General features: G+C 31.5%; 1 protein-coding gene across 1 annotated transcript; it reads right to left on the bottom strand.

Moving 5' to 3' along the window:
* Positions 1 to 26279: 26279 nt before the first annotated feature.
* LOC108915765 (transcription factor SOX-14-like) lies at positions 26280 to 57381 on the bottom strand. Its single transcript, XM_018721887.2, has 2 exons — positions 57176 to 57381; positions 26280 to 26793 (listed from the first exon to the last, which is right to left on the bottom strand). The coding sequence occupies exons 1-2, from the start codon at positions 57379 to 57381 to the stop codon at positions 26280 to 26282; spliced, it is 720 nt and encodes a 239-aa protein (XP_018577403.1).
* Positions 57382 to 72089: the final 14708 nt, after the last annotated feature.

Below are 72089 nucleotides of genomic sequence, written 5' to 3'. Positions count from 1 at the left end.
AATGACTGGGCTATTTCACACTATGTATATTCAAAATTCTGAAACATATTTTTGGATATCTCTAGTTTGAAACCATTGAATTAATTAATTCAAATAATGTTTATTATGAATCTTCAAATACATATTTCTTATAATAAGTTTGTTTTCAGTAATTTATCTAGTTTTTCTTGACCATACATAATATTTTTTGTTATTACTCTAATAATTGACGATATTTGATTTAATTCTATAAAACTGACATGAGAATTTCCCAATTATACAAACATAACTAATCGGATATACTCTAATATTTCTCCATAAAATCGCCCTATTTCGCATATTATACAACATTTTAGTAGGCTGCGGCTCAAGCCCTTCTCGATATGTGCTAGAGATTTCCAATGAATAGGCCTTTTATGTCAGCCCAGTGATTCGCTACAAATAAAAGAGGATTATTTTCACACATGTTGATTTTGTCTGTAGATTTAAAGAAATAAGCGCTGCTACACTCGATGTTTTGTGTACATTATAGCCAATATGGCCAGACCATTGTTCGTCACGTTTTATATTCTCATAATATAGAACAGAATGAAAGGGTCGGTTCTAAAGTTATTCCATAAATGCGATCACGGGAAATTTGAATATGAAAACGTCTAATTCTCTTATAATGGTGTCATTGAGGTGAAGTGTTTCTTTGAACTGGAGTTTATCAGCGGTGTTTGAGAACTAAGTTTAGTGTTGTTGTATTATTTGATTGAATTGATAGTACAAAGTACCAGTTATATTATCGTACATACGTCATGAATTTGTCGACAATTTATAGTGAATGTCAGCAAAACGCTGTAGAAGCATCGCGTTGTTATACACAAGCCAAAATGGTTGAATCTACAACTTTCGGGTGATAACCGACCCTGTACCGAGTAGGTACATTTTTGTATTCCCTCATCGCAGCTATTTGGGCAAGTCTCGCCCCAAAATGGCACACAAACAGCGCTATCTGTCGAGGAAACAATATTAAAAGTTGGGAGTAATGAAACTTAGAGTTAATTACATAGCCGTGCAACTTAGGCAATTTGCAACAATTAAAAAGTTTTGACGTCGGTGAAACAAAGTTTACATATGTTAATTATAAGTTGCGTTGTGGGGAAATGCCTCTTAATTACCGCTAAATGGGCTGTAAATCAGGGAACTTTGAAAAGTTAAACGCCTTCATTTGTTTCGCGAGATTTCAATATGCGCTGATATGAACCAAGAGAGAGGCAGGCCCTTGTTTTTCGGTTGGTACACTGTTATCAGAAATTCAGTTTAACTATCTTCTAGTAGATGATACAATTATTTTTTCCTGCATCATAAATGGACTATAATAAATCATAAATAAAATGCCCATATCATTATTAGTTTACATTAATATTTTAATTTATGTTCTGTGAAATATTATGGCATTAAGAAATATTATTTTAAAACATTGTTTTTCTCCTTCTGAACAATTTATATATATTAGCACTTATTCCTTTCTTACACCAGAATCTAAAATTATAATACACGTTTCCAAAGACAAGTCTTTTTTTATTATTAAAATTTGTATTAGCTTTACACTTTTAGTTAAATTTGTTTGTTTTAATCTATTTCCCTAGCTAGAGATATCACATGATGTATATGGGCTCCTGACAAGTATGTAGGTTAATCGGTAATGAGTGGTATGACGTCACAACATGGCTTCGTTTGTTATTTTGATGGAAACATTTTTGTTTCTTAAACATGAACTTACTACGATCCTTTATGATATGAATTTTAAAAAAAATATGCTAAATGGGCCCATTCTGTCATATTTTGTTATATGTTGTTAAATTGGCAATACCAACAATGGACAATAGTAAAGGTTACTGAACATTTCCAATATAATAATATAAATAAGAATAAATGAAATGTTTTTCAAGCAAATTGTTATTAAAGTATTACCTACTGGTAGTTTCAGTTGCGGATAAGCAGTCACCACTGAATATGCTGGCGGTGAAGAACGGCGACGTTTGGAAGCATTATGAATGCAACCAGATCCCAATACGGAACGTCTCAGAGGATCATCATTGCCTGAAGAACAATTTCGTGGCGATCTTAGAACTAACAACAAGAACTGAAATTCCTAGCCAGAGAAGAACAATGGCATGTCAGGTATCTACATAGGCCACTAAACTAAGGTATTACTTGACTAATATCTGCAAAAAAGTATATTCATTAAAAAAACTTTTCAGATATTATCTGATACTGCTAATATACCTGCCCTCTAATAAATTTATGCCTGTCTATAAAGTTGTGAGATATGGTTTTCTGAGAAACACTGAACATATAAACTTTTTAGTTTGGAACGAAAAGTGCAATGAACAATTTTTTAAGTTATTCTGTATCAACTGGGTTGTATTTATAAACTCTATAACTAATTTTCAATATTTTCACATCAATATTTTGTTTTATTTATTATAATTATATTAACTATTATTAACTATTTACGATTAAAATACACCAATTTTGGAATTGAAAACACCACCAAATTAGCTTAGGATCCCGATTTCATTCGGGAGTTTACAGTGTACCGCAAAATGTCTTGATTATGCGGCTGATAATGTTTTCCTTATTAAATTTTGTTAGCGAACTTAATGACGTTCTGATATGTTTAGGGTGGTTTAATTATCATGTGAATAATTGGGTTACGCCGTTAATATTGTAGAGTTTATCTCTCTTAGTTTCCCATTTATTTCCTATTTCCATTAATTGGTAATTGAATCATCGCGATATACCCACTCAAGTAGAGTTACTTTACCCGTCTAATTTTAATATTTCCTACTTAATTTTTAATAATACAAATGCACAACAAGAATGAAAACAGAAACGTACAATATTTTTATTTATCTAATTTGAATAACAGTTTCCATAATACATATCTACGTTGGTATAACAAGAAAAAAACATTTTACATTTCTTATTACAATAATTTTCAACCCTCCCCCCCTGCCTATATAGGCACTTAAATAAATCAATTTGATGTAGAGTCTGACAAACCTATAATTTGGGTATATTGATTAATATCTATGCTTTAAATATTCAAAACATTTTTTAAAATTATAAACAGCATGTCTCGTTTATGCTTAAAAAAACAAGGGACGAATTCCTCTTGGAAAAATAGTGGCGGTAGTTCATAGCAATGTTTTTCTCTTTAATGCTGCGTTGCCGAGATACAGGGTGTTGAAATTTTTTCTCTTTAAAGATTTTTTCTGTTTAAAGATAAGCCATTTTTCGAGAAAAATGATGGTACACCACCATATTACACTCAAACTGTTTCCTAATAAGCAGGTTTCTGTGAGATGAATGGGACGTGGGCAAGATGCAAATGTAAATTGGCTTATCAGAACACCCGACCTGAATATTTTAGATATTTATTTTTGGAGATTCATGAAAGGTAGTTCTGAAAGTTTAGGCTACATCAGTACAAATTTTCCAGGAACTAAGGGCACGAATTATGTAAGTGTCAAATCTCATTCGGCAAGGTATTGAAGTTTTTGGACACGGCTTAACTGATTTTAAGAATTTAAGGAAACTGAAATTGCTAGTTAATCAAGATTTGCTGAATTTGACTTTATTTTAATGTTAAAAGATTTTTATTGTTAATCTTTTTTTACTGTTTTGTTTGGTATCTTGTGAGAATTAAAATATATTTGTTCAAATTAGTCTTCAGTTACCCTTGAAGATTGCCACCTAAAATAATAACAGACTCTTTTAATGTGACATCACATACTTAGGCAACCCGCAACAAATTATCATAGTTGAAATTGTACAGACCGAATCTGACCCTTGTGTACTATTTACATAGATACTATAAAAATTAACAACTTCAAATTAATTTATTTTTACAAGGATTTGAAAGTATTTAAGAGCAACCAACACGTATTTCCTAAAATAGATACACTAATGTACTTGAAACTTACAAAAAACAATATAAAAGAATGTTCTTAAATTTAAATAAAGGGAAAATTTAACAGTAGCCGTATTATTCCTAATGCGCATGCTCGGAAAGAATAGGCTCATACGCAGGTGAGATCTTGTTGATATGTCATCATTAACTATTTTCTCTTTATTTGTTTATTCTTGGCATTTTCTAGTTCTATAAGAATTGTTTTTCTTGGTGTTGTGCTGTGTCAGTGTGTTTATCAAGTGATTTTTTTCTTCAAACCAATACCAAACTTTTCTTGAATGATATCCTGTTGCGGGGCTACTTCGCTTACATGAAATTACCTTTAATGCGCATGCTCAGTAACATTAATATAATTTAAATTTATTAATTACTATAGAAAAGTCAATATTGTTCTATAAATTTAAAATGTCACTTGGGGTTTGAAACTTCTTAAATATTTCTAATATTGGCAGAATATCGCGAAATTTAATGTCTTGACAAAGAAGACATTTTTTATGACACATGTGTCCAAAATACATAAAAGGTCCTTTGTATATTGTACCTAAATACGTATCATCATAGGACCCCATTAGAAATTTTTTAATTTGTTTATTTTGTAAAACGCGTGATTTTTTAGCACGATATCCATCCGATTGCCGTTTCAAGAATGCTTTTAATTTTAGATAATATCAATGTTGTTGTAGACATTCAAAGAAGCTCCGAGCATAGCATATATTGATTATAATGAAGAAGATTTCATATTTTCATATACCAATAGTACATTTTCTGAAAAAGATATAATGTTATTCTCAGCCCGATAATCAATAAATTTTTTATATGTTTGCTGATATATCTTCGATGTTTCTGGTAATAAAGTATACTTTATTTGCTTTGCTGATTCAATAATTTCTGGCGGAGTTAATGTGAATTCCCTCATCTCAAATAATAAATAGTTATTTTTATGGATTTAAATAGGAACAATACCTGTGGCGATTACTTTGTAGGTATCTAACTTATTTACTCAATAAAGCTCATCTCATAGCAACCACAAACGACCTGATGAAATTATTATTATTCATGACAGAAGTATCATACTATTTTAATAATATAAAATAAATCACTTTGTTTGGTATTATGATAAAATTAAAATTGATCAGCGAAAAAACTATGTGTTTAACAAATAACTATTAAATTTACTTCTGTTGTTTTATATCAGCAAAGAGCTTCACCTTCGTTTTTCTCGAAATATCGATTTTCAACTAGTATATCTTTTTTTTAATTATACTTTGAGGTATATGAACTACCCTTTTCAAAGTAACAATATAGGTACCATGTAAAAAAACAAAAGGTATACAATTTTTTAATAAAAAAATCTGTTGTTTATTCAATGCCAACCAGTATTCTACCGACTTCCGTTAATAAATTTATATGTAGTATTTTTCAATATTACGCCCACACACAATTTACCAAAATCATGTTTAGAGTTGTAATGCACAATATCGACGATTTATCAGTAAATAGTAGCGGAGGATTTGCTTTTATTATATGCATATCATAACATATGTTTTGTACTTGTACAAATTATATGCACAACTGTAAATCAGTATTAACATGTAACTGCCGCTGCAAGCCATATGTTATGGTTTAAATATCTAATGAACGAATTGCAAAAAATTATCGGTAGGTACCAAAGATTTATGCGATTTATGTTTATTTAAGAGTGTACGTAAATGAACACTATATTACTATTCGTTTAAAATAGTTTGTTCGATTGCATAAAGTAGAAGCAATTTCAGTTTTTTGACAAAATCTTTTACAATATAAATACACGGTGTCCCATAAGCACATGATCGAAAAGGTACTGCGACATTCTTTGGCTCAATGGAAGACGATTTGACCTAACTTTCATTAAGAAAAAATGTCTGGTTCCTCTACTATTGACTGTCAAAGTTCTTGAAAAAAATATATGTTTTTTGTAATATTTGAAGAATGTTACAATGGATCTTAATGAAACTTGGTGTGGACTTGTTCCTAAGTAAAACTCATGTTTTGATGAAGCAACCGCGTCCATCTGCCTTGGGCTAGTGGTAAATTCTTGAGTGTCTTGGTACAAGAATTACCAGAACTTTTTATTTGGTTGCTGGAATTAATTCATTTTATTTTTATTGATGCATTAGTCCTTTTTCGAGATTTTCTTGCTCTTGGTAAAATCTTGTAGCATTCATAGTTTTTACGCAATATTTTTTTTTCAATTTTAGACAATCATTATCACTACTACTCAACTACAACAACTACCCACTACAATTACTACTATCGTAGTAAGCGATGATGTCATTTTATAATAAATGAATTGTCAATCAATTCGTTTCGAATGGCGTTTTCTAATGAAGAGATGACCGACTGATCAGTCATAGGGTTTTGCGAAGACAACTTGGGTGGGAGTATACGCGTCTACTCGGCGCGATACTCAAATCGACGGGTTCCAAATTACCGATTTACATATGGATTGAAAAGAGTTCGGGTGACTGGGCATTTTGGTGTTCGAGCCGTTGACTGTGTGGGTCGTCCTCAAGTACGAAATGCAGCAGTTGAGGGAGACGTTTTAAATAGGGTCGCTGAAGATCCAAATATCAGTACTCGCCGTCTGACAGTGGTATTTGGCGCACCAAAAAGTACAATTAATCGCATCATAAGACAGCAGCTTTTCCATCCTTATCATGCGACGTCTATTCAGGAGCTTTTACTATACCATTTTGAGAGAAGACTTCAATTTCGCCCCCTTTATTTAAGGAGCGTCGACACGCGATCCAAATTTCACCAGCCGAATTTTATTCACCATTACGCAGCCCTCATGCGAGGCGTATTAACCACTTTCAGGTGGAATTTTCAATAAACGTTTGGGCCAGGATCATCGGTGACATCCTTCTGGATCCTTATGTCATGCCGCGCCGCTTGAATAGCGAAAATTATTTCAATTTTCTGACGAATACTTTTCCGGTTCTAATGGAAGATGTCCCTCTCGATTTTCGTGCTCAGATGTGGTTCGTGCACGATGGTGCTCCTCCGCAGTTTAGTGCAAATGTAACTGCATATTTAAATAATACTTTTCCATATAAGTGGATCGGAAGAAGAGGGTGAGATGTTCCTGTCGAATGGCCCCCCAGGTCCCCCAACTTAACGTTGTTAGATTTTTTTCTATGGGGAGCCTTGAAGAATAAAGTTTACGCTACTTCTGTGGACTCCCAGGAAGAACTATTGCGGATTCAAAACGAGGCGGACGTAATACGGAAAGATCAAAAAATGTTGATGGGCTGATGGGATGGCTCAATTCAATTTCAATCGAAGGATCCAGCTATGCATCCAGGAAAATGGGGGGCATATCGAACATGTCTTGTAATTCCACTATCATCTATTGTATCTATGTAACTATCATCCAGTTTCAATAAAGAGAATTATGTCTTTCCTAAGTACGTCTTTACATTTTTTGAGTGTTAACAAAAAATAATTCTAATGACGTAAAATGATATTCAATCCGTCGCAATGCGACAGACTTTAAAATTGCGACCATTTTACTTTCAATATTGATATCCTAGGTAAAAGAATTGGCAATTATTATTAGAGAAAGCTGCTTCTTGTAAAAGGGCAGATTTACTACGATACATTTAAAATTGTTAAATCGCAACGAAACAGAAAACAATTTTTTGCGTAAAAACTGTGCAAAACCGTACTTATCTTATCAACTTCGACGTCACCTGTTACATGAGTGTTGTATAATAATGAAAAAGTAATATTAACGGTTGGTAGAAGAAAGCGCAAAAAATTAACGTTTAGGTGGGGAATTCTGGAAAGAAACCTAGAGAGTCTAATATAGGCAGTTGAAGTGAGAACAGTATGCAGATAGGTAATAAGTCGATCGACTGGTAGTGTGACTAAGAGGTGTAAAATTAAAAGTGTTTAACCAGTATTAGTTAGCAGGTAATATTCTCTAAGTACTTTGTTGTAAATTGTTCTATGTAATCTTATGATTGTGATGGTTGTAGATGTTTCATGATAATAATTCTTTGTATGATTAGCTTCCATTACTTTATGCTCAAGGGCATATATTTTTATAAGGTAAAATTGTTATAATTATTATTAACGATTGCTCATTATTTATTTCATGTAATATATTATGTGGGCGCCCAGACATTGCAATAACGACTCCTTTGTTTCACATCTAACTTGTTTTTGTCATGATTACGATGTTCGTAAAATATAGATGTTTCATGATAATAATGTATATGTTTAGGCTTCATTGTCTTACGCTCAGGGGCGTATATTTCTCTAATACAAAATTGTTACAATTATTATTAGAGATTGTTATTTATTTATTACACTTTAAAATATGTATATTGTCGTGACTGCCCAGATATTGCATTAACGACTTATTTGTTTCACATTTAACTTGTTTTATCATGATTGGGTTGTTCTTTGATTTCTTGTGCTCACTTTATGTCAAGACGCATATAAGGGCCTTGTTGAATTCACTTACATTTTCGCCCGTGAGGAAAAAAGAAATTAACAACTATATCTGGATTGCTTCCCGTATGGGACTCCAGTACCTTCCGCCACTGCCGGCTAACTAACACCAAACCTCTTCTGTTTTACTTGGAAGTGTGTATGTCTAATTTGAGTGAGATGACATTTAGTGATAAATTAAATAAGTCCAGTTTTAATTATCATTAGCAAAGGTTCTTAATGTATGTCTTTGGTTAGCGGTTGTTTTGTATTTATATTTGGGTGGTAAGAGCAAAGATCGTGGGTTTCTCTGCCATGCTGTTTCCCCGCAGGAGCTCTAGGTGAGCCTGGCACTCTCATTTTATGTTAAATGGTTGTTAATGTTTTTGTCGTTCTTTCTATTTGTCACTTGTTTAATTTGAAAACTGTTGTATGTAAATAATAAAGTTGGGTGTATTTACTCTGTTTTTGTTTTATAAAATTAAACCGTACATCCCCTCAAAAAAAGTTAGTAGCCAGAGCCTTCCGGTCAATAAAAAAAATATATACACACAACGTAGGTATTCCTTATGACGATCACATATTTTTGGCCACAACTACGTTTACTTATTTTTTCGATCGAACCTAGGGTTGTTATACTACAAAACTATGAATGCTACAAGATTTCACCAAGATACTTACTACGATTTTAGTGAGTGTAGTGAGTATTTGTTGTACTTGAGTAGTAGTGATAATGATTGTCTAAAATTGAAAACATTTTTTTGGGTAAAAACTATGAATGCTACAAGATTTTACCAAGAGCACGAAAATCTCGAAAAAGGACTGATGCATCAATAAAAATAAAATAAATTGATTCCAGCGACCAAATAAAATGTTCTGGTAATTCTTGTACCAAGACATTCAAGAATTTACCACTAGCCCAAGGCAGACGGACGCGGTTGCTTCATCAAAACATGAGTTTTACTTAGAAACAAGTCCACAGCAAGTTTCATTAAAATCCATCGTAACATTCTCCAGATATTACAAAAACATTTTTTTTTTTAAGAACTTTGACAGTCAATAGCAGAGGAGCCAGACATTTTTTCTTAATGAAAGTTAGGTCAAATCGTCTTCTTTTGAGTCAAAGAATATCGCAGTACCTTTTTGATCATGTGCTTATGGGACATCCTGTATAACCTCTTTGGCTTAGAATCACTCAAAAAATCTCCGTATAAAAATCGTGTGCGTACGTCATTAACACCCTGTATAAAGTGCTCCATTTGAAAAAAAAAATAGTTAGATATAACCCATAATAATTATTACAGTCTGTATAATCTATAATTTTAAAATGTGGAGAATTTAATTTGACATATTGTTGGTATTAATTGCGGAAAGGTGTATAGAATTAAAAAACCTATGGGACAGTTGAAGGGATTAAACAAAAAACTAATCCGCCTTATAAAAAAAATCTTCTTGTTATCCCGAATTTCCAAGAAAATTTATTTTTTAATGGTATTCTGCTCGTTTGGTTTTCTTTAACCCACCCTGTACAACCGGATAAATTGGAATACTGATATACTTATGCAATACAACTACAATTATAACTAGTCACAAAATTAATTATAAAAAGAGTTGGATGACTAAAGGATTATTGAAATCAATAAAGGAAAAAGAAAAACTTTATAAGCTCGCTTTAAAAAATCCGGATAACTTAGAAATTAAAGAAAGATATAAAAATTATAAAAATAGGCTTAATAACATTATAAAGAAAACGAAACAAAAATATTATTTGAGAGAAATTCAAAGCAATAAAAACACGTCGAAGGCTCTTTGGAACTGTGTAAATAACATTTGTGGACAAAAGCAATCTAAAACTATTATTGAAGAAATTAAACTAAATGACGGGACAACAGTTACCTGTAAGGCAGAAATTGCAAATCAGTTTAATAACTATTTCAGTACAATTGGGAAAACATTAGCTAGTAAGATACCTGATATAAGTAAATATAAAGATAATGCCGACTTTTTGGAAAACACTATGTACATGTACCCAACTAATGAGTTGGAAATTTTAGAAGTTATAAATAATTTAAAAACAAAAAAAGCACCAGGTGCGGATCAAATACGCGCAGAAACTTTGAAGCAAATTGCTCAAGAGATAGTTAAACCTTTAACATTTTTAATAAATATGTGTATAGATCTGGAGTGTTTTCCAAAAATATTAAAATGTGCCATTATAAAACCACTCNCCTAGATTTGGGCGAGGTCAGGAACATTTTCAAAATTGTAAAAATTTTTAAAAATACTTATTTTATATGTTTTTTACTTATATCTTGGAACCTATGCATTTTGGAAGAATATTGAAGAGGAAAAAAAGTTTTAGAAATGAATTTTGCACAATATACTGTAAGTTAAAAATATTTAAATTTATTGCCGTAGTTGCAAAATAGCAATAATTGATGAAAAAATTATAATTTTTGAAAGAAACTAAATTGGAAATTGATAAATGTAATCTAATTTTTTAAAAATAAAAAAAGAGTGTTATTGTGGAGTGAGAAAGAGTGAGATTGAGTACATTGTGGTTGCTTGGAGTAATGCTCCGTAAAATTACAGTTGACTGACCATTCAGATAAATTAGAAACCCAGTCAAATTTTTAAACAAATAGGTAACCAAAAAGATGTGATTCTATTGTAAAACCTAAGTTGCATGATTTTATAATTAACTACTCTTATACTGTAAATACCAGTAACAATATTCTGTTAAGTTACATTCAGCTTCACATTTCAGTTAAATTACAAGCTGTGATAAGTTTATAAGACAATTAGATACTTATAGGGCCTTATTTTTTTTTAAATCGATCCTTATATTGAAAATATCGTAAATCCAATTTAAAAAACGAAGTAGTTCTGTCATGTAGCACGTAGAATTAAAACTTCTTAATTTCAGAAGTTTTTTCACGTCTGAATAGTTTCCCCTGAATGCTACAATTAAAAATATTTCCACCCAGTCACCGACCCTTTAATTTAAGCACGTCATTGAAAGAATTCGTTTAGAGACGCGAAATAATAAGTATGATTGTGTGAATTGTGCCAGAATTGGGAGGCATTGGCAGTGAATGCGCCCTAAAGACCACTCAGCCATTGCGTTATTCCATTCAGGCAGCGCCTTGCTCTTTGTTACTTTTTCACTGATTTCCGTTTTCCTTGTAACCCTTTTGGAGCGCCAGCGACGCCGTCATATCCCATTGTTGCTGATAAAGTCGTCGCAGGAACACATAATGGACTTTTCATTTCTTCTAAATTACGTGCCTCATGGTGGCCCGTCAGATATAATGGCCGAGCATTATTTAAGCACTTGTTTATTGACAGACGCCCTGCTGATAAGCTGTCCGCTTTTTAACTGACATTCGATTCTATCGCGACGGAACATCGAACTAAAAAACTTTTAAAAGCCGTTCGAAGAAGCTGTGTGTTTCATGATGATATTATTTTCGTGTTAGGGTGTGACGATGGGGGACCAAATAATTTAAAAGGGATATGAAACTTGTTAAGAAACTGAATAATTAATTAACAGATGTCTACAGTAAAATTACAATTAATTTAGATCGTAGAATTTCAACTGAAATGTAAATTTACAGTTAAACATATTGTAATTTCATTGCAAAATTGTAAATTTAATAAAAAGTCTATTAAGAGTACATGTACTAATATTTTGTAAAATTACATTCGAACTAAAAAACTTGTAAAAATCGTTCAAAGAAAGTGTACGTTTCATGATGATATTATTTTCATGTTAGGATGTGACGTGGTTGATTACACAGCCCCACAAAAAAAAGTGGCAGGTCCGAAAGACAAGACCATTGTATCTATATGGTTTTGGTGTCGCTGAATCAGAATCCGGTGTCCGTTTAACACGATTAGCTCTGGTTTAAGGTCAGTTCAAGGTCAAATGTAGAAAATCAATTATCAACAAACTAAACCTATGTATCTATACCTTTTAGGGGTCGCTGAATCCGAATCCGGTGTCGGTTTGACTCGATCAGTTCCGGCTTAAGTTCAGTTGAAGGTCAAATGTAGAGAATCAATTGCCAACGAAGTAGATCTACATATCCATGAGTTTCTGGGGTCGCCGAATCCGAATATGATGTCCGTTTGACTCAATCAGATCTGGGTTGAGGTCAGTTCAAGGTCAAATGTAGAGAATCAATTGAAAACAAAGTAAGCTTACATATTTACAAGTTTTTGGGGTCGTTGAATCCGAATCTTATGTCCGTTTGAAGCGATCAGGTCTATTAAATACTTTCTAATAGAAAAATATCAATCAACATACGAAAGATGCTTGTACAAATCACCAAGATATTAAATAAGGAGGAAATTTGGGTGGCAATGAAACTATTACTGATATTGCTAGTGATACTAGTGATGACGAATACAGGGTGTTAAAAAAAGAATGTAAAATATTTAAGGAGGTAATAGTATGAACCAAAATAAGATTATTATTATTATTAATTAAATGCGTATTATTAAACGACCTTAATTTTAACGTATTTTTCATTTTCCTTTAAACTGTAATTTGTTATGAAACCATATTAACAAGAAATTGTTTTATATTCCGTTTAAACGCAGCTTTAAATAAACATTATCCTGATAATCAAGTTGTTTTTTAATTCGCGTTTAATAAAAATACGAGATACGGTATTTAATATCCCCCGCTTTTAAAATCGAAGAGCACTCGATTTCTAATGAAACATTATTTTTTAATTTTCGCGCACCCCCTATTTTATCGTTCCCGTCAAGCAATAAAGAGTCCTACAGAACCTCTTCGAGTGGAAAATAGAAACAAAAGTTTACATGGAGGTTTATTATCCATCGGTGAAGCCATTATTTTCTCTAGGTAGACGCTCGGTATGAGTCCGTCCTATACAGAGTAGTACATGATATTTAGGACAATGTTAAATGGTAGAGAAATTAGTAATAATAATATTTTATTCTGTAACTGAAATACTTTAACTTTAATGGTGGATGCAAATTCATAATTTAAAAAAAAATACTATGTCCGGAGACGGTTCATTTCTGACATATAGGGTATTCAAAATTTAATAGTTTATTTCCACTTGCCGAAAAAATTCAGAATAACTAAGTATACAATATTTTATTAATTCATGGATAAAGTGAATGCTTGAATTACTCCATTATTTCGAAAATTACTTTATTTCACCAAACTCCAGGAATGGATTCTATATCCATGTCAAAATAATAAGAAAAAACCCAAATGTTGCTATGTTCCAATAAAAGTGAAGATCCCTAGATTTGGGCGAGGTCAGGAACATTTTCAAAATTGTAAAAATTTTTAAAAATACTTATTTTATATGTTTTTTACTTATATCTTGGAACCTATGCATTTTGGAAGAATATTGAAGAGGAAAAAAAGTTTTAGAAATGAATTTTGCACAATATACTGTAAGTTAAAAATATTTAAATTTATTGCCGTAGTTGCAAAATAGCAATAATTGATGAAAAAATTATAATTTTTGAAAGAAACTAAATTGGAAATTGATAAATGTAATCTAATTTTTTAAAAATAAAAAAAGAGTGTTATTGTGGAGTGAGAAAGAGTGAGATTGAGTACATTGTGGTTGCTTGGAGTAATGCTCCGTAAAATTACAGTTGACTGACCATTCAGATAAATTAGAAACCCAGTCAAATTTTTAAACAAATAGGTAACCAAAAAGATGTGATTCTATTGTAAAACNTAAAAGCTTTCTTTGTCGGTTTATTCCTAATAAAATAAAATGTTTGAAAAACGAATAGTGGTCCATATCTCCGCAACCGTTACTTTGCGGACCCATGTTTATTAAGACTTTTCTGCTTATTTTGGTTTTTGCTATTACCTCCTGAAATATTTTACACTCTTTTTTTAATACCTTGTATATTCCATATCACGTTGTGAAAAAGATGGGAACAATATCACAAAGAAAGTAAATGATGTTCGAGATTTGGGCCTGGCAGAAAATGGAGCAAAGTTCCTAATATCATGGCTAAAAAAATACTAAGCAAGCCGGAAAAGTGAAAGCTTTTTACTATCAGTACAAAAATAAGGAGTATTTTTCTAACGATGAAGAATTTTCCTTAGGTTACTACAGTGATATTGTTGGATAAATCACTTCAAACATGGATGTTATAAACCTAACGCACATTGAAACAAGAGTGCCTTAATTTGAAGATAGTCTTACATAGGATCAAATACGAACAACATAAACATTTGACCTTGAACTGAACTTAATCCAGATCTGATCAAACGGACATCAGATTCAGATTCGGCGACTCCAGAAACGTATAGATACGTAGGTTTAGTTTTTTGACAATTGATTTTCTACATTTGACCTTGAACTGACCTTACCGCAGACCTGATCGGATCAAACAAACACCCGGATTTGGATTCACCGACCCCAAAAACGTATACATAGGTTTAGTTTGTTAATAATTGATTTTCTACGTTTGACCTTGAACTTACCTTAAACTAGAGCTAATCGCGTCAAGCGGACACCGGATTCGGATTCAGCGACCCCAAAACCATATTTATGGTGAAGCATTTGTGTTATGGTGAAGCAAGACGACATTTGTGTTGGTTCGTAGAAACTGGGTAAAACAAGCCCAAATGTGTTTACACTTCGGTGGACAAAATTTTGACCAGTTTTTTTACAAAATTGTATTTGTAAGAGTCCACTGTACAGGGTTAATCACTATAATCTGACAACTTATTATTGAAATTACAATAAAGTTTTTAATACAAAAGTTTTAACTTTTTTTATGAATTTTTATAATACAGTATTAGAAAAAAAACAATTGAATAATGGAAATCACAAAATTAAAGATTTATTTTTAAATGGAACACTCTATATAATAGTCTATACTTAGCTTCGTTAAATTTTTCTCTTTTCAAAAATATATAATATGTTACTGGTCGATTCAGGACTTTCGACATATTTCAATTTAAAGCTATTTTTGAAATAACAGGAGGGAAATTTATGTCTGACGGATCGCAGTGGCTATGGACGTACGCGGAACAAACAAATGACTTTGACAGAAGTTTATTTTTCATCATTAATGTATTTCCTGTAACAAACTATTTTAACAATGAAATAATGTTTAGTGAGAATGAAAAATTTGAAATTTATTTTTTGATAATAATAAAAATCATTCTTAACTTTAACAAGTCCTAACTTTAACAAAATTTTAATACCTAATTAATGAACTAAAACACTTCGTATAATCCTCATTAATTTTCAGAACTGCATTTAGTATGAAATGGGAATTAAATTCACTTAAATTGTGTAACATTGATCAACTATGTATTAGTTCATCTAAGTTTACACTAGTTTCCTTATATAAACCTCGTTTTTTAAGTAACCCCACAGAAAACTGTCCAAGAGTGTAAGGTCTAGACTATTTGAAGGCCATTGAATATTTCCTCCATTACCAATCCACAAATCCAACCTATTATTTAAATAATTTCGTACTGCTCTGGTTCTATACTTAGGCGCTGCGTCTTAGTGCCAAATTAAATTGGTATAGTCGATCAGCGGCAGGTCTTTCAATTAGTTTTCTATTTGATTTTCAAGAAAATGCGGGTATCTTTCCCCAGTCAAAGCACCTTCATAAAATAGTGATGATTTTATTTCTCAATATATCGCATCAAACATTAAACGACGTGCTTCCTTGTCTTGGAATTTCTCTATTACAGTGAAGATTTTTATTTGCCCATTTACTGGATCACCCTGTATAGACTTACTCTTTGTAAAGAATTGCTCCTTAATTTTTTTTGCAATATTAAGGAAATACCCTATAGAAAATAGTATAGTTTCTAAAAGCGGCACAATTTTTTTTTCAATAAGTCACATTGTTTTTGGGAAATTATACGAAAATACTTTTTTCCACGGTCGGGAGTAGAAATCAGTTTCTATGACATCAAAATTACAACAGAAGTAGTCGATTATTCCCAAGGGAGTATAATGCTCCCAAGGGAGTTTACATTATGGAGAACGTTTTTCATGCAAAAAAAAGATAACATTGAAATTATTTATTGACATTTAAATAAAATGTTACATTTGTACAATTTTCAAAATTAATATTAGAAGGAATATTACTTTCGCTTACATTTATAGTTTTTGTGATTGCGCTAGTAGTGGTACCTACTAAAACCTGATTAGCAATTTTGGTCTTATTTTCAATGAAGTTCTCGACATAACCCTCAGCGACTGTCGTTGATTTCCAACCAGCATGACGCTTTATTGTCGTGATATCCACACCAGCATCTGCCAGTAATGTCGCTGAAGATCTTCGTAAGCAGTGACCAGTATAACATGCAGCATCAGGTAATTTTAAATACGAAGGCTGCGAACTACATTTTCCTGCTTTGTAGTACAAAAAAATGCGCTTATGCTTGACGTGGGGAGGACGAAGGGACAGGTATTTTCGAAACAATTCAAGCATATTTCCCACATCGGTAACCACAAAGGTTCGTGGAATCTTTGTCTTAGTGTTTGGAATATTTACAATCAAGGAAGAGCCTACATCCTCAATATCATCTACAGTTAAATTGACTAGTTCATCAGTTCGACAAGCTCCAGCAACCCCAGAATTAATCCAACCTATAAAAAATCAAAATACTTAATAATTGAAATACCTAACAACAAAAGTAATCTTACCTTAATCATTAAGAATTCTTCGTCATCTGCACTTGATAGGAAACGGTCGATTTCACCCTTTGTCAATATTTTCGATTTTTTCGCTTGATATCCGTCACCGGTTCTTTTCAAAACTGCGATCAGCTTGGGGAATTTGCTTATATCTATGTTGTCGTAAATTATCAAGCATGACTTAACCATAGAATATTGCGCCCATAATGTGGAAGACTTGTAATTCTTTGTATTTTCACTGAAGTATGCCAACAAAACATTCTCGCTGTATACTTGAACATTTTTCTCGGCGCACCACTTTTTGAACCGATTGTAGGCTATATCGTATAAAGATCTTGACTTCGTAGGCAGCAAATTGCTTATTGCAATATTTGCAGCCTCCACAATCTCTTCCGACTCACAATTATTCATTGTGCACTAAACAAACTTTAAACTAAACCAAACTAGCACCTTAATTTGACAATTCTTTTTGTTTGTTTATTTTGTAGTTATGACAATAACTCAACGACTACTAAGTAAATGCTCAAATCCGAATACAATAATTCTGGTGCTACTTACTTCATAATGACAAAATATGTGTTTTGAAGTTAATGAGACCGTGGAAAAAATAGTATATACCATTCGGGAGAGATGCTATTTTGTCCTCGGTGCATTGTAGCCCTCGGGCTTCAAATTGCACCTCTGCCAAAATAACGCATTTCTCTCCCTTATAGTATAATGTACTATTTATAGATGCTTATGTAATTTTTATTGGTAAAATATATTTCTTTGATATTAGAACAATGAAACATAGCTTGTTGCTTATCGCCTCAACGCGAGAGCTAGCCAGAGTTCACTCTGTAGAATCTCCTGCGCTGTGTAATTTCGCAGGGCTATATCTTTTCCTATTTTCCATTGAGATTTAGTAGCGCGCCTCGGCGACCACTTCGGAGAATAGAATGGACGTCCGCTAAATAAGCGTCCCCGTGGAACGATGAAATATAGAGGATTGACCCTATTGAAGTAAAAAATATGGGGGCATTAAATAAACACGCACGGCGCACCGGGGCAAATAAATAAAAGGAAGCAAGTGGTCAGCTATGACACTACGTCATCTGATAGCCATCTTGTATTTCCTGGTGTTGACCAAAAGACGCCAATATTTCGCCTAACGCCCAAAGTTTATCTAAATAGAAAGACCGAAATGCATGAAAATATGTGTTTTGTGATATCGGAGGAGATACGCTGTATAAATATTTCTTATTCCATTTCGAAAACTCAATAGTGAGTGTACTTTATGATTTGTACAAGTACGGCTTTTGTGGCGGGCTTATCGGTAACACTCTTGTTTGTTTTACGAATAAAGGAGGTATTTGTATGAAAGTAAATAGTATTTTTATATAAAAATAATGACAAGGTGGTTCTCAATCATCTCTGTTTATTTCTCGTAGAGTAAATGTTTGCCCGGCCTGATAAGAGAAAAGCACTAGATTTTCGTCAGTTTGGTTTGAATTATTTTTTAAAATAGGGATGCGTCGAAACAGACAGTACTTTATACAGTTCCTGGTATTTAGCAGTAGGTTCCTATTAATGACAATTACACCCAATAAAACGAACAAAGTTCTTCCAGTAAATAGATAAAAAAATGTCGATACTGATATTATAAATGAGATAAATGGTATAGCTGATTAGGCATATGAAAATGCACCAGCTTCTAATGAAGAGTTCTTATAGTTTTTCCGAAGTCAATTGAAGAACCAATATCTTCAAGGTATGTACCAGGCTCGGTCGCTAAGCAGCAACTCGGCATTGAAATATTTGAAAAACTTGTTCCCATATTTATTTAGCCATACCCATATACAGATCTGGTCGAACGAAAAGTGCAGGTGGTAGAAATGTGTACGCTCAGTTGAAGTTGAATGCGCAATGTTTCTCTGGTCCATTGCGTTGTTAAAATTCAATTGTCGACTAGTCGCCTAGCAGTGCAGTGCGGGAATGCGGAATTTGGTGTGATTCAGATAATTTTAATTTATTATAGGCACCCTTCTATTAATCATTCATATTACAATTGCGAAAGGGAAAAATAAGAGGGATATTTGGTTTACCAATATTATTACAACATGGCATTTTGGAGACCTTTTGAAGTAACAAAACGAAATTTACCATCAATATAATAAAATAGTTTGAGAACATAAATAATTAAAATATGTTGTTAGTCAAATGAACATATAATAGAAATTTTCTACACATTATATACAAATTATTATAATTTTCTACCTTTAGCAGAAAACTTTTTTGGGGACGCCCATGAAACTCATTAAATTTGATTGCTCGGTTTTTTTATGCATGTTCAACTGACTTCGAAAGAACTATACCTTGTATTTATCGCTCTTCATCTAAAACATCTTGATACTTAATTTCAGAAATTATAAATATAATAAACGATAGAAAACGAGAATTATATCTTTGGGGGCTGATTTTTTATACCAACCCCCGAATTGACACCTACCAAAATACAGTTAATTCATTTATTAATTAGCTATTATACAGGGTGTTCTACATAAGAGGGATTCTTCTGTAACTCTGCAACTGTAAAATTTATAAAAAAATGGTTTTAATAAAAGTCGCCTGGAATCATGTGGGCCATGTAAACAAAATATTTTTAGCTTTACAGGGTGTTCCATTTCGCGTGGGCGCCACATAACTTTGTCATTTTAAATGGAACACCCTGTATATTAATGTATTTTTGAATTCCTTGGTTAATATTAGGTAGAGTTTAGTAAATGTACAGGTGTTTAAAATTTACCATTTTCGAAATAATCAGTTGTTTTTGAAAAAAAAATCACAATTTCAGCTCTCTAAATGAGACTAGATAGCGTCTAAACCGTTAAGAGTTAGAAACCTGCAGTTTTCACAGTTCATTTTGGCATAAACTACACTATCTTGTCATCTGTGAGCAAAACGTGTACGTTATTCAGACTCGGAAATACTGAGACCTACATTTAATAATCTTGTTGAGTTGAAAAACTTTCTTTTTTTTTTCAAATGGAATGACCCTTATTAATTGTCATGCAAAATTGAATGTCCTTTCGACTGATATAAGGTTGTCCATAATTATTTTAACAGTTTTCTAAAAAAATCAGGTTCATTTCTAAAGTCCGAAAAAGTAGCTATGTAACAGCGTCAAGAAGGCCTATCTTCAATGAGTTTGACGGATTTTCCAGAACTCACCGAAAATAGTCTCAAAATATTATTTACTGTCCCTTGCCAATTGTCACAAGTAATATGTTGCGGAATAATGACTGACAAAAGTCTAAACCTTGAATATTTGAAAGAATGGAAAATATTGTAAAGAGTGAGAGTGCGATCAAGACATATTAATAAAAAAACATATAATTGCTATATTGAATATAAACCAAACCTGAAGCTTTAAGGATATTCAAAGATAATAATGTGTATGATTGTGCTAACGGAAATAGAATCGTGGGCTGTTGTTCCCATAAAGCTCCAGCTATTTACTATTTGTCACATTCCCGTTACAAACCCAAAATCTTAAAACCAGCTGAAATATTGACCTTTATATTTGTTGAAACTTGTAACAACTATTGAAGAAAATAGTTATGGCGATTAAGCTCCGACTCTATATAATTATTTTATTTTGTAGCCATATCTGTACTCTGTATGATTGTTTCTGTCAAATTACACTTCTTAGGTATACCTGATATGATATTTTGCTATTTATCTGAATAGCGGTACATTTTGCCTATACAGGGTGTAACTAAATAAGTGTAAAACATTTAAGGGGGTGATTCCTCATCGAAAAAAAAATAGGATCTTTCATATAAAGAAACTTCATTGGAGCATCCCTTGTTAAGATACAGCCCCTTAAAGGGGGTACATAAAATTTGTTTAACAATTTTTTTCACAAGCACTAAACAAGTTACGATATTGAAATTAACCTGACATTTTCTACTACCAAAAAGACACTTAGCCAGTAATTTATTTGGTTTACCCCATGGTTGTAAGGGGTGGAAAACGCAACCCCTAAAATTTATTTCCAACGTAACTTTTTGTCTTATTATTTGTTTACCATTTAAAAATTTATTTCCGATAGCCTGTTTCATTCAAAAAAAAATGTCTCTTGAATTTTTTGCCCAAAATAAACCAGTTCGCAGCAAAAAATTATTTTACGAACAAGATACATATCGCCATTAAACGAAAATACGAAACTAATTTATCTAGTAGGCCGCTATTAGCGATACTGACAATTTATTTTTTAGTTTTTCTACATGTTGTATGTTTTGTTATTAATAAATTAGTTTTGATTATTCCCCTTTAATCATTTAATGCAGGTAGTAACTACAAAATAACAGTAAATCCAGTTCGCATTTATGACGATGTATCTCTGTAGTTGTTCGTAAAAAAATTTTTTTGCTGCGAACTGGTTTATTTTGGGCAAAAAATTCAAGAGACATTTTTTTAGAATGAAACAGGCTATCGGAAATAAATTTTTAAATGGTAAACAAATAATAAGACAAAAAGTTACGCGTTGGAAATAAATTTTAGGGGTTGCGTTTTCCACCCCTTACAACCATGGGGTAAACCAAATAAATTACTGGCTAAGTGTCTTTTTGGTAGTAGAAAATGTTAATTTCAATATTGTAACTTGTTTAGTGCTTGTGAAAAAAATTGTTAAACAAATTTTATGTACCCCCTTTAAGGGGCTGTATCTTAACAAGGGATGCTCCAATGAAGTTTCTTTATATGAAAGATCCTATCTATTTTTCGATGAGGAATCACCCCCATAAATGTTTTACACTTATTTAGTTACACCCTGTATAGCTAGAACATATATTTTTTAAAATCTCACTGAAAACACACTTTCTTCTGGCAATGCAATTTTACATCATGCTTTTGTAATATTAGTTTGTGATTGAATTGTGTTTGTAATATTTACAATTTACTTAAAATTATATAATGTGGTAATACATTTGACATTATGTGGTTTTTTCTTTCGTGTACAGGGTCATTTACATAATATTCTACTCCCCTTTCTTTCGCTCCCAACCCTTCCTTCTAATCTTTTTTATCACGCAGTCACAAAGTAATAAAATTTGTATAAATACATATGTGATGAAAGTGCCTGATTCTCAACATTTATTTCAAGTTGAAAAAACTTTGCGGAAAACCAAGTATAATAAATTATTATATACAGGGTGTTACAAAGAGTAGATAAAGTCGTTAACCATAGATTCTTTGAACGAAAATAATAGAACTTTTTTTATACTTACCTTTTTGTGTTTAGATACAATGTGTCAAACTTAAATTAAAACATATTTTCATTAATAATTCTGTTGCCTATTAATTAATTTTATTAAAAAAATTGAAGCAGGAGTAGACGAAAAAGGTCGCACCAGCCATTTACTATCGCAACTTTTTACAGCGCACGCTTGTGGTTCAAGTTTATACAAAGCATTCTTTTCTTTAAGTTTTAAGGCCTATTTTTTGAAGTATTGCAACCTCTTGGTTATGTGATCGGAACATATTTGTTTGCATTATGTTTAAAGCTCGACATTCTTAAAAAAAATGGTGCATTTTGAAATATAGACATTGAGAAGAGTTTTAATTTATTGAAGTTCCAATATTGGAAAATTAAATAAACATGACACTAAAAACATAGTCAGTAAAAATAAAAGTTCAAAATGTCTGCCACCTTCATGTATGAACTTTTGGATTCTATTTATTCTAATTATTATACAAAATTTAGAAATAGCGATATTTTGCAATTTAGGTATCTATTTTATGAACGAGATATGTTCCCGTATGAATGGACAAACAAAAACTGCGTATCAAATTTTAATGAAATTGCTTTAACTATTTTCTTGTCATTTAAAAAATACAAGAATTTTATAGTTATGACAACTCGCATCTAAAACTTCCAAATACATATTTATAGAAACTTTTGATTTGTAACAAAATCTGGAATTAAAATTTGACCAAGCATTTTAATTACACTCTTTATAGAATATTTACTTTTTTAAGAATAGGTACAACCATAAAAATATTAATTATTTTATTTTACATTAAGACGAGAAGACAATGAAAAAGAGAAAATATTTTTATTGTTTCTAATTAACAATTTTACATTAACTCTACAAACTGCCTTCTATCAATAAAACAAAAGAATAACAAATTTGTTTTCGTACACACTTACTAACGTATAAACATAACAATATATTTTACAATTATAATAAACCAAAGTTAAGATACATCCTCAGGAATTTTAACAACAAAAGTGCAAATTGACTGCTTCATAATTAAAATTGCACCTCCCCTTTCTCTTAAAATGGTAACATTAGTGCCGTGAGCTAGTTTACAAATACAATAATTTGTAGAACATGTTTCATTATAACTGTCTTCACATCTCGCGAAGTCTCTCTTAAATAAATTTATGTAATACTTTCTGTATTATACCTACATATGTACAAATATAAAAAAAAATATCTACAAAACATATTATGTTTCTAAACAATAACACAGTGATCCATTATTTTGTTTTCGAATGAGAGACCACTAGGTACAGGATGACCCTATATGTTTTGAATTTTAGAAATTAAACAGTATCACAATATCTTTGTGTGGTGAATTGGACATAATGTTCCATTCAAGTTGCATTTTTCTGTGTGTTACTAGTTTTACTTTATTTCTTGTTACACCAAAGTAATCTACTATAGGATTTACAGTACTCAAGACTACTTTATTTAAAAAAAATGAGGTAAGGATCAAAATATATAGAACCATCCTGTACATATTTTTTAAAAAATGTTTAAAATATATACACTGAAACTACTTTGTAAATATTGCGATATTTCTGTTTTATATACAAGGTGTTTGAATACTTTATGCCATAATTATTTTTATGCCATGTTCATTACACTGAGGAAAAAATCTTACTTAGGATTAATCGGGAGCCTTAGTTTTTTATGTCACGAATTGATATAACATTGAAAATTTAATAATTGATTTTTTTCATTTTCAAAATATTTGTTTTTCAGAATTAAATAATTATATGTATATCATAAAAAATTTTTTTTGGAAAATATTAGTGCTTGTCCAAAGTTGTATTTAATATTAAGATTGTAATACTAATGATAAAAAAAATTGGTTTTTAAAATCAAATATTACTACACTATTTACAATAGCGAAGAATTTACGGCGCATGTGGAGTAGAACAGAATCAGCCATTACTGTGCATACATAGTGTGAGGTGTGAATACGTATTATTATGGTGATATTAGGTATTCAAAAATATAAATTTTGTACTCGTTATATGTAAACATTTTACAATAGAAATAACAGAACTAACCCAAAACAGTATTAAAATTTATTATTAATTTATCATATTAACTTATTATGGGAGGTGAGAATTTCCAACACAACGAATACAAATTTTATTTTACTGACATTTTACTGACAAAAAGTTTTAAGAATATGTTTATATGTTATGTATTTCTTTTTTCTTATTAAAATATATGTACCCATCTGAATATAATGAATATTTTTTTTATAAATTATCTATACCTATCCATGTGTATACAGTATGTCTACTGAAAAGGTGTTGAATAGGAAAAACTTTCCTACTTTTCATTTTATCGAAAAAAGTTACTCTTGATAAAAAATTTTGCTGGTTCTTAAAGTAAGATTGGAATAGAACAATTTAACATTTCTTGTACCGGGTGTTCAAAAAATTGAAAAAACTTTGAATGGTACAAGAGTAAAGTGCACTTATTTGTGAAGTTATCGAAATAAGTTACTTGGAAAAGTTATTCAAAAGTGAAAGGCAATCTCTAATACCAATTTTCGAAAAAAATGACCTACTTTTATTTATTTGTAATCATTAAATTTATTTTATACAAATTAAATTATTCAAATTAACAATTCACAAATTTTAAAAGTTTATTTCCTCAGATACACTGCCACTATAATTATTTAGTATATGTTTTTAAACGGACAAGTAATTCATCAAAACTTCTAACCTCATCTAAAGATATTGAAACAACGGCATCTCTAATCGCATCCTTTAATTGATCAAAATTGGAATCTATTAGAGTTGTGCGATAAACAGTTTGTTTCAGTCGACCTCATAGGAAAAAATCTGGACTATTAGGCGGCCACTGAACTGGTCCTTGTTTCCCAATTCATTGGTCTGGAAATGTATGGTCTAACCATTGTCTTACACTTGCCGAATAATGTGCTGGGCATCCATCTTGTTGAAAATTAAACAAATTTAATGATCACAAATAAATAAAAGTAGACCTATTTTGTCGGAAATTGGTATTAGAGATTGTCTTTTACTTTTGAACGACTTTTCCTAGTAACTTATTTCCACATCTTCACAAATAGTATAAGAAATGTTAAATTTTTCTATCCCAATTTTACTTTAAGAACCAGTAAAATTGTTTATCAAGAGTAACTTTTTTCGATAAAATGAAAAATAAGAAAGTTTCTCCGATTCGACACCGTTTCTGTAGACATACTGTATATATTTATAGACAATTAATAAAAAAGAAATAAAAACAATATTTAATATTATTATTTATTAACTCCTTTTAGCTCTTTAAATTATTTTTTTCAACTAAATATAGTATTTTCCGAGACATGTTCATTCAGATTAACGTTATTGCATTATTAACTTCAAAAAATCTTTAATTTGCCGAATACAAATATACAATTTGATTGTATTTAAAGAATTTTATTTCTCACAAGTAAATTCGTTCGCCACTGCAGTTTCTGTAAGATTTTTTATCGGTTTACGTCTACCAATAACTTTGAAGATGATTTCCACTTTTGTTAAAATTTAAAAAATATGTGAGTCAAACACCCCGTACAATAAAAATGTGACGTTTACATACAGTAACAAAAATCCGTCTCAGATCTAGCTTCAACACAAAAAACAATCGAACAGAGAGTAATATTCACATTTTCCGGAAAAAGAACTATTCACAATACTTTCAGTTATTCTGGAAATTCCTACTTTTGTCGCTCATGTCGCAGGGACTGTTGCTGTCCCTCCCGGACGCGCTGTCCCTGTAATCCATGGCGGTGGACGTCGCGACGGCGGCGCTAGAACTAGTCGCCAAATTGGCTATATCACTAAACCAAGTCCCCAGGTTCAACCGCTCCGGCAGAACCGGAAGTGGTTTTCATATAACGTGCGCCGGAACCGGCTCGTTTCGAAATTCGTCGTTCTTCATGATGACGCAGACGGGCCTCTTCATGGTCTCGGGACTGGGCGACCTCCTGGGGAACGCCGGAGGACAGATGTTGCAGGGGACGTTGTTCATGCCGTTGGAAAGGTTACCGATGGGCCAGTTGATGCTCGGGGGGTACAGGGGGCTGTTGCTGTACAGCAGCGCTAGTTCCGCCGCGAACTTCGTCTCGTCTGGGTGCCTGAAGGGGTGGTACAGATAGGGTAAGGGTGGAAACAGTGTCCTTGGCAACTTGAGGTGCTCCGAGTCGTGGTTTAGTAGATGGGGGAGACCAGAGGCTGTCGATATGGGGGGTACTAGGCTGCGAGGGATGTTCGGGTTTTCCAGGTGTGTAGGGGAGAGAAGGGGAGATATGGAAAAGCCGAATTTCGGTTCCTTTTTTAAAAGTGGCTTCGGCTTTCGTCTTGGACGGTATTTGTAGTCTGGGTGTTCTTTCATGTGGAGGGCTCTAAAACAAACGAGATCGTTGTTAGTATTTATACAATTTAAACGATATAATAATTGACTTAGATATACATATATTAGTCTAAAGCTGTTTGTTTTATTTTTCGCCACACTGTACATGAGTGGTGACGTCATCGATATTTTTTTGCATGTTTTGATAGTTTTTTATTCTCTTTCAAAACATATGAAATTTGTATGCCTTTGCGAAACGAAATTTTTGAGAAAAATTGAGAAAACAGCCTTTGACTTTAGTTTACAGTGCTCACTTTCTAAATCATATCAAATAGAAGGTGCTGCAAAAATAATTTTACATATTACTATCTGCCATATATCGGTTTGTTTGTAATTGCTATCATCTTTCAACTTACAAAATGAATGATTTTAATGAATTAGTTGATATACAGCAGGTTTGTTATGAATGTAGAAAAAACAGTGTAGCAACTTTACATTTATATCGACAACGTTATCTTAATAGAATTTTTTCTAACAAAAGAAAGTTTAGTAAACTTGAAACAAATCTAAGACGGTTAAGGTATAGGAAAAATATGTATGTAACAATAACTTAGTAATATTAATAAACAAAAAATTGTACAATAAAATATTAAATGCAAACAAAAAATGTAAAATGAATAGTAAAATTTAAAGTACTGTTCAATCTGTTGTCCATTTCTTTCGATAACACAGCCACACATGTTATCTATAGTATTTTTGCCTCCTGATCACGAATACGGTGTCAGAATTGAGCTATCACAAGACAGGAATTTCCTAACCTCAAAAAACAGGTCAAAAATAGCAAAAATTCACGAAAAAGTGCTAGGAAAACTAGAAAAAAATTTTTTTTCTATATCCAAATGTTCATATATATAGTTAAGACCCCGCCGAACCTGAATTAGCGGTCAGAATTGATGGTTCCTTCTCTAACCTCAAAAAAACGGGTCAATTAAGGTCAGATGTCACGACTTTTCAAAAAATAACAAATTCGGGCTTAATTTGGTGTACGAGGATATTCGGGGTCGCTAATCACGAATCCGAAGTCAATTTTGCAAAATTCAAGATGGCGGATCCAAGATGGCCGACCAAATTTTCAAAAAATAACAGATTCGCATCAAATTTAGTATAAGGGGTTTTCGGGGTCGCTGATCACGAATTCGAGGTCAATTTTGCAAAATTCAAGATGGCGGCCGACCAAATTTTCAAAAAATAACACATTGCCGCCAAATTTGGTATACGGGGGTTTTCGAGGTCACTGATCACGAATCCGAGATCAAATTTACAAAATTTAACCCGTGAATAGATCTTTTACAGAAAAAGAAAAGATATAGCCGAAAAAAAGTAGATTAACACATGATTGGGTACTCAGATTATAAAGTAAAATATTGCGAAATGAGTTTCGCAATTCTGACCACGAATACCCCGGTAATACCCCCGGTAATTAGCTACCCCAAAAACCCCCGTATACCAAATTTGCTGAGATTCTGTTATTTTTTGAAAATTTGATCGGCCATCTTGGATCCGCCATCTTGAATTTTGCAAAATTGACCTCGGATCCGTAATCATCGACCCAGAAAACCCCCGTATACCAAATTTGGCGCGAAACTGTTATTGTTTGAAAATTCGTGATATCTGACTTTAATTGGACCGTTTTTTTGAGGTTAGAAAAAGAACCATTAATGCTGACCAAGGATTCACGTTGGGCGGGGTCTTAACTATATAGATGAACATTTGAATAAAAAAAAAATATTTTTCCTAGTACTTTTTCATGAATTTTTGCTATTTTTTACCTGTTTTTTGAGGTTAGGAAATTCCTGTGATGTGATACTTCAATTTTGACACCGGATTCGTGATCAGGAGGCAAAAATACTACAGATAACATACGTCGCATGAAAAGTACAGACTACTTTTCTTTTTTTTGTGTGGCTGTGATAATTCGCATCTTCGAATTACACTTTAATTTAACGTTAAGTATTATTTATTTCGGAACTAATTCAGTCTTTCAACTGATCAATTTTATTCGGCGATGTTAATTAGTTAAACTTTGTTTTTTACGAAACCCTAAAGAAAGATCCACTAATAATATTTTTGAACCTAGCATACCACACCACACATTAATATAAAATCGATTTTGAAAATTTCTTTCTCTTTTAATTCTAGGATTATCATCACTCCAATGGAGTAATATATTGAGGTTAAACATGCCATTGTTAGAAAAATTACTTTCATCTGTTCATAGAATCAATTTCGGGAGGCTGGGATTATTATTTGCATTATTTAAGTACAAAACTGTTCAGTCATTTTCATGAAGATGTTAAACTAAATTCACCTTGTAAGGAAACAATTTATGTTTATGTAGAATTTTATACACAACGTACTCAGTTAAATTATGATTCCTGGCTAATTCCCGTTGGAAGTATTCGGATTTACTTGCACACTTAAGAGTAAATCTAATTCTTGATTTTCATTGCAAGTATATCTTAAAGAAACTCTTCTTCTTTAGCATACTGTCTTAGATTTGCTTCCTGTTTACTAAACTTTCTTCTGTTAGGGGAAATTATATTAAGATAATGTTATCGATGTAATTGTAAAGCTGCAACACTGTTTTTCTACATTCATAATAAACTTGCAACATATCAACTTCTTCATTAAAATAATTCATTTTGTTATAAGTAAAACTTGAAAGGTGATAACAATTACAAACAAACCGATATGTGACAGATAGCAGTATGCAAAATTGTTTTGATATGATTAAGAAAGCGAGCTAAACTAAAGTGAAAGGCTGCTGAAAGGTTTCTCATTTTTTCTCAAAAATTTCGTTATGCAAAGGCATACAAATTTTATATGGTTGAAAAGAAAATAAAAAAATCAAGCAAAACGTGCAAAAAAATTTATCCAATCCCACTAATGTGACAAAAATGTAGGTGTCCAATAATGGGTAACCGAGTTATTGCTTGGGGCCTTTATAATCAAGTATCACAAATACTTGGACTGACGCCTTTACTAAATGAAGGTAAAAGTACAGTTAATTTATATATAACCATGTTAACCAGTGACGGAAATACTGGCACATCACCTCACTAAAATCTCATAAATTCAACGCCACCAAGTACTTTAGAAATTACGTAAACGTGTTTTTTTGCTTTTCAAAAATATATATTTATTTCATTTTACTCTTGTAGGTACTCTTTCTCTATTTTCATTTTTTAGCTAATTTAAATAAATTCAAAAATTTTTCTAAAAATCCTATAGAGTCCAACAATACAAAAATCTAGGTTTTTTAGTATGCAAAAAATGTCTGGCCACATAGGTAAGATTTTCAAATGATGCTATTGGGGATCACAGCTACAACAACTGATGATATTACGTTAAAGAACTACTCTACAGGGTACATATCCCTACTAGCCTTAAATTACACCCACAATATCTAGTAAATACCAAATTATACCAACAATATCTAATAAATACTAAATATTATCATTAAAAAAGTAAGTAACATGCTATAATTAAATTATGTAAGAACTTTAAAGAAATAATAAATTCTTATGGGTATGAGGTTTAATAAAAACAATGGGAATTGTAAATTTTCTCAGAAAGTATCTATTAAATATTTAATTTTTATCCCACCCCCTTGAAAGTAGCCCCCTCTTATATTATACATTTATGCCAACGTAGTATCCATCAGTCTGAGAAACACTCATGGAACGCCTCTTCGGATATCGTCTTGAGCATGGTTTGCGATCTTGCCCTTATCTCATACATTGTAAAAAACCGATGTTCTTTGAGTATTTTTTTTGTTTGGGAAATAAGAAAAAGTCACAGGGGTCATGCCCGGAGAATATGGTGGTTGCGGCATCACAACGGTTTTGTGTATTGATTTCTCCTAATTATGCAAAACTTGAAGGTACGACATATTAACTATACGACCGGGTAGTAAAACTTCGTGATGAACAATTATTATTTATATAAATTTTAATTAGTTCATTAAATTAATGATTGTAATAAATAAAATTTTGAAATAATGATAAAATTAGTAAAAATTAATTATGTAGTCGAAGAAAACGGTAAGAAGGATCTTCACATTTGACCAGATCTCGCCTCATTTTCGGTGTCCTCTTGGCCTTGTATCATTGTAGCATTGTATTGTAGCATTTGTATCATTGATAAACTCATGGCTGATATCTTTAATCTGTCATTTCGTCACTTAAAACCTCGTTAAAAACACCGAGGTAAGCCTTACTTATTCGTTCGGTTAACACAAAGTGTGGCAGCTGCCTAAAAATTGACAGTGCTACCAATACATAAAAAAAGAGGATTGATTTTCAAGTGGTTTCCCTTTAAATGGAATTAATTAAAACAAAAATTATATACAAAACACAAAAAAAACTGAATTTTGAAACGATATTAACCTAGTTATATTGTCGGCACTTTTGACATTGTTTCAAAAATTTTATTTATTCTGAAAGTTTTATTTGACTTTCCTGAATTGTATTTGCTTTTATTTAACCAATTGTTACTAAATATATATTTTTTATATACCTAAGCAGAATAACAAATATTTCATTGGGAGACGAAATTATTTAATGATTTTGGTATGTTAGGAATGTACGTATTTGTTAATTAATAATATTTAGATATAACATTATTAATTTCTATTTTAATTAGATACTTATTAATTAGGTACTATCTGTTTACTAGATAATGCTTGTATAATTGAATGTTAGTCGGGGCATGTAGTCCGTATAGAGTAGCTGCAATATCATCAGTTAAGAATCTTAGCTATGCGATTAAATACTTTCTACATTCCTAGATTTTTAGTATAAAAGAACATTGATTGACTTAATCGTTTCGTGAGAACTTAGTTAACCTTTTTGTTTTCATGGAATTACCAAATTACCAATTTTTACAAAGAGTACTTTGAAAGCAAAATATCGAAATACTACTACAAATTATGTTTTGACAGTACTCTTACATTTTTATTGACAATATCAAGGTTTATACAACCAAATATGCAATTTTCTTATGAAGAATAGCAATATAATTAATTAATTTGGACAGTATCTGACTTTAATTCATGTGAGAATTGCATATTTAAATATCTGAGCTTTGACAGTCAATGAAAGTAAAAATTTCCATTGTTCGGTCTCGGCAAGTTTTTCGTTAGCAACTTCCATAACTTTGCACTAATTTGACCGACCATGTATCTCTTGAGATCGAGATAACCGAGATCTATACCTTTAAGCCTAATTCTTTCAGTCAAATAAGCATATAAAAGGATATATTTGAGACGCTATAGATTTATTTGTTAATAATTTATATTTCGTGAGCGAACTTGAAAGGCGCAATGAAAAATGAGATAATAAGGAGCAGAGATAAATGGTATCTAAATTTGCGATTCTTACATTAACCTTATTTTAAGGATACTGATAATTTTAAGAATGGCAATGATTGTTTAAGTATTTAAACAAGACACGTTTCAAATAATTTCTTATTCTCGATATTATTAATTAACTTTACTTTCATTGTTGTGTGCTTACATATTTTTATCAGCAATTAATCAATATAAATACAAAGTATATTGGAATAAACAAGCAGCAGATACACATCTTAGATTTGTATGTGTGAATTGGTCAAATTATCGCATTCCTTATCAATCAGATTGTAGATATCTAAAAATTCTTAAATGACTGCGTAAATCAAAACATGTAAGACTACAGTATAATAAAAGTCAATTGCATTATCATTATTCCTGAAACGGCACGTAATTATTATCTCTATTATCTGTTAGAAGGGGCTAGTAGACCTTTTACGATAACATTATTTCAAATTTGATGAAATTTACTATTTTAACAATACAGTAATTGCTACTACTTCATATAGAACATCGTTCGTTTGTCGGAAGTCATAAGTGTGTGTTTTCTGGGCACTCGAGAAAAAAATAAAATGTTTAACATTTTTAGTTTTGATAAAATGATGTTTTGCTTCATTTATTACAAGCATACAAACTAAGTTTTACTGTACACTGTTATATGTATAATCGAGACAAAAAAAATTTAAAAATTCAATTATACTAAAAAGGAATTAACTCGCTTTGAAGTATGATTATAATAATTTCATAGTAATAATTATCACAGCCCCACAAAAAAGGATCAGATCTGGTATTCGGACCCATATATTTCCATGTATTTTTTTCCGCTGAATCCGAATCTGTCTTCAGATTTGGCCCAAAGGGGCTGAGTTTTCGGGAAAATTAAAAAAATAGGTCAAAATTCACAAAAAACGTCCTTTACGATCGACGAAAGTTATAAAAAATCAAATTGTTCTACCAGCTCACTAGACGTATGATTTTTTACTCGTTTAATTCCAATTTATCATCATAGAGTCAGACAAGCTAGTCCAATTTCATTCAAAAATAGAAAATAGATCAAAATGCTTAAAAACGCAATTTTCATGGCATCATTCGTGTAGCAGAGTTCTGGATCAATCTTTTTATCCACCCACCCATTTATGAATCCATACACTTTTCTATCCAGTCGTTCATGCATGAATACGCATATTTATTCATCCACCTGTATCACCTATAAAACCCAACCATTCACCCATCTATCCATCTACTTTTTTTACTGAGAGATGAGATAACAGCCTAGAAAATTGAGAATGCAATGAAACTTGTAGAATACTCTACTTTCTAAGCAAAAGAAAACGATATCTACAAATCATTCTTATTTTTGTTGCTATAACGTGTTCTCTTTTCTTCAAAGGATCTATGCAAAGGGTTACGCTTTCGTTTAGTTTAGTTTAGAAATCACATTTTTTTCTAATAGCTGTATCTCTTTCAAAAATAAATATTTTTTTATGAAACTTGGTGAAAGGATAGCTCTTGGTGAACCAAATAAAATAATATTTCAAAATTGAAAAATATTTTATAGTTTTTCGAAAAATAAAGCGTTTTTGTAAAATACTCATAATTCATAGGCCGCCACATCTTTAGGAACGAGTTTCGGCTTAAATTTTCTTTAATAATTACACTGTTATGTGCAAATATTGCGCAAACTTCAAATCGATTTCAAATATCGCAAAACACGATCGAAAAATTGTTTTTTTTTGGGCCATAAAACTTTTATTAACTTTTTGATTTCAATTCGCATCAAAACGTCGATACTACCATTCGAAAGTTGACATTTCTTCACGAATTTAAAAAAGAAGTCTGTCTACGACCAACAGGGACCGAGAAAAAATTTTTTTTCGAAAAATCGCCACGACCTCATTTATTAAGGGCTGAAATATACACATGTTATAGTTCAATAATTGTACTTCAATATAAAAAATAATCCACAACGATTGGGACCATTTTCTTTCATTAAACTTCATTTTTATGGATCCCGTATATTGCTTGCTCGGCTCGATACGTTGTGAAAATTTAGTATGCCGTCTTTAGTAAAACAACATTCATCTGTAAAAAGCACCTTGCTTGTAAAATCTTATCTTAAAATTGTTATCTTGTGCTATTTGATGTCGAAACCATTAGCAAAATTCCACACGGGGCTGAAAATCATTGTTATTTAATGTCTAAACCCTTTGTACATGATAGGGCTGTAATAATTATTTCCGTAGTACACGGCACACTGTACTGTTAAATACATCCACTTATCGGCCAATGTCGAGAGTACTGTGCTTCGAATCTTCCCCAACGAGGTTTATGATGTTTTCTTCGTTGTCGAAAACATGTTGCGACCTTTCTCGACAACGGCTTTCATATGTCAGGTGGTCATTCCTGGTATCCCGACACTTTTGAACTAACTTTAGCACTGTTCTACTGTTGGTTGTCGTCTGTTACGGTAACAGACCGCATACAAACGACAAGTCACATTAAAATTGCGCTGACACCATATCTGCTAATTCTTGATCAGAAAACATTTTATACTCCGACTAAGTAATACTGCAACACACAATTAAAATACATATGATATACTGACTTACCATAAAATTTCCTTGACTGTGGTAGTAAAGTGGAACTTCAGCCAATTAGAGCAGCGTTCCATACGTGTAGCGAGTCCGAAGCATTCTGGCCATGCACGTGCACAAGATGCACAATTTTGGCTTACATTTATGGTTAATTTAGCATTTACACCATCAGTTGCTTAATAAAAGTTGCTCATTTGCCCTCTATTACCTCTATTTTTATAAAAGCATTTTTGACAATATTGCCTGACATAACTGCCTAGCAATTTAGTTTTATTGGATAATATTTGTCATATATAATTTTTAATATCCTTTTTGGTAATATTTGAATTTTATCAATGCACAAATTTAGCGCCTGCCTAATCTTTGATGTAATACGTCATTGCGACTGTACCAAAGCGTAGTAAATATACTATGCTAGATAATGATTTGATAAGATAATAATCTTGAGTCGATTTACGTTAAACAGTTGTTTAAAATATTTAAATTTTCAGAGAATAATTCTTGGTGTTGTAATTATTTCATTTATTTGTTTTCCCCTTTTTAGGCGGCTGTTAATATACTATACAGGGTGTTCCACCTAAGAGGGATTTTTCTGTAATTCTGTAAAAAATAGTTCTAATAAAAGTTGTCTGGAATCATGTGTGCCAAATAAAAAAAAATATCTTTAGCTTTGCAGGGTGTTCCATTTCGCGTGAGCGCTACATAACTTTATTATTTTAAATTGAACACCCTGTATATTATTGCGATTTTGAATTCCTTGGTAAATATTAGGTAGAGTTTATTAAAAGTTCATGGTGTTTAAAACTTGCCGTTTTCGAGATAATTAGTTGTTTTTAAAAAAATCACGACCAGCTCTCTAAATGAGGGTAGATAGTGCCTAAACTTATCTTTAACAGTTTTCCAGAAAATTCAGGTTCTTTTCTAAAGTCCGAAAAAGTAGCTATTTAACAGCATCAAAAAGGCCTTGCAGTTGTATTAGTACAATGTCGATACATAGGATTGTACACAAGCACAGCACAGCACATCCTTATCGCATCCAATTACACCAAGAGTTACTAAAAGTAGACTTTCAGCGGAGACTGGAGTTTTGTCAGTGGGAACTTGAGATGTTAAATCAAGATAATGAATTTTTTCTACGGGTCATGTTCTCCGATGAAGCTGCTTTTCATAAAAATGGTTTCCTTAATAGTCATAATTGCCATTATTATGATACAGTAAATCTTCACCAATTCCGGTCAATTCATAGCCAACGATGATCTTTGAACGTGTGGCGAGCAATTTTGGGAATCTATGTCATTGGACCATTGACCAGCAGTTTATTTAAACTTTTTAACAAACACTCTAGAAGATTTGTTAGGCGACATTCCTGTAGCTACACTTCGAAGAATGTGGATGCAACATGATGGTGTTCCACCTCACAATACCGCTGCGATCGTCAGTTTTTACACGAAACTTTTCCCAGCAGATGGATTGGACGCGGGGGACCAGTGAGTTGGCCTTCAAGGTGTTCAGAAATGACAAGTTGCGACTTCTTTTTATGGGGATTTATAAAAAGCAAAGTTTACGTTACACCAGCTACTACCGCGGAAGATATGTGACAGCGCATTACAGTAGTCTTTCAAGAAATTATGCCAGACATGCTCACCAATGTTGAACAGTCTTAAAAATCGAATTCGTTTGTGTATTAATAAAAATGGAGGATACTTCGAGCAATTGATGAAAATCAGCGGTCTAAGTATTTGTCTCCTTGTTGTGTTCCGAGTTTCAGTTTGTTTCGTTTTGCGTTTTGTTTTAGTTGTTTACTTTTGTTCGTCAAACTACTTTTTAAACATGCCAGTAAATATTGGCGCTGTCAGTCCCAGGCCTGATAAAATGTGAGAGATAAGTGGTTTTGCAAGGCCTTCTTGACGCTGTTACATAGCCACTTTTTCGGACTTTAGAAAAGAACCTGACTTTTCTGGAAAACTGTTGAAGGTAAGTATGGACAACATTATATCAGTCGAAAGGGCATTCAATTTTGCATTCACCCATGACAATTAATATGGGTCAATCCATTTGAAAAAAAAAGTATTTCAACTCCTAAGATTATTAATTGTAGGTCTCAGTGTTTTCGAGTCTGAATAACGTACACGTTCTGCTCACAGATGACAATATAGAGCAATTGCAAACTGCAGATTTTTCAATATTACGGTTTATACGCTATCTAGCCTCATTTAGAGAGCTGAAATGCTGATTTATTTTAAAAAACAACTGATTATCTCGAAAATGGTAAGTTTTAAATACAATGTACATTTAATAAACTCTACCTAATATTAACCAATGAATTCAAAAACGCAATAATATACATTGTGTTCCATTTAAAATAACAAAGTTATGTAGCGCCTACGCGAAATGGAACACCCTATAAAGCTAAAAATATTTTCTTTGCATGGCCTATATGATTCCAGACAACTTTTATTAAAACCATTTTTTTTATAAATTTTAAAGTTACAGAATTCAGAAGAATCCCTTTTATGTTCTTACGTGGAATACCAAATATATACTGTAAGTTTAAAAATTCATCTATAAGTATACTTGACACCTCGAAATTTTTACTTACTACATATAAAATTATACATTCTCTTGTATTTTATTGCATTTCTCCGAAAAATATTGCATTTACAGCAGTCATTCAACAATATTTTCATCAATTCTGTTACAAATACAATTCCGTGCGTGAAATATAGGAACTTATTAAAAATCTCGCCCGTACCACTTGCAACAAAGTCTCGGCGAACGCCAAGGAGCTCCGATTCACAATACACTATCTAAGCCAACATATTCAGCTGGCGACAAAAGATAATGCTCCCATTGTAAGGACACATTGAGTACCTCCTGTGATGCTATTCAGCGGGAGATTGTCTCTAGGCGAGTTCTGTCTCCAATACTATCAAATACAATGCCCCTTTTCACGCGCCACCTCCTTTTGTTCTATCCGAGCAATTGGAGTATTTACCTCCATCGATGCGATCAGGGCTGATGCCTCGCTGAAGGCAACACAATTATACTGTGCGAGTGTGTGTACGCGCGGCCGAATGACAATTGAAACAAACGACGTTCCTATTTGTCTTGGGGTTCGTACGTTAATAGATTTACGGATTTTCCAGTCATTTTATGCATAAAAAAAACTTTTAAAGGATTGGGCTAATCGGAGGATCGCAGTTGCTGTGATGAACTAAATAAAACAAATAGAATTGATACGGATTACAGCGATAAGAGATTCGGAAAATCACGGCAGTCATCGATGTAAAACCAGGTACCTCAAAAATTATAGACAAGGAACCTAGTTGAAATAAACCTCGACCTTCCTATTTGTCTTGGGGTTTATGAAATAATGGGCTCTTGAGTTTTTTCAAGCAAAAACTTTTATCAAGAATGTTTTTTTGTTTGTATCTTGCAAAATAAGGTATGTTTACTCTTACTCAAAATAACATTTTTGTGTTTTTGACACACCCTGTACAACAAAATTGAATTTCGTCATGGTGATTTGTGTTTTCTAAACAAGCAAAAACTTTTATCAAGAATGCCTTTTTTCGTATTTTTCGCTTTTTGGTCCATTTGTCCTCTACACTGAAAAAAGGATTTATTTGGACTAAATAAATATCGTTTGCCATGAACTAATCCTAGTTTTGGATATTGCCTAGCATATTATATTGTGAAAAGTAACTAATAATAAGTTCATAGTTTTGTAATAAATCTTATTTGAATGTTAATTTATTTTTAGTGTAATATCACATTTCGCCTCTTTATTATTAATCTACATATTTTAAGATGTAGATAACATAAGATTATTAGAAATATATCTTAGCTTAATGTGAACTAACAGTTTTTCAGTGAAAATAGGTTCTTTTAATATTAATAAATGAATGGTTTATAAAAAGTGAATTGTTTTTTTCGCTAAAATTGGACGTATTTCTTTCTTGATTAGTCTCAAAATTATGTACTTTCTCAAATTTAATTAAACTGATAATTAGATAAATTATCTAACTAAGTTTATAATTTTTGAAATGGTACATAGTGTTGAGATCTCACTAATAGAGAAGCACATGCGAGTATATACGATACTTTTATTCGAACATTTCATTTTTGCTAAAAATTAATTTTAAGATTTGTATTTTCCGAACTTATTATATACATACATGTATCGATCGAAACTACTTGTCATAGTTGTTGACAGTTTAATGATTAAAAATAATTGGCGGATTATTAAATTGGGTTTTATTTTAAATTTATGAAACTACAACAGCAACACTATGTCCTTATTTAAAACTGATTTTTTGACGATTATTACTTGTTTGACCCTAACTTCCACAGTTTCTGCATCCATTTTAATGATGAGTAAACGGAACACAGCACACGCACTCTGTAACTATATGCACATGTTATATTATGAATATGATCTAAGAACAACAAGAAACACAACCATTTGATATACTCGTAGTCCATACCGAGGTCCATACTAGCCTACTGAACTAAACAATACACTACAGGCACCTTGCATACATAGTCGCCATGACGGCGAAGATACGACTGTCAGGGGAGAACACAACTTGGTCACGTGATTGGAATAATTTTTAAATAATATATTTTACTATTGAACTGATAATAGTTTTAAACTATATAAAAATTTAACTTTTATAACCAGCTGGTTCACATTTAAGAAATTATATATTTGGAATAATTTTCCTTTAAAGTTTAATTGTAACGTTTGATAGACCAATATAAAATAATATTTATTAACTAAAAACGAATATAAATTTGTATTAAAAATTTATTGTTTTAATTCGCCTAATAAATATTCTAAAATCATAAATGGTTATATTAAATCTAATTTGTTAATTATAATAGACAAATCTGTTGCAAACTGTTTCTTTTTTTAATTCAAACAAATCAAATGACTTGTACTGAATGTAACTGGTTTATCTCAATGTAACTAGCATAAATGTAAACTAACTGCATTCAAAACAATCGATTCCTTTAATAGAAAGTAATTGTTTTTTCAGTGTAGTAAACTCAATACTCGGACATACTCTATACAGGATGTGTCTAAAGATTCTGTACAACGCTCCACCAGATATAGTATGGCGCAAAATAAGTCCATTTAACTAAACTTGCCTTAGTCCAATAATTGATGATAACGAAGCTACAAGGTGTAAAAGTTGAAAAAATAAATAACATTTGCTTTAATATCTTTCGATTACTTCGAGCTAATTTCGTGAAATTTCGTATCTGGGTTTTTTTTGGGATGAGAAATTTCATTCTAGAGGACGTCTCAAGCGACCATTAGGACGAATTTAAACTGCCAAAACTTTTTTAGGCTGGAAAAATCTTTTTCCCCAACTTTTATGCTTAAAAGTTATACCTTTGCTAATATCTCTAAAGTCAACCGTTTTCAACAAAAAGGCATTTAAATTTGTAAATGCATAAAAAAATTGATGGAAAAACATATCTTTTAAGACAGGACAATATTAATTAGTTATTTTTTAGATTTTTAGATCGTTTAGATTGATTACATTGTTTAAATTGTGTTAGATTGATTAGATTGTTTTCAGAAAGTAAGATTGTTAAATAAACGAAATTTAAAATTGTAGGTAATTGCACTGTTTCCTTTAAAGGCATATTTCTTGCTGATAAAAGATTGTTCCTAATTTCGTTTATCGGTGGGGTTCAAAATAACTTTTAAACAATTTTTTTATGCATTTACAAAAAATGCCTATTTCTTAAAAACGGTTGGCTTTGGAGATATTAGCAAGGTATATCTTTTTAAGCAGAAAAGTTGGGGAGAAAGATTTTTGCAGTCCAATGTAAAATACACCGTGGCACAAAAAGTTTTGCGTCCTACTAGTCGCTTATAGCGTCCTCTAGAAGATACAACGAAATAGTCGATAAATTCGAATTTCTCATCCCCCGCATACGAAATTTCACGAAATTAACTCGAAGTGGTCGAAAGATATTTAAGAAAATGTTATTTATTTTTTCAACTTTGACACCCTGTAGGTGGAGCGTTGTATAGACCCTTTAGAAGATACTCTGTATATCTATGTTTCCTAATAAAAGAATATTGAAGTTGTTACTTTGAAAGGGGTTTCTCTTATATCTTTAAATCCGCAAAAAATAAAAACTTCAAAATTTGTACACGAATAAATGTCAACTGTGCCTTAAGCAAAACGTGCAAATTGATTGACCTACCAAGTCACCCGACCTGAATCTTTTGGATTTTCATTTTTGTAGATCCATGAAAGCGCGAATTGTGGAAGTATCAAATCATCAAATTTCGTTTGACAATTTGATAATGGAGTTACATTTATTTTAGAAGTGGGCAATTTCAGCATTTGCTGTAATATTTTACATATTTTATTTATTTATTTAATTATGTACCTACTTTAGTCAATTATGTAGTAAATAATTTTTACTTTCTGTATTTTCTTATTTAGTTTTTAAACAACAGTTCATTGTTGTAAAATGAGAATTACAGGGAAATTAAATGAAACTTATACAAAAATGTATATCTAATGACAATTTTATTTTATAAATAAAATAAAGATACTGATACCTGACTTTTTTAATTAGGCATGTATTAAATTTGAAAAAAATGCTGGATCCAAAATTAAATAAAAAAGATATGAACTTATGTATTTAAATTCTCAAAAAGTTTTGTACATATTTATACCATCATTTTCATAGGTGGAATCAACTTAACAACTTAATGCCGCACACCTATAAAATCACAACTCTTGTCAGATAAACATAAAAACACTATAATAATTATGTCGTACGAGTATATTTAAAAATTCTCAATATTCCAACAGTTTTTGATAATGTTAATCCTATCTTTTGAATGTGCGATACGAGAATGTATTCTGTATTTATAATAATTATTATTATACTCCCTACAACTGTTCTTAAACGTTTATATCTTTAATCAACAGCCGTGCTGATAAATTTTGAATAAATTTGTACACCTTAAACTAAAGAAGAGGGAAGATATCAAAACAAAGCGTCTTTTATATATGAAGATAAAACTAGGGCGAGAGCAAATATCCGGTCTTAAGGGTTGCTTGAGATTACTGCATTTTATGTGATATACCGACTTATAAAAGCTTGACTGATAACAATACTGAGGTTCCATATTTAGATTGCATCGTTTATTTTGCAGGTAGACGCTAGAAATTAAATGTAACAAGAACATATCTAGGCTAAATATCTTTAGAATAAAATAATTTTAAAAATTTGGGGAAGTGATTAAATATCATATGCTAAAAGCACAATCTTGAATAAGATGTCACGAAATGTAGACTAATCATTCAGTAGCGAACGACTTTCATATTTTTTTTATAATTTGAATATGAAACTTCACATAGCATTGTTTTGATTCATTTTTTATTGGCATCTTCCACTGATTTTCGCTTTGCGTGTAGTTTTGCCCCACTCGTTTGTGCAATAAAAAATTTTTTTATATTTCTGTCTTAAATACCTATTAGTTAATCTTGAATACTATTATTTATTTTCAGTTGGTAGGTAAAAAGAATCACTCTTAACAAAACTGGATAACCTAGAAAGGTTTCTTTTACAATTTCTTTTTCTTTAGTAGGACGCGACGCATGGTTGGATTTTAAGGTACCCAGACGCGATTGTAACAGGGAGATAAATATTTTTATTTATTTGTTCATAAAATTTGTACACTATATAGGAACCTGAGTAAATAATTCCAAAATACTTTTATCACTTACTACTGATAAGTGTTTCCGTATTTGAGCGTTAACAAAAATAGTCCTCTTCTCACTTCTCTGAACACACATACACCTTTTGTGTACACGAGATAATGTCCTCTTTATGTTTATATAATACCAATTCTTTGTTTATCATTTTACAAATATTTCTTGGGAATAAATAGTACACCACAATGGTATTGTTGGAGACTTAAAGAAAAAATAATACCTGCAGCTGTTACCGTTTCAATAAAATCATTATTTCTGTGTGAATAAGCGCCGCGGAAGTATTGTGAAATTACTCAATGAGTCGCATTGTGCCTGGTTAAAGACGTCGCTTGTGTTTGTTTTGTATCGGCGATACGTTGATTGTTGACATTAAATTTGTACCCACTGTCACCAGCATTATCAGTAATGTAATAAGCAATGGGAAATCGAATTTATAGTGAAGCGATGGTGACATCAGTTTCCAGTTTTTTTTCCTAAGTAAATCAAACATTAAAATGACTACAAACAACTAAATCTCGAGCTACGTTGTTGTTTGTTTTAACTTTTTTACATAATTTTCATATTCCGAAACTAGACAGGCTAATACTCCCTGTAGAAAGTCGCAATGCCTTCTCGTAAATCGATAAACTGAAAATTATTTTGTTTTGCCGAATTAACCTGGGCCAGTTGTTTTCTCACCACATTGTCATATCACATTAAGTGTAAAGTTATCTTGCATATTCCAATCGTATAAACAATGATCAAGAAAGTGGCTGTGAAACTATGGATCAAAACGAATTGAACGATAGCTAAAAACTTTTTTCATCTCAAGGGTAACATTCTTGGTTTAATTTTGTTGCGGTTTCACGCTGTTTTTTATTAATTTAATTTTCCGGTAGATAAACTGGCTAAATGAGGAAAAAGACTAAAAAAGACACCGTGCTTTGTTAAGAATTTTATAGTTCTTTTAATAGTATATTAGTATAGTATAAGTTTCTTAAATGCGTCCCTACCTACTTTTATGTCCACTTCACGACTACAGACAATTGTTTACTTCGTTGGAATATGTAAAGTGACCGTAGCATAAACTAGATTAATGTCAGAAGTTATTGATACTGAAAATCACAAACTAAACACAGCACTTTAAAATAATTGTGCAAAACACTGTTTACTAAAAACTTGCGATGGTTTTCAAAAATATTTAAAATCAGATTTCTATTTATATTTTTTTATTTACAGACTGGTCCATATTCCATGGGAATTCAGGGTATTTCAGAAACTACTAAAGATATGATAAATCTGACACGACGTTCTCGAGTTCGATTTTCATGGCAAACTCGACTGTCAAATCATAAATTTGCTATCTTCATTTGTTTCTGAGTTAGAGCGTTTCTTGTTATTGTCACATTTTTGAACATGTCTGTATCTCAGCTGTTAAATAAGTTAGAATTAAAGTGAAAACTGTTCAAGACTAATTCTTTGGCGTAGAATTGAATGCCAGTGTTAAATTTTTAGTAGATCTTAAGATTTCGGAGTTATGACCCAAGGTTATATTTTTTTAAATGGAAATCGTAGCTAACCTTGGCCTTAAAAAATAGATATTTTTTTTTTGCTTTTTAGCAATATATCTCATACTATATTTATTTTTACAAACGCAGGAGATACGGGGTGTTTTATATATAAATTATATATGTTTTTCCTTTTTAATATGGCTGGCTATGAATATACATGTAAAACTATAATTCCCACTCGTATGATAATATAATACTAACGAAATTTTAGGAGATAGGTGGATGTAGATAGGAACAAACGGATCGATCAGATGGCCATCTAGATGACGTGATTTGAGTCCGTTGGACTTTATCCCTTGGGGTTTTCTGAAAGACATTATATTTAAAATTCCTTTTTACTCTATCTAGGAACTTCGACGAAATGTTGAAATTTCTTTTAATCATATTTCTAATAAACATTTAATGAATGCTACCGGAAGCGTTGCCAGAAGATGCGCGAAATGTGTGACAGTTGAGGGACGGCAATTTGAACATTTAGATGATGATGTAGGTACTTACTATTATTTAATTTACGTTTAATATTGTAACTTGAGTTGAAGTGGAATAAAAATTTGAAAACTCTGTCTTTTCTTATATGTAATATAAGATTTACATAAGATATGAGTTTTGTAAAAATAAGAAATATAGTTTTGTATGCATTTTCATAGCCAGCCATATTAAAATGTAAAAAAGGATCGAATTTATATATAAAACTCTTTCTGTGTTTGTAAAAATAACTTCAGCTTGTGATATGTTGCCGAAAAGCAAAAAATCTCAATTTTTTTAAGTCATGGCCAGCTACGATTTCCATTTAAAAAAATATAACTTTGGGTCATAACTTTGGAATCTTAAGACCTACTAAAAATCTAATACCGGCATTCAATTATACGCCAAAGAATTAGTCTTGAGCAGTTTTCTCTTTAACTCTACCTTATTTAACAGCAGAGATACAGACTTATTCAAAAGTGTCACAATAACGAGAAACGCCCTGTAACTCGGAAACAAATGAAGATAGCAAATTTCTGATTTGACAATTGAGGTTGCCATGAAAATCGAGCTCGAGAACGTGGTGTCAGATTTATCATATCTTTTTTAGTAGTTTCTGAAACTCCATGAAATTCCACCGAAAATGGACCAGCCTGTACATTATATAAGTATAACACAACAGCAACAACTATTTTAAGATTAGTTTTACTCACATTAGCAACGTATGGTTATTCATTCATTAGTTAATATTTAGTAAAGTGATGCAAAAATTATTAATTTATAAAAAAAAATCGATTTTCTTTTCTTAGGCTAAACTTTCTTATTGGTTGATTTCCCCCAGTTTAGCAGTTGTATATACATACTGTACTTATAGTATTTAAAATTATTTCAAGGTTCTGGAATTTTGATATTTGGAATGAGTGACGTATATTCAGATCATTATACCTGTAACTCATTGTAGATAAATATAAAATTGTTTTAGCAGGGCTTATTTGTAGATTACATATTTACATTAAGCATATTTATCAGTAAGACGGAGCTTTTGTCGAAAATATCATATTATTGATATATTACTTGTTTGCAATCAAGTTTTAATTTAAATAGATAGTAAAGTAAAGTAAAGTAAAGTAAAAAGTAAATAGTTTGTGATGATAAAAATGAAAATATTTACTGACTTTTGAATAGTTGAAATCTGGATTACATAAACAGACATAGCCAGATCTACAATAGAAGCGTATAATTTAGGAAAATCAAGGATATAGAGTTGTTATTTTTTTAAATTTCGGCTACTGTTGTTATATGTTTATTTTTTTTTAAAGAAATGAAGTCGTGGATTTTAGGCTGACATTAAGTGTAGAATATTTTAGAATTGTAAATCAATTTGGTTTGAATCTTGATCAATTACCAAATATGAATCGATTCATGTATGTAAGTATAGTGTTCTTTTTTTTTTTATGCTTATAAGTTAGTAAAATTGCTCGGAAACTTTGTGATTGATCTAACATTTAATGGATTATATTTGAGTTACAATTTTGTCACCCTGAATTTTGATCCAAATATAATCTGAATAGGTGTTTGCAGCTGTTAGGTAATAAAAAGAAACAAGAAAATATCACGTCAAAAGATATTTTTGAATAAACAGTTTAACCATACCAGTAGCCAATTTTGCTGAAACAGCTTTTAGAAATATTGAAAGTAAGACAAATTCTGTTAGACAACAAAGTGAAGTTACACTACAGTAAAAATCCATATATTCCTGTAATATCCAAAAAATTGAGGAAAATAGGTACCTACCTAACTTCAACATTGGAACAGTTTTTCAGATAACTATTACTTTATGGACTTTATTGTCAAAGACAGACCCAAATTATTTTTTTTCAAAATTCAAAAAATTGCATTTATAGCATACTTTGTGAATGCTATAAACATTATGTTGGAGAGACTTGTGAATATAGTCCAGACAGTATGTTTCAAAAAGTCCATATTTGGGTGTATTGTATATTCACGGAGATTTTTGGCTTTTTTGCTTTCAAATATCACTAGAAATAAAAAAATTTCTATGCGCATAAAAAAAACGTAAGCTTAATTTTTGACGGCACAATATTCAAAAAAATTCGAAAAATATCTTATTTTTCTTCCTATTTAATTATGTATCTTTTCAAGAGTTGATTTTAGGCGAAAATGGAAGAGGAAAAAATGTTTGTAATCAAATTTATTACAAAATATGACTAGTTGCAAATGGAATCAATGAAATCATGATTATTATTATAAAAATCGAAAAAAATCGCCAAAAATGGGGTTAAAAACATTACTTTTTAGGGAATTTTTTTGTGGCCTTTAAATTGGGTATAGGACCTTTATACTTTATGCTCAAGAAAACTTCATGTTATGTAGAATAATCACACCAAATTTCATCAAATTCGATTTGCATAATAATTTTGCAATCCAAATTTTGAAAAAAAATTGCAAATTTTCAAAATTGTGCACAGCAAGAACCAATGCCCTTAGATACTTGAAAATTTAAATTTAATCACATATAGAAGAGCTCTCAAACTTTCAAACGTTTTTAAAAAAATTCGAATCCGTCAATTAGGAGAGCTCTGCAGCTTGTTTAAACATTGGTCGAATTTTTATACTTATAAACATTTAGAATAACTTTGTGAATATTGAACCAAATCAATTTTTTTAAAATAAGTTTTAAAAGTTCTTGGAAATACGCTTCTTTAAAAGAAAAACAGATCGATTATTCAATTAATTACGTAGTTATAGCCGATGAAAGTAATTTTTTTTCAAAATCTGGATTGCAAAATTATTATACAAAATCTATTGAACCGATTTTGATGAAATTTGGTGCGATGATTCTACATAACATGAAGTTTTCTTGAGCCAAGTATGAAAGTCCTATACCCAATTTAAAGACCCCAAAAAAATTTCCTAAAAAGTGATGTTTTTTAACCCCATTTTTGGCGATTTTTTTCGATTTTTACAATAATAATCATGATTCATTCGATTTGTAAATAGTCATATTTTGTAAAAATATTTATTACAAATTTTTTTTTCCTTATCCATTTTCGCCTAAAATCAACTCTTGAAAAGATACATAAATAAATAGGAAGAAAATATGACATTTTTAGATTTTTTTGAACATATTGTGCCGCCAAAAGTTAAGCCCACGTTTTTTTTATGCGCATAGAAATATTTTCATTTCTAGTGATATTTGAAAGCCAAAGAGCCAAAAATCTCCATGGATATACGATTCACCCAAACCAAAACAGATACCGCCTAGTCTAATATTAGAAGAGATACTACATTAAAAAACAAGAATTTGAGAAATCAAAAATATAAGATTGGGAAAAATGTTGTATAATTCAGTGAGGTCTGGCTAAAATCTTGAAAAAAGAAAAAGATAGCGTTAAAAGAAGATTAAAAGAAACTACGAATATTTTGTTGTAGAGTGAAAGATCTATTACAAATTATTCTATGAACTTAGATCCTTGCTAATTCAAAAAGATGAAATAAGTGTCGGAATAAACGTCATATGACGGAAATAGACAAAAAAATACAATACCAAATGCCAAACTGAAAATCAATCCGTCTGAATGTAAATCCGAATGGTGCAATATTTTTTAGGCACCCTTTATAAGTCACGTTACGCAGTTTTTGAGGAAGGCTGTACGGCCCTAATTGAGAGCACCGTGACGACGCCCGCTTGATAATAAAGCATTGTTTAAATTTAATCCATACACACAAAGTATTTAGTGTATCCCATAACACAGCATTATGACTTTATTAATATGCCCCGTCTAGTCTAATCCGCACCTAAGTCCCATTAATAGGGCGCATACGGCCCATCCTCGGGCGTGCTCTGTTATCTTTTGTAAAACAGACGACCTGCTTTGTACTGAATCACTTTAAATCTCTGTTTATTGAGATGAGGAGCTCCGCGTATTATTGCTCCGGCGCATAATACGTGTGGGAATCGTCACATTGTTGGAGGGGCTTCGGCAAATTTGTTCCATGGTTAATTGTTTTGACACTCGCGTTGCAGTGTTTCACTGTTGGGGCGGGGATCGAATTAGCGGAGAAAAGTTTCGCCCGCGACTTCGCCAAATGGAAATGTTAAATTGTACTCGAAAGCTTAGCTGGTTGACGTTAAATATAGTAGGTTTCTTCAATAGAAGTACCACCAAAACGACCATGGCAAAGATACAATAATGGTCAGAAAATAACCTAACTTTATTTTTTTTAAACTTTATTATTAATTTTATACATTTATTGGTCCTTGTCTCCTTCAAAGTACTTCCCTTCCTTATTCACACATTTTTCTAAGCGCTGTTTCCAAGCAGTCCTGGATAGTTTAATTTGAAATGGCGTTTAAAGTTTGTGACGAATTTGTTTTGGTCCAGCAATAGTCTGAAAACGGTCAGCGTACTTTGGCCCAAAACCAAGACCCAAGCACCATGAGTTGTCTCGCCACAACTCTGGTCTCTTTTTGCGGATTTTTTGCAACTCGATGCATCTTCAATTTTTCAGTAAAAATTTCTAGACATGATCCAATTGAGATGCTAACCTCTTCTGTAATTTCTCTGATAGAGTCAATCGGCGACTAGCACGCACCAGAACTTTGAACTTGGGAATCATCAGTTGAAGTCGAAGATCCTGGTTGAGGATCATCTTCGATTGACTGACGACCGCTTTTAAATCATGAAAACCACTTATAACATTGAGTACTTACTACCCAGAGCATCATTTCCGTAAGCTTGTTTCAAAAGTTGCATCGTCGTTTCAGAAAATTGCGCATTTGAAAAATCATCAGTAACACTTAAAAGAATTGATTGCATTCAGATAACAATATCACGAAAACTAAATGGAGGTTATGCGCAACGCAATGCTGCCAACCGCATATCAAATATCCCCATTAGCGCGTAATTTAAAATGTTCGGTTGATTTCTAAACATTGTTATTACAGATACTGTAGACGTTAGACGTACATTTGTTCGGACTCTAATACAATTAAATTGTGAAATAATTTATGTAAAAATGACAAACTAATATTCTATTGTTTTGAAACTGAGCAATTGAACCATAACAAGTATAACATATATGGATAAAAGTGATCAATACGATAAGACACGTGTTTTTCTTCCATCTATTGAATTTGAATGAGACATTTTACAATGTGCTGTCACTTTGTTACAAGATAACGTATTTCTAAATATAAAACCTAGCAGTCTATATATCCCCTGGTAGCCATCCAAGTAATAATATGGCTCGAAAAGGATAGTCAACTCCATTATCTTTCACCTAATTACATAGTGCTAAAAAATTAAAATTAACTTAAAGAAAAGGTGTTATGAATTAAGAGATCATTTACAAACAAAATAAAAAGAAGTGGCCTTAAGTTAGAGCCCTGTGGTACACCTAAGGTGGACAAAAATTTATTTGACCTAAAACTGTACGAAACATATAGTTCACGTTGATGGAGGTACGATTTAATAACAAGCAATTTGTTACTAAATCCATAATATTCAAGTTTATGTAACAATTGAGATTTACTTTATCTAGATGTCTAGTCTTTATGTCTAGGTGTTTTAAAACATATTGAGTGAATTCTCTGTTAAATTAGAACGTTTTATCATAAATCCATCCCGGTTTGAAGAAATATACCTAAAGTTTGATATTATTGTAGATAAAGGTATATAACGACATTTCGAAGAGCTATGTAAAAAAATTATGGAGCGATTTAAGTGAAAATTACTGTCACCTGGTGAAAGATCTGGGCTGTCAGAAGATCACTTTAGTATTGATAGAATCTTTAAAATCATTGACTGGCGACTCAGGGTCAAGCTTGTAATGAAGGGAAACAATTCCACCTTATGTTGGACATCTGGCTCAAAACAAGACCAAAATTGAAGAAATATTGTTGCCAAAATTATACTTTAGTCAGTTGTCAGTTGAATGGTGATTAACATTAAATTTCTACATAAGAATCAATGTGTGGAAGAAAGTAGTCACCTTTGTTGCAATAAGGAGTGAAATGCATGATATTTGTCTGTCTGTTTGTCTTTGTTATTCTCGGGCTAGGATCTGTGGGGGCCCATCCGGTATTAGAACCTCTATACCCGACCTGATATACATTTCGGTTCTTATTGGGTCTAAAGGTACGCAGGCTATGGCATAACATCCCGAAAAGCCATAGTACTACACATCCATTTTCAGTGTTTACGGTATACTAACATTTATCGATCACCTGATTAGGTCATTTTTAATTACAAATCAGAAATGCCAAACCCTTTAAATAAGAAATCAGTAATCCATTATCTCAAGTTTCTCTATTTTACAAGTCTTGTAAATTTATCACATCTATAAAAATCATTGGTAATTGTTTACTGTTTTCTACAACATTTCTGTATAACTTCCCAACTGGAAATTTGCAACAATAGTTCTTTATTTGGCAGGCTTCTTACGGCTCTTCAATATAATTAATCAAATAATACCAATTCAATCAAATGTAATATAACTGCAAAATTTACTTTAAAAAATTGGAATAAAAAAACGTAAAATAAACATGAATATCTTGTTAAATAAAAATTCACTGTTGACGGTCAACTATGTGTTTTTATATATATTTAAAACTATTTAGGAAAATATTACGCTCACATATTCTATACATTCAAACCAAATCGAAAAATCGATTTAATTTTTAATTACGAATATCTGCAGTCTGTAATTATAAAGTTGTTAAACTATAATTACGCCTTGATGTTCCCCCAATCTGCCGAAAAGTATTTAAAATAGTTATTCTTGAAGCGATAAGATAAAAAAATATATTGCTTTCGGGTATCATAGAAGTATTCTTAAGACATTGAAACGTTGTTCTGAATCTTTTCACGACTTTTTAAATATATTTCCTTTTTTTTTGGAATATGAATAGCAAATAAACGATAAATTTTCAGAAATTTTACTATTTGTTGTTTATTATTATCAACAATAATGACATGAATGAAATTGTTATAGTAAAAAAAGGGTCCAGTTAAATTTAGTAAGTATCTAAATTACTTTTCAAGACAAGTGTTTACCTTAAATTCCATTTGAGAAGTATGTTTTTACATACTCATTCTCTGTTCCTTTATCTTATTAGCCAATAATTTATGGAATGTAGGTAGGTATGTATACACTTCAATAAATTGCCGTGGATTTCTAAGGATGTAATAATTGCAAAATGTGCTGCTAAACGGAGGCTCTGGAAAACATTTAACTATATCTGTCACTGAACAGAAAACCATATGCTGAACCATCTCCAAAGACTTCGTATCAACATGTCTCCTGAGTCTGACGGCCTTATCTGTACTAAAATATTGTGCTTCAGTTCAAACAGCCTCATTAGATCTTGGCTACTTAATACTTCAGTTCGAATTGGTTACGATTATTCTTCTCTCCGTGACAACTGCTCGGGTGGACCTCAAGGGTCTGTTTTGGGCTCAGTGCTGTTCCTTCTATACTCAATTGATCTTCATTATTTAACCATTCCTCGTTCTTTATACGCTGATGATACTAATTGGTGCTTATTTTAGAAAATAAGCCGATTTTAGGGAATACCCATATAAGATGGCCACTGTATCTACCATAATTAAAGAAAAATATGGAACTATTGGAAAACGTTCAACGGACAAGACTATTTTGAAAAATCAAACTTATCAGGACTGATGGGTAGCACTAAATCTTCCACATCTATCTGAATGAAGGACAAGAGGTGACGTGATTATTATAGATAGGGTGTTATATTGTAATTTTTCAACGACTCAACCAGAACACGATACAAAAGAAAACAACAATTAAGTAGCAATTTTTCTCAAATAAAGTGTTCAATCCGTGGAACCACCTGCATAATGATATTGTGATATTGTTCAAGAAAAACATATGACATATTAAAAATGAGTGACCTAATTTAAGTCAGTATATTTAATTATATATTTAATTGAATTCATGCCTTGTATACAGAAACAATATTTTGATTTATTTTTTTAAACAAATTTCAATTGGATGTTAATCCTCACATATGTAAGCATTTGATTGTTAAATAGATAAGCTATTTGTGATAGAAAACCTTTTTGGATCGGAAGCGAATTTTATTTCCACATTATAGAATTTTTTAAAGATTTTACACTGGTCTGAAAAATTTCATTTAATAGTTATTTATTGTATATGTGTTTTAAGTAGCATTTTATTCACACAATAATGTTTAAACGCGAGAACGTAGTTCGAGTTTTGAAGAAGCTAAAGAAGCAATTTTCCAGTTATTGCCAGCGAAATCCTGGGAACATTACGAAAAAGTTAACGAATGGAGGGAAAAACGGAGAATAATGACAATAAATGAAGAAGTCATGCTAGGGTATTTTTTAAATTTGAAGAAAAAATGTGCAATTTCATCCATGTGGTCGAAGTATTCGAAGTTGGAGGCTACTATAAAGGTTTACAAAAATATAGATATTGGAAAATATAACAAGCTTACTGCTTATTTGAAGAGTGAATCGAGATGATATAAAGCAAAAAAGCTGAAAAGAGAACATATTGAAGAATTTTTGACTGGGGTTTTCGATCAAGAATATTTAATGGTTAACGTAATATCTCTTTACCTTTTACATGTTGTTAGGTATATAATGAATTTTGGAATAATTTAGGTTGCACTAATAACACCAAGACGGGCATTTCAAGAAAATTTACAATTATAGAAAAAGAATTTTGCATGAATGCTGTTGAAATATGCAGAAAATATATTTCTCTGCGCCCAATTCGCAAACAGATTCTTTTTAAGATACATTAATCAAAAATGTACTTCTCGGCCTGTTGGAATCAACACATTGACGAAGGTACCCTCAATAGTTGCTTCATTCCTGAATATCGCAAATCCAGAAGCAAACTGGCCATTGTATGAGCCGCACTTCAACAACTTCATTAGCCAATAAAGGTGCGGATCTTACAACCATCAAACGGCATGGTGGATGGAAGAACTTCTCTGCAGCAGAAAGTTATGATGAGGAGTCCAGATCTAACAAACTTAATATTGCAAAGAAAATGCAAAGAAAATATAGCTGTTCCTTAAAAGAAGAAACATCCATAACTTGTGCAAATTCTTCACAAACTTCGGCAGATGTATGCGTTCCGAAAATGATGGCAACAATGCTACAAGGGTTGTTATTAACGGAAAGGAAGTTAAATGTGATAAAACAAAAAACCACATGTATATTACTATAAATGTAAATGTTAATGTTAATAAGTAAATAAATTAAATTTGATTTATTATAGGTTTATTATTTTTTCATTATTCTACTAGTGAAATAAAGTTATTTTATTTCACTATAGTCTGTTTGGAAATGAAAGAGAGTAATTAAACCCCGAGATGAGAACCGGCCATGGGCGTGCTAATATTTCGTTTCAGATAATTATCAGGTAACTCTAATGCTAACAAAAATGACAGGGATTGGAAAATCGACTATCTACAGACTTTTAAAGGAAACAAAAAATGAACAAGATACTGTAAATCCCCCAAAATCATCTACAGGGAGGTCAAAAGTCGTTATAGATGATTTCTTCAAAAATGTCATTCGCAGAAAAGTACACTAATTTTATCTTAAAAAATAAATACCAACGCTAAACAAAATTTTAAGTGAACTTTCAGAGGACAACGATTTGCCAAAAATCAGTAGAAGCAAATTATGGGCCGTCTTACGAGAGTTGAATTTTTACTGGGAAAAGCAGAACAGGAAGTCAGTTCTTATCGATAAAGATGAAATTATTTGTTGGCGAAGATCCTACTTAAGATCAATTAGAAAATTTCGTGACGAAGGGAGGAATATTTATTATCTAGACGAAACTTGGGTCAACGAAGGATATACTGTAACAAAAGTATGGCAAGATGAAAATGTAAAAAGTTTTCGACAAGCATTTTTGGATGGACTTTCAACAGGGTTCAAGGCACCTTCAGGTAAAGGGCGAAGATTAATAGTGACACATATAGGTAGTGCCAGTGGTTTTGTAGATGGCGGTTTACTTTTATTTGAATCTAAAAATACAGGTGACTATCACGAAGACATGAACGCAGATGTTTTCGAAGAGTATTTTACACAGATGTTGGATCTTATTTCTCCGGGGTCTGTAATTGTCATGGATAATGCCAGTTACCATTCACGGCAGACCGAGCGGACGCCTACGACTGCTTGAAGGAAAGCCGATATAATTCAATGGTTATCCGGAAAAAACATTTCTTTTGAAACAAATATGGTGAAAAAGGAACTTTTGACACTTGTCAATCTTAATAAAGATCAGAAAAAATATGTTATCGATGAAATGGCAACAAATCGCCAAATAACGGTACTACGGTTACCACCTTATCACTGTGAACTTTACCCAATCGAATTAGTCTGGGCGCAGGTAAAAGGAGATGTAGCGCGAAATAATACGACGTTTAAATTAAGTGACGTGAGAATTTTGTTAAAAAATTCCTTGGAACGACTAACTGCAGATAACTGGCAAAGATGTATACATCATGTACAAAAAGAAGAGGAGAAAATGTGGGAACTCGATAATTTAATTGACGTTACTGTGGAACCTATCGTTATCAATCTAGGAGACGAATATAATTTATTAGAATATTCAGAGGATGAATTTTAATATACCTACTTTTTTATTTTCTTTATTGTGCATTTATACAACACTACATTTACTCACCATAATTTGAATTTTCAAAATACATATATTTTTGTGTGGAATAAAAGTCTATTCATTAAATTTAAATAAATATTTTGATAACAATATTGAATAATTTTATTTGAATTACTAAAAACCCTCTTAACCCGGTTATGATGTTTAAAGTAGCCTCATGTTTTGAACTGCTGTTTTTATATTGTTTACTTATAAGAGAAATGGACCGAGAAATTGAAGCGGCATAGACAAAGACGGATTGTCGGGGATTAAATTTTAGCTACTTGCTACAATTTAGTACAGTCCGATCGCACAAAGTTTTTTTAAAAGTACACCTCATCTATACGGAAAATGCATAATATAAAAATATTGAATATAAGCACCAGTACTACATTTATTTACGATTTGCATACGTAATGAGTTTTTATTACTCTCTTTCATTTCTAAACAGACTATAGTGGATAAAGTATCACTTAGACGGTGTCGATAAAAGTCCGATTATAAGGTGATTGTGATGAAATACGTTTTTTTACAGTTATATTGGAAAAAAATAGTTTGTTACAATAGTTTTTGACACTGTATAAAAACGTTAACCGTGTGGAGATGACTTGTAAAAGGAAAATATTTAAATTAATATAAAAAGATTAAAATGGCAAATTAAGCTATTAAAAAGCGTCAATCAAATCTAGCATCTATTTATAGAGTTGATATGTGGTGATTCTCAAGATATTTAATCAGTACTTAATCAAGTAACGGTTTTGAGATATAGGCTTTCAGTTTTCCTTTATAATCTTTGACATATTTTCAACACATGGACAATAAAGCAAATCTCTTATAATTCGTTTAGTTTGAAGAGAGCTTTTTAAATTAATTGATAAATCTTAACGACAAAAGTACTTATTTTACGAGAGTATTGTGTAATAATAGGAAGAATTTACTATATAAAACATGTTTTTAAATTAAGAATGTTTCAATAATATTTAAATGTACGTTCTGCAGTTTCAATCAAAGAATATATACAACAAAATTAAATATTACAGTAATTATTTATAAATGTATTAAGCTAATTAAAATTAATTCAAAAAAATTTCTTTTAAAAAAATTATAGAATTTATTTGAATTAGATGAATATATTTATAATATAGCAAAAAGATAAAGCTGATATAAACTATATATAATTGCAAAATTGGTTTTATAATATTGTTTTTTAGAAGAAAGTTATAAAATTGAATCGGCTTAATTTATTTATACAGTTTTCATAAAATTACAGTTAGAATTTCCGAGTAAAAAAATATTTCAAAGACGAAGAAACACGGAGAAATTTTTCAGATTTCTTTTATTTTCTGTCAATTTATAGTATAATTTGAGGCTACGGAGTAAGTTTATCATTTTCAATAAATCACATTTTGAAATTTTACATCTATTGACCATATATACGAATAACAGTACCTGTTTTGTTGTTGCAAAAAAGGTTTTTCTATGTTAAAAATACAGATACTTATGTAATTAATTGGAAAATACCAAAAGTTTTATGTCAAAGGACAAAAACAAAATGTCTGTGATGTTTCTTAATATCAAATTTGAAAATTGCTTTTTTTCAAGTTAATTTTTGTCAAATTACGTTATTTCTTTGATTTCCAATATTTAAAGAAATAACTGCATGGGCAAGTTATAAAAAATAAAATACTCCATTAAAATCATAAAGCAATTAGCTAATATTTGTATTCCTAAAGTAATAATATTAATAATATAATTATTAACACGCAAATCAGCCATAGTACGCTAATTAATATATTTTTTCATTTTATAAATTTTATATAAAAAGTAAGATTTCTATATTGATTGAAGAGTTAAACAGTGTTCTTATAAACCGTATAAATAAAAATGCTTTTAGCATGCTAAAATCGCATTGCAATGCGACTCTTTTCATGCCTAGATAATAAACAAATTTCCTCACCTCAACCTTTTGGCCTCATCGATGAAAGGTCTCTTCTCAGTCTCACTCAGCAGCTTCCACTCGGCCCCCAGTCTCTTAGAGATCTCCGAGTTGTGCATCTTGGGGTTCTCCTGGGCCATCTTCCTCCTCTGTCCCCTGGACCACACCATAAAGGCGTTCATGGGCCTCTTAATGTGCTCTTGATTAACCGGTTTAGGAGAAGACATCTCTTCTCACTACTCAATGAACGCGAAATTTTCAGTAATGTGAACTTTTTACCATGACTCACGGGTGATATATATGTGACTATCGGGAGGTTTTTATCAGGTATGCCATGAGATCTCTCGCGTGATTCTGGTGGAGATGGACTGGCGCCAAGCCGGGTTTCCAAAACACTTTCCCGATGTCGGCTGTATCGCGGGGTAGTGGGGAGGGCGATCACGGGGGCGGGATATAAGTGAGCGCTGATTTATTCGCAATTTAACCGCCAGATTAGCCGCAGAGTATACAGATTACTCATTACTGGATTAGAGAACTTTGTGGGCGAGCCATTAGTCCTGTGGAAACTGGAATTACCCGTAAACACGTCTGTGTTTAATTCTCGTTAACATTCCTTCATTTTTTTATGAGGAGATGTACCTAGGATGTTCATTTTCTGATGATAAGTTACAAGAAAATTTATATATACAACGTTTACATTGTGAATATTTTTACATTTGAGAAATTATTACCAACAAATTGTAGAGTATCTCGAATTTTCAAACATTGCATGAAAGTTTCATACAATTTGTAACAGTCAAGATTTTAGGAACAATTGTGTGAATTTTCATAAGTACTCTTCTTAATTGTTAGAAGATATATATTTTTTTAAATTTTGACGTGTATTATAGTTTCCGGAAAAAGAACAGAATGTTCGATAGCATAGTTATAAACATTTTTATGAAACTTATAAGAACGTCAAAATAAACCATTTTATTTTTTTAAGAAATATCCTGGCGCCAATAATTAACAGTTTAAGAGCACAGTGCTTTTAAAAGCTATGAAAAATATACCTTCATAGCTTATAGATACACTACTATATGAATGAAAATTTGAGAAGTGAATGAGTACGGTTCTAAAATAAATTTAATGTCAAACAAAGTTGAAGAGAGCAATTGAGGGACTTTTGACTGTATTCTGAGTAAAATCAATTTGGAGTTATGGTTTAAATTTAACTATTACTAAGTAACTTTTTACTCGGACTTGTTTCATGTTCTTTTTAAATTTTAATTTAAATACCTATTGTATTAAAGTCATAAACTACCAAGCTGCTACAGATCTGTTTTAGAAATAATATTTGAGGTCCCGATTAAAGAAATTGGTGAACTTATCAGACGAATAGATCACCATAACCTATATTGTTAGTTACAAATACGCAATTAAAGATAACAATTTAATTATCCGTTTATTCAACCAAATATTAATCGAGATTTAATATATTGTCTTTAATTATTGTAATTAAATCACTGCATTAAAATACAATTTTCACTAGAATAACCAGATAAACCAATACTTGTCCAACTCCAAAGCATACCATACGCCATACTGCCATCCACCACGCCACGATCACGAGATAACCTAATGGGACAATGGGAACAGACAAAGATAATGCATCTGGATATGTAGTAATGAGGATATTTACTGCTTTTCCCTCACACCGATTTTTTTACAGTGTAACAGAGAGTTTAAAAATTTTGGTACTATGTTTGGTATTTATGTAATTATTAATTAATAAAAGAAATATGCGCGAACTATTCACTTTTATTTCTGTTTTATTCCTAATTTTGACACTCTTTGCCAATTACTGGATATCCTATAAAAATGGTTACTATTTTGCTTAATCCCAAGTATGAGCTACTTGTAACAAAATATAATAGGTACCTCCAAGATTATAGCAAAAAGCACGTGCTTACTCGAAATCACACCATCCGTGGAAATTGGATTTATCTAGAATTTTCATATCCAGTAAAGTGCATAATTGTTTAAATCATGTCCTGTTATTGCAAGGTAAAATTAATCAAAGCTTATCTAAAGGAGCACTTTCTTGACAAACTCATTGAATTCAATTTAATAATTGCCAATAACTTTTTATTAAATTCTTTCTAAGTATTTATCAGAATTTATCAAAATATTAAAACTCAAAAATAGCTGAAATAGCAATTATTAAAAGCTATTTTATGTCAGTATGTATTTTTTACAGTAAACTAGAGTAATTACTTACACAAAAAAATTATAATTAAATAAACAATGAATAAATATAAGTATAGAACTATTTACAAACTTACAGAAACATTTGTCGTAGGAAATTAAGTCCAACTTTGTAAAAATATGTACCATTGTACCTATACCTATTTTTTGTTTACACCACCGATTATACTTACGAATTTGATTTTCTTCATAGCCAACAAAAAGCCTGTATGCCTGTAACAATGGCATCAGAGTCTGTTTAATAGTGCATCTGTTTTTAATAATCGGTTTTAATAATAATGGACAATTTCATACATTTTTTTTAAATTAGAGAAAAAAGACACGGCTCTGTTATACATTTGAAGATAAGTGTGACAAACTACATACTTTTATAAATCACCACCATCTTTTTAAATACTTAAGTCATGGACACCTACGGTTTTTATTAAAGAGGTGTTAGTTATTAAAATATTAAGTACTTTACTGCATCTATGCAAAAACAAACTATGAGATAAAGTATCATCAATCCAACTGTGGACACTAAAAAAACTTATAGAAAATTTGTTTTGCCTGAAGATTTATGTGGAAGTGGCTAACGTTCACGGAAACCATAACGTTCTATCTCTAATAATTGCTGAGATACCTTAGCATGATACACTTAGGTGCGTAGAATAATTCGAAAATATGGTGGTGATTAGCCAAAGAACAAATATATTGCTACATTTTTAACAAAATCTAACTAACTTACTGATTTATTTAGATATATATTTTTTATATTTAAGTATCCACAGAATATTCTGTAACCAGTACCTGTTATAAATTCATAAAACCTTTTTTTGGGCCATTTTAAGCCTTTTTTCTTTATTTATTGGGTATTTTGCTACCTGAGAAACAAATAAAAAAATTAATGAAAAACCCCTACTAAAAATAAATATTTTAAAGATTTTTTGCTTAAACAAGACTCTCACAGTGAATAAAGCAGACAAATATAAAATACACATCACTATGTAAAAGTATATCACTTCATTTTAAAAAGTTGTTAGTTGTTTACCTTTCGAAAATCAACATGTTTTCGTTTTCTCAGTGGATGGTTTTTCGTTTTTAAATATTTTTCTTTGTGTTAGTCAGGTTGAGAAGTTTTTCCAACATAATGCATATTGCACGTAAACAAGTATTTGAACTGCTCGATTAACCCAGAAGTCGGAGACTTGTGCGGGAGAGGAGGCGGCATATTATTATTACGCAGGCCGCATTTGCGCCCAGGAACGACTTATGTTGGTAGGCCCTAACCACCATTCAGTGCAGGAATGAGGGAAACCTGGAAAACCTCATTAATTACGGGGGTGGTCAAATGCCAACCGGTGTCAATCTCTCACATTGACCCAAGCCAACATTCTTCCACCCTACCATACATGCACACAGTAATGTGCTATTTGTCTTTTTTACTGTGAGATTTTTGGTCGGGAAAAACTATTTTCATAGAAAATAACTCTGGAATATTTTTTTGGAGCAAGGGTTTCAAATGCGGCAATAAATTAAAAAAACGAAACCTATGTCATAACTAAGTAACTTCAGATAATATTTTAAGTGTCTGTTTGACAGATACGTATGGGTCATTTCTTGCCTTTAATTAACCGTATCTTCAGCCCAAGTTTCATCAACCTAAACTGAACATCTTCAGGCATTGGATAACCTTAGAAAACACCCCGTATATTAACCAACGTTCCTGTGCTCTCTCTTGCTTCGGCTACGTAGGCAGGTACATATTTTTCTCTCAAACATCCCGTGCATGTGCCGCCTGAACGCTAGTAATCCCGATCCTTTAAGAACAGGATTATTGTGGTGGTTTTATGTAAGAGAAGGCACACACTTGTTGCTCAGTCGCCATGCATCACCCCACCACAGGCATTGATTGCTGCGGCCCCGCCCCTTCTGGTCCCATTGGCTCAGATATCTCCCTAATCATATCAGGATATCTTAGGCGACTTCAGGGGTACTACTGTTATCCTGAAATAGATACAGGAGCCGCAAGAAGTGTCGTTTGTCGTTAACGTGTTGAGGTAGAAGGGGGTTTAAGTTTGAAACTAATTACTTGATTTTGCTGAATACCTGTGTTACATGCATATGTATTGATGAATTAGTAATTAATTGCAAACGAAGAAAACAACGGTATGCTCTAGTATCTATTGTAGTATAAATTATATAGATATAGGAACTATATCTCAAATGATAATTGAGTGGAAGAAAAGTGCTTTATTTTGTCGTACAGAAAATTGGATCGCCGCGACTGACAATAAATAGTGAAAATGAACTAATAAAATATAGAAAATTTTTGGAAAAATTCCTTGTCTAAAGGATGTATACTTAAATTTTCCGAAATTAACTACTAATTGCAGATATTATTGAATCTATATTTCTAAAGGCTTAAGTAAATTGCAACTGCAAACGAACAACGTATCCACTTAGGATATATTAAATTATTAAATTCGTAGTATTTACAGGTATTTTTACACTTTCTGTTATTCTATTATTTATTAAGTTTTCTTGAAGAATGGTTGATAATGTATAGATTCATAGGTATATCTGTTCTGGTGTAACTTATTTCAACCATTTTAGGTAATATCTTTTTACACAGGAGAAATTCTATTTTCTTACATATACAGGTTCGGAAAGTACCGATGGTCCATCCGCCGTTACGTGAGAGCGATAAAGTAAGCCATAGAAATCCATGCGATTGAGAAGGATGGCTATAATGAAGGCATCTTATAGTCACCGCCCGTTTCGCCCTTCCACAAATAAGATCCACTTCTTATTTGTGGAAGGTCGAAATGGGCGGTGACTATTAGACGCCTTCATTATAGTCATCTTTCTCTATCGCACGGATTTCTATGACTTACTTTATCGCTCTCACGTAACGGCAGATGGACCATCGGTATTTTCCGACCCTGTATATCAACAGGGTGTCCCGCAAATACGTGTACCACGGAAGACCACAGATTTTTGGATTCAAAATTGACCGATTCAGGCTAATCCACTGATCTCCGAAATTGCTTCATCTGGATATGGCCTCAAAGTTCTTCACTGTTAGGAAGTTGATGTATGGTGAAAATATGCGTCCATAATTTTTTTCTGTTCGCCTAATACCTAGTGATAAATATTTTTCAGTAGGTAGCTGATACCATTTGGAAGTTTTTGTTTCTTCAACAATTTTCACTACACGAGCGGTTTAGGTACAAAAATTAATTTTCCTATGTCTATACATCATTGTAGGCAATGATTTTATACATTTGGCTGTGGTTTCATTTTAAAAGTCATTGTACCTGTCAATTCTAGGTGAGTATTTAATACGAAAGACTTATCACTTTTCTTCAATTTTGTTTTCCGGAATTGAGATATTTTTTAGAAATCACACTGCAAACATATTGGAAAAACAATACTTATTATCAGTTTTATCGAATATCAGGTTTTCACTAAATTGTTACTCCGAGTGTTTCTCGTAAATTTTTTAAATCTACTCTTAAGAGTAGGTTTAAACCTATTATATAACAAAATTATAAATAAGTAAAAGATTATACTCATATATCTCATAATTAGTGTCCAAAAATTTACTACTTGATTCTATTGCCAAAAATAAGTATATTTTTTCATATAAACATGGGTCAAGAAATTTCGTAAAGGAGCTACGCCCCCCTAAATGGGGCCTCAAAAAATTCATTTTTTTAATATTTCCGAAAATTATGAATTTTGACACATGAACGTTCATTAAATGTCGAAATAGATCATCATTCAGCCAGGGGCGTCTCAGTTGGGGGGTTGTCAGCTAAAATTTGCCCCTATTTTTTTGCTTGCCGAAATTTTCAAATTCAGATGCCAACGGATGATAGACCCTCTATTTCGACTTTTAATGAGCGTTCATGGTGTCAAAATTCATAATTTTACTTCAATCTGCTTCGGAAGTATTTAAAAAAATAATACAATTTTTGAGGCCCCATTTAGGGGGCGTAGCTCCCTTAAGAAGCATTTTCAACCCCTGTTTATATGAAAAAATATTATTATTTTTGTTAATAGAATCAAGTGTTATATTATTGGGCAATAATTATGAGACACCCTGTATAAAGAATTTATATAATTAGTTTTATAGAAAGTATGGTCGTCTCCTCTAAGATCAGACAAGAATATAGTATTTTGTTACGTTAAAAATATCAATCATTAAAAGACAAGAAAATGCATCATAAAGAATTCCCCTTGAGTGAAAATTCAAAAATTAGCTACTGGCATATAACGGAAACTTTTTTGCGTTTTTTCAGTTCTGTCGAAATAAAATTTAAATTTAATATTAGAGCTATTAATCCAAGGTGTCTGGGCAGTATCAACAGATAATAATATCTAATTCATCTCTTGCTTCATGAATAGGTACCTACTATTTTTACCGCAAAATAGTGTAAGAATAGATTTACTAGAGTTCAAATTAAGAATATGTTCAAAGGTTAATCTATATTATCATTGCTAGTAATGTTGTCTTGTGATGTATTAATAATATAAGTATAATTGGTAAATTTGTCAACGTGTCAAACGTTTATAATAGTAAAGAGAAGACGACCTAAAACTAAACCCTGAGGCATATTTGAAAATATATTGACATTAGAAGAACTAACAACATACAATAACACTAACTAACAATATAAAATGTTATTATAAATTACATTGTAATGATTGTCTGTAGGTACTGTTATGATTGTTTTTTTGAAAATTGTGGGTTTAAGACTATTAACAGAAACTCCTTATTTCGTAAAATTTGTCGACTATAGATTTAACTTTTCTCAACTATTAAAATAATCATCATATTAAAGTACTACACATCAAATCACAGAAGAGAAGGTAACTATGAAACTTTTGTTTTCATTCAAAAGAAGGCTAACGAATAAATTATACCAGAGAATATTATATCAACGAAAAGCGACAGCAAGGCTTTCTGCGTTAACAGTTTTCGTATGCGCATGCGCGAATTGGGTTGTGTTGTTGTCAGTTATCAGTCAGATGCTGTCTGTCCGAGCCTCTCCATAATAAGATCCACTTCTTATTTGTGGAAGGGCGAAATGGGCGTTGACTATGATACGCTTTAATTATAGCCATCCTTCTCTATCGCATGGATTTCTATGTCTTACTTTATCGCTCTCACGTAACTTGTGATAGACCATCGGCGCTTTCCTACACGGTAGAGAATATCTTTAGGAAAATTTTTATTTTTGTTTTCAGTGCTCGAGTGTGGATAGAAACTTGCAATAGACTCGATTTATTGCCTAGGATTGTGGATGTATATAAGAATTATAGGCTTTGTGAACACCATTTCGAAACCAAATATATTGGTAAAGGGAATGTAAGAATAAACTTATTGCCAAACGGAATACCTACACAGTTTCCTCAACTTAGAAATGGGCAAGAAGAGCTAGAGGCAAAAATTGTGGAAGATTGTCCCAAAGAAGTTATTGCATTGTCAGGTACCTATTTTTAAAAAACTATTTCAAATATTGCAAAAAAATATGATATCTGTTTAATAAAAATATTGTTTTATTTTTTTATATATTATACCTAATTTGTCTACATTTTACCACAGTTATCCTTGTATTATATGAACAATGTTTGATACTGATGCAGTTCGTTCAGTGTACATCTATTCAGAAGTGTAACTTCTCTCAGTGTAAACGATTGTGTTTCTGTCAAATCGGTCGACTCTAGCGTGACCACAAAACATCAAAGGAACCTCCGATTCTGTCGCTTCTCGTTGGTATAGTGTTCTCTAATTGTACACCACAGTTTGACACCTGTCAGTAAGGTAAGATGACAATAAAATTAACGCGGTGCTTTCAAAGTCTGTGTATTTCAATTTGGTACCTACACGTGGTTGACTCTCAAATAATTTAGAAAAGTTTAGTGCACCGAAGCACTAAGTTTTGCATTGATCAAAAGGGTAGCTGTCCAATATCTTTTCTAAAACCACATTAACTGCCAAGAAACAGATTATTGTTAAGAAATAAGTCATAAATTTGAATATATAATTATTATAACTTTAAATTTTAACCTATTTACTCGTATAAAACAGCTGCAGACAGTCATGCACCAGGAACTATTTTGTATTTTAATGATGTCATTTTCTTATTTAGAATCAATAACACCAATTGTTGCCTATCCTTCATTAATATAAACCTCGAAATAGAAATAAGACAATTCCTTAACCTCGTTTACTGGCCATTTTAAAATTAACAATGCGGAATAACAGCGAAAGGTATCAGATGCCCATATATCAAACAATCCACGGAATGGAATACAATTGTTCTTTCGTCAGACTGCCGCCGAAACAACAATACTCCACTACAATAAAGCTAATATCGCCTGAAAGGGTAATGATAGAATTATTCATATACAATCAACTCTCATTGTCGGTAATGATTATTTCTACTGATGCTGCGTTTTTTGTTTTCTCATTGTTAAATGTTTTGTGGCGAAGGGTTTTGTTTGGCGTGTTGAAACTTGGTTTTGTGTAATTGTGTTTGATAGATTTGGTGAGTGGAATAGATAGACAATGATACTGAATTTAAATGCAACTCTTCGCGGTGATATTTAAATTTAATTAGGCCTTCTTCATTGTGTGAACGATTCTATTCAAGGCTTAGGTATATGTATACAATATTGCAAAACTCGGGCTTGTTATTTAACACTCCATCCTTAAGTATAAAGACAAGTTTTTTATTCAAAATACAATTATAATTGGTTTAGTTTCATTATTATTGCTGGAGTATTTTCGTTGTACGACTTTATTTTTACAATAAAATTAAATTTTTTTGCTAATTTTTCATTCTGTTAATATTTAATTGACGTTAAATATCAAGTTTAATTATAATCGAAAGTAATTTTAGATTGCACAAAATCTTTTTTAAATTCATATATTTTTATAGGAGTTGCACAGTATTATTATGTACTGTTGAATGAAGTAGCTTTTTTAATTAGTAGGTAATTTTACTATTGTCTTCTTGGACTAATTTTTTTAACTATGTAACTATGTCATTACTTCAGGAAGATGTTTCTTGAATAACTCTGCAGTAAATAAGCCTTCAAACCACTTTTTCTTCCGAGATACAGGAAACTTAAAATCAAACATTTTTTAGGTAGATTGATGAAATTTTTTTAATATTATAGCTGTTTTCAGTTAGAAGTATATGTAACAATTAGAATCAGGTACTACACTGTAAAAAAAAATCAATCAAATTTCACTCAATTTTACTCGATAATGTATCAATTTCTGTCCACACCCGATCGAGTTAAATTTTCACTCTATTAGTATGAGTGAAACTATTGCATCAGAAATGAGTGAGTTTTACTCAAATCCGAGTTACTGCTAACTACCAAATGAGTGACTTTTGACTCTATTCTGAGTATATAAAACCAATTTAGAGTAGACTTTTTCTTCTAATAAAATTTAAAAACGATTATTGAGTAATTTTTTACTTAGACTTGGTTTTTAATTAACCAAATATTGAGTGCAAAAATAAATCACTCATAAATTATTAATTAGGACATACAGTGTTGAAATTACTTAGACGCTATACAGCGTGTTTTTCAAATTAGGAGAGATATTGTAAAAATAATGTCTCAAATCTACATTTTTTTTTGATAGTATATATTAACCCTTGAAGTTAACAGTTGAAAATCGGTATTTTTTGATAAATTTTTTGTAATTTATTAAATTTGTATGAATTTTGGGTAAAGGCCATGTTATATGAAATTAGGTCAACTAATGTGTACAATTTACATAATAAATGCTTCCATATTGTTAACGTTTGGAGTGGTTTTGTACCACTTTATATTTCCTTGAACTTTTCATTTAAATATTATTGTCATAAACTGCTAAACAGTCATAGTGGTTTCAACACAGATTTGTTTTAGAGACAATAATTTAGGTCTCGATTCGTTCACTGATCGGATAAATAAATTGCCATAACCTATATTGTAGGTACGTTACAAATACGTAATTATATATAAATAACAATTTAACTGTGCGTTTATTTAAACAAATATTAATCGAGACTTAATATGTTGTCTTTAATTATTGTACTTAAATAATCACTGCATTTATTTACAATTTTCACTAGAATAACCAGATAAACCGATACTTGTCGAACTCCACCACGTTACGGTCACGAAACAACCTAATGGGATTATGGGAACAAAGACAATGTATCTGGATAAGAAACTGGATAACTATCCGTTAATCTATTTAACTATCCGTTAATATATTGTCTTTAATTAATGTAATTAAATCACTGCATTTAAATACAATTTTCACTAGATTAACCAAATAAACTTATACTTGTCCAACTCCAAAGCACACCATACGCCATACTGCCATCCACCACGCCAAGGTCATGAGATGGGACGATGAAAACAGATAAGAATAAGATGTGAAAAAGGGTGTGATCACTCAGTCTCAGTAATGAGGACATTTACTCTGATTAAGGTATAAGTGCACCAAACACGAATTTACGTGAAGAATTTATTTACCTATATTGAGTGAAAATGTACTCAATAATTTCACTCAATGGATCCACTCCGAACCTTTATTGCTTTTACTCACGACGATTTTTTTACAGTGTAGTAAAAATTAATGCTGACACTGACACTGACACTAACACTGACAACATATTTTTCAGAGCTTTTTTTAAAACTTTTGGGAAAATATACGAACTTTGATAAAAAAAAGTAAAGGGAATTTTAAAATTTTGCGAGTTGTATCTTGTCTATCGAGTTGATTTATGTTTATGTATATTGGTATGCAGCACTGTCAGTGACGTAGCTGTCAATTTTTAAGCAGCTGCCTGTGTTTAGCGAGTAAACGAGTAAGACTTACCTCAGTGTTTATGAATCAGAGAATTTGTCTGATATTTTGTGTTAAAAACACCCTATTTTTCGAATATGACCCCTGTAACTTTTCTTATTTCCCAAACTCAAAATGATACTCAAAGGAGACCGCTTTTCAGCAGATGAATTCCCGTTACTTTTTGATTAAGCCTCATATATATAAAAATTTTATATTTCTTTAAAGAAGGTAAATTTTTGGAAAGCACTTAGGTACTATATTTGTACTACCATTGTATGTATGAGAAACTGAAATGAAGTATACAGGGTGTTCCTAAATATCATGTACATAAGGGAGGGGGTAATTCTTTGGGTTATTTCATGACTAAAAGTTCATATAAACATAGGTCCGCAAACGTTTCGTTACCGATTTACAGGGTGTTGAAATTTTAAGATTTTTTTAGTTTTTTTCTCTATAGCTCCCACAGTTTTTGAGATATTTATCTCAAATTTGAAATATATGTTAGGCTGTAGGGATTACATCATTGGGCAGGCCGAATGGTCGTGATATTCTACAGAGTGATATTTTTTTGGGGTTCATGCCCCCTTTTCTTTACCTGAACTTTTGTGCGGTGCGCCGCTGGTAGATTTTAAAATTAAAATTGAATTTTATCTAGACTAGAAATGTGATATTTTCAACATTTCTGAATTTATTACATAGACTTGTACACCCTATATGTATACCCACTGAAATCGTCAAATAATTTCAGAAAAATAAAGAAAAAGAATGACAATTCACGATTTAATTTATTTATTTTAAAACTGATCGCTGCCGAAGTCACTTCGTATTTAGGGAGCACACACCTCTCTATCTTATCTGAACAGAAATAAATAAGAGTTATTAATGCTTCTGGAATATCGGGGGCTTAACATTTTTTTAATCAGCGCCGCACGCCGCTCACAATAAGAGGGCTACGCACCCCCTGTATATCGGCGTGTACATGTGATCCACCCTTTACCGGCCCACGCGATTAAACAGGCATTCAGCGTACAATGGACACTGATTAGTGGAGACAATCGACGGTTTTTACGATGTCAATTTGTTTTTGTATGGGGCACAATGCAGGAGGCCGTGACAAACAGTGCTGCCCAGTGCCGGCAATTTACAACTATTCAGTGCAATCGGCGCACGGGATGAATTTTGATTTCCAGTTATTTACCGTAAATATTGGGTTTGTTTATTGCCTCTGAATATTTTCAAACATTACCATGTAGTAATGGGATTATATTAAATTTGTTCGGTTTTTGTTCTGGCTCTAAATGGATTTTTAATGATTTGGTATTGCAAATATGGAAAAGTTGTATATGACACTGCACAGGATGAATCACAACGCACTTACACTACATGTAAATTTACAGGAAAAGTACATTGTATTTTTAAGAAGAAAAAAAGGTGTAGGCATTATTATTTTGTAATATTTAAAAAAAATATATCATTTTTACATTCTTAAATACTTTTTGAAGACAGGTTCCAAAATACTTAAGTGAACTGAAAATAACATCAAATAAATTTAAAAAGATTGCTATATATTACGTCACAAATGAATCTAAACATGCCAACTGAACAACTAGCATAGTAACGCGGTAACACACCGGATGATCACTTGATTTATCTGATTAGTTAAGACAAATGAGGTCATATAAATTCACACTTTTAGTCGTATATTCACATTAAATATAGTAAAAGCACATAAAAGATTAGGAATAATTCATTTTAAAATGTTAAAGTATAACGTAAAAGGTAAGAATACATCGCAAAAAGAAAATATATGTAATTCTAGACAATGTATCGTGTATGTTCAATCCAATTACAATTTTTATGTGTAAAAACTGTTACGTTACAAGTATATACAAATCCTGTGTCAATTTCCACAATTTTTATCAGTGTACAATAAATAATATAATATAAAAAAAAAATAATGTACAAGTTAAATCATTCGACTGGAGTATATCCAAAACATGGAATGAGACAAATACGACGTGTCCACTCGTTTACATGCAAAAACCTATTGAATTTAGAGAGGTTTAGAGAATTTAGAGGTAGTTTTTGACTACTAAAAAAATTGTGTCTTGTCTGGGGGTCAAAATACATATGATCACATACGTGGAACTTATTTCTGGGTGCCTGTCTTGCCTATTATTAATATAATTTTTCACATTTCGTATTATCATTATTATTAAATTCGTAAATTGTTGTTTTTGTTAGCTAGCGATTTTTCGAAATGAAATTTTATATAAAATGGCGAAGGTGTAGGGTCAAATATGGGTTTATATTAACATGTGATTTTACATATTTCGCTCTTTTATAATTTAAAATGCAAATTTACACTTATATGTAAACACAGGGTGTCGCAGGGTTGTGCACTATAAATTTTACTTGATGGAACATTTTAGAATTTAAAAAGTTCGTATTCGTTCGTTTTTTAAGTTTTACACGAAAATCAGGCTTTTTTCGAAAAACAGAAGAGAGTGGTAATTTATACAAAATTGAAAGACGAATTTGAAAATATCATGATTTTTACCGTAAGGCAATGGCGTACTATTTTATTCAGAAAAATATGCCGGCGCCACCGTAGCATCTAAATTTTAGGAAAAGGCCTCAGACTTTGGACAATGTTTACATAAATACATGAGCCCAAATTCAAATTATTTCACTTACTGGTTTTTTAATTATCTAAAAAAAATAAAATATTTAACATGCTGCATAATTTTAGCGAAGCTTAAAATTCACCAAAGAATTCGAGATTTCATTTTTGTCACCATTTATGAATCAACCTGTATATGTATCATGAAATAATTAGTTTAATACATGTCTATTGAATTATATTTTAATAATTTGTTATGTACATATTGTTTATTTTTTTATTAAATCGTAAATTGTCTCATTTTCAAAATTTATTACAGACGATTGCTAAATTTTAAAGGCTTTTAGTTCTTTTTAAAGGTATCATGGTATATTTCAACAATAAAATTTTGTTTGCAAGTAGATTTTGATTTTCTAGATACATATGTAATTTTATTGGTTTATGAGTGTACCTACATCGGTAAACATTAACTCTTGAGTGCCTATCTTATATAGCTGACAATCAGCAATAGCCTAAAGCTTTTAGTTGTATTATTAATAAAACGGTTTAGTATAGAAACGCATATATTGTTAAAAAGTTTTGTTGTACTGTAGGTGTATTGGAAACATTAATACAACATTCATCGCGTTCAAGTTGAGAAAAATAGCTTTTATAAAACACATATAAACCTCTTCTTTAGAGACAATAGCGTATAGCGGTTACGCAGCCTATGTTTTCTGTATAAAGGTTTTATAGTATTTTGCAAATACTGTAAGATCTAAAGAACACTAATTAGTGGAGCAAATATTGTAGGTACATCTTTTATAAAATGGTTTTATGGATTGCGCCTATTTTGGATTTCTAAATGCTTATTTAATACACTGTTCTCAGCATCTTTTAATAAAGGTTTTACCTGTGGGAGCCTGGTTATATAGTGTAATATTAAAATATAAATTTTGAATGTGTGTGTGTGTTTTTGGTTTAGATTGTATTTTTTTAATTTAAATTGTAAATAGTATCACACAAACCTCTACTATATTTTTTTTATATCTTACCTTGTACTTTATCCCTGGCTACTTGTTGGTAAACACTTGTTATATAGATAATATCAGAAAATTCTTAGGAGTCGGTTCTCACAAACTAGTACAATGCAACACACTTTGCAATGAATGAGTTTGAAATTTAATAGTGTTTATTCAAAATTTTGTTATATTATTTTTGACTTGAAGAGTTTA

Source organism: Anoplophora glabripennis, unplaced genomic scaffold, assembly GCF_000390285.2.
Source record: "Anoplophora glabripennis isolate ALB-LARVAE unplaced genomic scaffold, Agla_2.0 scaffold1105, whole genome shotgun sequence".
NCBI classification, from domain to species: domain Eukaryota; kingdom Metazoa; phylum Arthropoda; class Insecta; order Coleoptera; family Cerambycidae; genus Anoplophora; species Anoplophora glabripennis.
This window is presented reverse-complemented; position numbering and strand designations above follow the sequence as displayed.

Excerpts from the sequence above, each read along its gene's own strand:
- LOC108915765 (XM_018721887.2), bottom strand. The coding sequence starts at position 57,381 with ATGTCTTCTCCTAAACCGGTTAATCAAGAGCACATTAAGAGGCCCATG. Across the intron at positions 26,794-57,175 it reads GATGAGGCCAAAAGGTTGAG|AGCCCTCCACATGAAAGAAC; the intron begins GTGAGGAAATTT and ends CGTTTGTTTTAG.